The 71,250-nt window shown below is 43.0% G+C and overlaps 4 protein-coding genes and 2 long non-coding RNA genes across 7 annotated transcripts in view; 1 reads left to right on the top strand and 5 right to left on the bottom strand.

Moving 5' to 3' along the window:
- LOC103659913 (tetratricopeptide repeat protein 30B) overlaps nucleotides 1–1,173 on the bottom strand; it is a 2,675-nt gene extending 1,502 nt beyond the window's left edge. The window contains exon 1 of the mRNA XM_008687523.2: nucleotides 1–1,173. This exon is cut by the window's left edge and continues 1,502 nt beyond it. Coding sequence (XP_008685745.2) covers nucleotides 1–1,114 — 1,114 coding nt within the window. The 5' untranslated portion in view covers nucleotides 1,115–1,173.
- A 51,168-nt stretch (nucleotides 1,174–52,341) lies between these two features.
- LOC103659608 (tetratricopeptide repeat protein 30B-like) lies at nucleotides 52,342–54,778 on the bottom strand. Its single transcript, XM_040637427.1, has one exon. It carries the CDS (start codon nucleotides 54,776–54,778, stop codon nucleotides 52,688–52,690), a length of 2,091 nt encoding a protein of 696 aa, XP_040493361.1. The 3' UTR covers nucleotides 52,342–52,687.
- A 998-nt stretch (nucleotides 54,779–55,776) lies between these two features.
- On the bottom strand, nucleotides 55,777–58,552 carry LOC103659914 (tetratricopeptide repeat protein 30B). Its single transcript, XM_008687525.2, is given in 4 exon segments — nucleotides 55,777–56,874; nucleotides 56,877–57,060; nucleotides 57,062–57,113; nucleotides 57,116–58,552. Coding segments are annotated over 4 exon segments (1,983 nt in total). The 5' UTR covers nucleotides 58,383–58,552; the 3' UTR covers nucleotides 55,777–56,394.
- Nucleotides 58,553–58,724: 172 nt separating this feature from the next.
- Nucleotides 58,725–64,714, top strand: LOC103659610. 2 transcript variants are annotated; one of them, XR_567557.2, is made up of 3 exons: nucleotides 58,725–58,993; nucleotides 59,902–60,151; nucleotides 64,350–64,714. It is a non-coding gene; the product is annotated as an uncharacterized LOC103659610 (long non-coding RNA). The 2 variants fall into 2 exon arrangements; XR_567556.2 differs by having other exon boundaries at nucleotides 58,725–60,151.
- Nucleotides 62,559–64,343, bottom strand: LOC103659609. The gene is made up of 2 exons (XR_567555.2): nucleotides 63,066–64,343; nucleotides 62,559–62,956 (listed from the first exon to the last, which is right to left on the bottom strand). It is a non-coding gene; the product is annotated as an uncharacterized LOC103659609 (long non-coding RNA).
- A 2,932-nt stretch (nucleotides 64,715–67,646) lies between the features above and the next one.
- The window catches only part of PDE11A (phosphodiesterase 11A), a 357,140-nt gene continuing 353,536 nt past the window's right edge, over nucleotides 67,647–71,250 (bottom strand). Inside the window, exon 20 of the mRNA XM_008687179.2 lies at nucleotides 67,647–67,924. Coding sequence (XP_008685401.2) covers nucleotides 67,766–67,924 — 159 coding nt within the window. The 3' untranslated portion in view covers nucleotides 67,647–67,765. The remainder of the gene's footprint in view (nucleotides 67,925–71,250) is intronic.

Below are 71,250 nucleotides of genomic sequence, written 5' to 3'. Positions count from 1 at the left end.
GAGCTGTCTGGCAAGTGATCATGGCATCCAAGAAGTCATAGAGATAGGGTGTGAGGAACCTGTAGGTCAAATGGGCATTCTCTGCCAGCACATCGGCTGCCAGGTCAAAATACTCATACTTACAGTAGAGCAGCAGCAGGTTGCCAAAGGTCTCCGGGGGAAAGGGGTTCTGCTGGAGCAAGAACTGTAGCTTTTCAAACCCCTCCGTAGGCCTGGCGTCCATGTTCATGAGCGCCTGGTTATGCAGGGTCACGGGGTCTAACTCTTCCTCTGCCCTAGGAGGCATGTCAGTGAGGGCTTCCTGGGCCGCCTCGTAGTTTCTCAGTTGGTACTCGATGGCTGCCTTGAGGTTGAAGGCTTCCACCAGGGCAGTCTGGTGAAGCACTAAGGTGTTGCCAACACTTCGAACATCAATGCCCTCCGTGGTCATGCCCACACCGAGCTCCGGGTGCTGGCGTATGCCGTGTTCAATAATGTCGGCGATATGCTTGAGAGCCGAGGCATAGTGCCGGCTGCTGTAATAGGCCAAAGCCAGGTTGTAGGAAAGGTCAGGCCGGTAGCCCGAGGCCTGCAGGGCCGCAAAGAACTTGGAACACGCGGCTTCATACTGTCCCTCCTTGTAGAGCAAACAACCCAGGTTGACCTGGCCGTCGGGGTCGTTCTCGCCCCCACCGCCCTCTCCCCCTTCCCCACTCAGCAGCTGCTCCACCAGGCTCTTGGCCCCGGGCAGGTCGCCCTCGCTGTACTTGATAGCGGCTTGCAGACGCAGGACCCGGCTGTGGTAGGCGGGGTTGTCCAGCAGGAGGAAGGCCACCCGGGTGGCCTCTGGATAAAGGCACGCCTTGTACAGGGCCTGGGCCTGGTACAGGCGGTACTGCTCCAGTTCGGGGTGCAGCTGGCCCAGCTGCTCATAGCACTCGGCGGCCAGCGCGAACTCCTGCAGGCGGTAGTAGCAGTAGCCCAGCAGCGACAGGCCGGCGCGGCTCCTTGGGCTCCGCTGGAGCTCGCCGCCCAGCAGCTGCACCGCCTCGGCGTAGCGGGAATCGCGGATGAGGCGGTACACGACGGCGGTGAACTCCCCATCGGGGATCTGCGCGCCGCTCAGCCCGGCCATAACCGCCTTGGTGGTGGAGCGTGCTCGTTACCACGGCAACAAGGCCGCCGGAAACGGAAGACACGAAGAGTTTTTCGTTTTTTTTTTTTTCTTTTTGTGTTTTTTGTGCGTACTCCCAAAGTTATTTTGCAGGGGGAAGACCAGACTAAGGTTAGAAAGGAGTCACTAATGTGACATCAAGACTCCAGAACGTGAGCAGCGTTAGCAAAAAGGAAACTCCTCCAGGGAGTTCAGAGACCGAAACTCCACTCCCCGTCATGCTTCGGTCCAATCGCGCAGCTGCTGGGGTCGTGATCGCGTTGCATGCTGGGAGGCGTAGTCTCCGCCAGGCGGGCGCACAGTCGTCAGGAGGTGAGGTTTCAGTGACTTTTTCTTTCTTTAGCGTTTACAGTTGTCGCTACACCCTGCCTGGATCCAAATTTCACTGCGATATAGGGATGGTGGAGAAATCTATGACTTAGTCTTTTCCGAGGTGGGATGAGAATAAAAGCACGACCAAGTGTCCCTGCACTGTTACTCTTCTAACTTCCAACCTACTTTGTGTGTGTGTGTGTGTGTGTGTGTGTGTGTGTGTGTGTGTGTGTGTGAGAGAGAGAGAGAGAGAGAGAGAGAGAGAGAGAGAGATATTCAGCCTGTATTTGTCAGACTTTAATGTTTTGGGTAACACTGATAAAAATTGGATTTTCTTTCAGTTAAAATGAAAATTTCCTACACTTTTAATTTTTTTCCCTCGGATTTTTTGAAGATCTCTGAAAATTTGCTAAAGGCACACACACACACACACACACACACACACACACAAAATCCTGGGTTTTGTTTTGTTCCTTTGGCATGTATTTGGAGTAGATGCTCTAGATTCCATGTTACTACCTCAGGGCTATATTTGTATAAATACTTTTGAATTTAATATTGTCCTTCATGGGACAGTGGAGAACTAGAGACCTAATTACTCTGTAAAATTATAATGGATCACTAATAAAAAACATACCCATAGGGGCGCCTGGGTGGCACAGTCGTTAAGCGTCTGCCTTCGGCTCAGGGCGTGATCCCGGCGTTCTGGGATCGAGCCCCACATCAGGCTCCTCCGCTGGGAACCTGCTTCTTGCTCTCCCACTCCCCCTGCTTTGTTCCCTCTCTCACTGGCTGTCTCTCTGTCAAATAAATAAATAATCTTAAAAAAAAAAAACATACCCATAGTTTAGACTGATGTGGAGACTGTAAAATTTGTGAGAGATGAATATAATTTTTCAGTCAGGAATTAGAGACAAAGATAGACAAGACAGCAGAAGACAAAACTGGCTTATCCCAGTGACGTAGCAGCAGTTCTTAAGATAATAAAATTAGCTATAATTTATGAAGCTCCTGGGTGAGTATCTGGCTCCTGATTTTGGCTCAGGTCATGATCTTGGGGTTGTGGGATCAAGCCACAGGTCAGGCTCCACGCTGCACATGGAGCCTGCTTAAGATTCTCCCTCTGCCCCTTCTCTCTCTCTCTCTCTCTCTCTCTGGCTCTGTGTGTGTGTTTTTTTCCCTCTCTAAAGGAAAAAAAAAGTACCTGTAATTTATAAATATCATATGTAGTGCCTCTGGGGTAAGGGGGTTTTCTTTCATAGTTTTCCACAGTCTTTCAGATTTCCGTTGGCCTCACTACAATCCAAGCTAAACATAGTCCAGGTAAACGCATGTTTTTGCTGTATAATTAAAGACGTCAGTGCAAATCCCTTATCTGCCTCAATAATATTGCAGCCTATAAGCCTTTTCTATAAATACATTTTGGAGCCAATATCAACCATGTTGCAGGGCACTCTGTTAGACTGTTTACATAGATTATCTCTAAGCTTAATAATCACCCTATATTCTGCTTATTAGAGAGACAAACAAAACAAAACAGCTGAACCATGATATCCAAAAACTAAGTTATTAGGAAAGAGAGAGTGTTGAATTAATTCGATGTATGTACTACCTAAGGGCCCAGTTTTGAGGGAATACTAGCCTCTTGTTTTTTTGGTTGTTATTTTTCCCATTAAAGCAACCACCTTGGTTTGGCAGTAAAATGTGTACTTCTGGCCTGAGTTGCAGCTGTTAGCAGATGTAAGGAAGTGATTGGTGGGTGGCAGTGTAGTTCCTAGTCACCTATTACAGCTAAAAAGAGATTTCAGTAAGGCATCTGGATGCTATACTATCAAAAAACTGACTTCATGTACTTTTGCATTCTTTTCCCTTGCTGAGAAATTTGCCAAACTTGTGTGTTCTTCTAGATAGGACCAGACGAAGAGCCTTTCACTTCATGAATGCTGACAAAAGGAGAAACTGCACCCATTTCAGAGGAGATGAGGGAGGCTCTGGACCACTCAAGATTCCCTGAGAAAGCAGCTGAGGAAGACCACTATATAACCCTACTCAAAAGCTTCTTCCAACTCAGTCTCTGGCTGTAGCCTTTTCTGGTCTTCAACCAAAGGAGGTACATGGTTTGAGGGATGCTAGCTAGTGTGGCTGAGTAATCAGGAAATAAGGCGTCTTCTCCTTTATGGCTGCCTGATTGACTTATCTCTTGAAAAAAAAATTTATTCAAAAGGCTCGATATTTTAAAATCTTTATGTATTTTAAATTCTTATATATTAAACTGTTACCTTTGGTAATTTGCTATTAAATCAAGGTGAAATGACAGAACATGGAAAAGGGGAATTTCCTTTTATATCTCTTAGCCTGTTTCAGAGTTGGATCATGAAAGCATTCACCTTCAAATGGCTTCTTGGAAATGGATGAAAAATGGACTATCTGCTCTCCCCCAAATTTCCCTGATTCCTTCAGGCATCAGTTGGGGTCCCCTCTTTGTGTTGGTACCTATCTGTGGGTGTGACAGCTGATGGGGGCAGAACGGAGGCTGCTCTGTGTCTTTACCCTTGTTTCATGTGCTACTGTTCCTGAGGCCTGGCTTGAAAAAAGCAGGACATTCGGTTTAGACAGATGGAGGGCAGGGTCATTTTCAAAATGAAATGAGTGCACAAATCACACTGTGAAATTGGCATGACCATCACTGCTGCTGTGATAGACTGACTTTTATTTAGTCTATGATAGGCAGTTGGGGAATACATTAGTTTGGGGGGGGTGCAGTAGTGAAAGAAGGCCCATTAATTAATGATAGAAATTCTGGAAAGCAATAAATGGGGTGGAATATTATAAAATGTCATAAAGGATCATTTTGTTTCCAACAAAATCTTGGAAAGCTGGAACATGTATCAGAAAGTAAGTGTATCGTACCATTCCTAGCAATAAGAAAGCATTTGGTGGTTGCGATAAAATGATTTAGTGCCTTATTGAAAGGATTTAGGCTTTGAGAAAATGAAGTTGAACTCAGGGTGGATTTTGCTGCATAAGGAGAGGCATGTTGACTGTACAGAAGAATTTCATTTAGGCAAATTGTATAGGAACTAAAATGTTTGGTTCTTCGTGTGCTTATGTTTCTCCCTGCCAAAACATGAGATGATTAAATCCCATTTATATTCTATTTGGCATTCTCTTATAAAGCTAATTGGAAATGACTGTTTCTTATTTGTCTTGTAAGAATAACCACTTCTTTTTAGTAAACATTGTTTATTTATGAGTATTTCAACCTCAGCTGTGATTAAACATTTTCCTTGATAAAGGAAGACCTTCTGCAAAACCATTTGCCAAGTTATTATTTCTGTTTCCCATCCAGTCTGGGCCATTTTCTGCAGGATGCCAGATTGATTCCTCTGGAGTCCAGCTTGATTTTTTTGACCCTGTGTGTCTATTGATGATGATAGAACTGACCTGCTTTCCACCACCTCTCACCTCTCACCCGTAAACAGGGAAGAAAAGAATAAATTAGTGCCAAATTTGTAATGTAGTTCACTGACCTTTAAGAGAATCTGTTCAATCTTTTAAGACTTTTGGAAAAGATTGTATGCTGAGTCCACACTTGGGAACATTTATGCTCAGATGGTGAGAAATTTAACCTCACTGTGACTTAATCTTTTTTCTCTGGTAATTCCAGCTCTATTAATATTTTATATAGTAATATATTTCCTTCTACATATATCTTGCTTTTGATCAAATAGTTTCTGTTTTGAGGTTTATGGTGTTATTATCCGAACTAATTTATTAGGCAGATCACAAAACATAGTTTAGAAAGAGGAATTAGCAGAGTAGACACAATTGCGGTACTGCCCTTGAAAATTTTATTCCCCACAGTTGGAGTGTGCTGTGGAATGCGCTGATGGGGCTGGTACCCAAATCACTTCATTTGAGCATTTTTTCACATTTTTAAGAGGCAAGAAATGATTTGTAGTATCACTTCTTTCTCCCAAGACTGGTGCCCTCCATAGTCAGATATATCCTATGCTTGTTCTCATTTCTGCAGTTTAGCCATGAAAATAATAAACTGGATGGGAAAGGTCTTTGAAGTCCATGGTCAGAAGATGCTATTCTTTGTTTGTTTGTTTTTTTTAAAGATTTTATTTATTTATTTGAGAGAGAGCGTGCACGCGCACAGAGGGAGAGGAAGAAGCAGATTCCCTGCTGAGCAGAGAGCCCAATGTGGGACTCCATCCCAGGACCCTGAGATCATGACCTGAGCTGAAGTCAGATGTTTAACTGGCTGAGAGCCACCCCGGCACCCCATCTGGCTTCCATTTTTATACAGTTCCATTGAATCTACATGAGTTTCTTGAACATATTTTAATTTTAGTTGTTTTAACTTTATCAAAAGGATTCACATATATCTTCTCTTGTAATGTTTTAATTCTGAGATTCATCCATATTGTTGCATGGTCACTGTGGTTCACTGGTTTCAACTACTCTGTTATATTCCATTGTGTGAACATTCCATGGTTTACTCATTTACTCTCCTATTGGTGGGCATTCAGGTTGTGTCTCAATAGTTGCTCTTTTGAAAAGTGCTGCTGTGACATTTTTTGTACGTGCTCCTTGGTGTAATGTCCAAGACATTTTTTGTATATATTCCTAGAAGTGGGATTATTGTGTCATTAGAGTATTTGGTTGTTTAATGTTCGTACATAAGCCAAACTGTTTTCCACAATAGTTGGTCTAATTTACATTCCCACGGCAGCATATAAGAGAGTCTAGAAATCCACATTCTCCCTAATACTTCATATTGTCAAAATTCATATTTATTGGCCATATATATAGTTTCCTTTTTGTGAAAAGCCCAATCTTATATTTGCTAATTTTTCTATTAGCTTATTAGTGTTTTTCTTATGATTTTTAGGAATTCTTTGTATACCCCTTTACGAATCCTTTATCAGTTATGTGAATTGCAAGCCTCTTCTTCCAGTTTGTTACTTTTCATTTACTTTAAGATAAAGTACTTAAGTTTAATATAGTCAAATTTATTAATCTTTTATACTCACTGCTTTGTCTTGTTTTTAAAATTTCTTTCTTTCATGGCTACATTATATTCACATATCTTTTTTAAAGTTTTGTTTCTTCATTTAAATTTTTAATGCATCTGGAGTTGATTTTTGTGTGTGATGTGGGGTAGAGATTCAATCTAATTTTTTTTCAAATGGATAATCTTTTTTTCTTAGCTCCATTTATTGAACAGTCTCTCAGTTTACCTCAGTTTGACATGGCTTCTCTGTAACATACAAAGTTTCATATGTATATAGGCCTGTTTTGGAGCTCTCTACTGTATTCCATTGTCAATTTGTTGAGTTTGGGACCAATACAACATTGTCTTAATTTCTGTAGTAGCTCCATTATTAATCCAGATATGATTGGGCAATACCCTCTCTGTACTTTCATTTTTCAGAAGTGAAGTGTCGGGGCATCTGGGTGGTTCAGTTGGTTAAGCGTCTTTCTTCGGCTCAGGTTATGATCTCAGGGTCCTGGGATCAAGCCCCACATTGGGCTCCAGGCTTAGCGGGGAGTCTGTTTCTCCCTCTCCCTCTGCCCCTCCCCCACTCATGTGCATATGTCCTCTCTCTCAAATAAATAAAATCTTAAAAAAAAAAATAGAAGTGAAGTGTCCTGGCTACTCTTGGCCCTTTACTTTTCCTTATACATCTAGTTTTTAAATCCACACTATCAACATAATGCCATACTATAATATGAAGAAGAAATAAAAGGAAAATGGTTTCTATGGAATATTAGGTAGTTTAATGTATATAAGTGCTAGGCCATGACAATACCAGAAAAACATCCCCACAGATATTCAAAATCCCCCCTTAGAGTAGTGCAACCTCTACTGAGAGCTGACAGCTGGAAAAGTGGAGTGATGCCATAGAGGAGCCTTAAAGGATGGGTAGGATTTAAACTTGCAAGTATGAGAGAGAGAAAGAGGTAGAATTCAATGCAAAGGTAAAAAAAAGCACAAGGGATGTTTATAAAAAGTTCATCCTGATGGAGTTGGGAGTAAGTTGGAAAGATTTTTTGGAATGTTTTTTGTTTCTTTGGGGGTTGCTGACGTAGGCCAAAAGTTAGTTAATACCTATATCATAGCCCCTTGGCTGGTATAGTCCAACACACAGCTGACCCATCTGCTTTCCTTTGGGCAAATCATCTAGAGACTAAATTAAGTTCTGAGAACATAAACTAATAAACCAAAGCAATAAATCCAGCTTTAATAAAAATGAAACAGGTTCCCCACATTTCACTTTAAGCTATAACTTTAAGTACATTTACCTTGTATTTTATTAAGCACCTTTGTAATACCCCCCCCCCTTTTTTTTAAATTGAAAAGTCTTTCCTATTCTTTCACTCTGCTTCTGTGGATGGCTTAGATCTTTTTTTAAAACAAAATTTGGGCATTTTAAGAGCATGATTATTGTTGCCTGAGAAAGCCAGGTAGTTGGAGAGTGGGGAAAGGGCTCCTAACTTGAATATTTGATGACTAAGCTGGCCTACTTGAGAATTGCAGTCTTTGTTAGGTAGGGGTCCCCAGGCTACATTTCATTCTGTTTATCCTATAGGGAGGGAGTCAAAAGGGAGGCTATTCACTTGCCTCTCTAGTAATTAGTTTCTCCATAAGTTTAAGGGTCTAACTAGCAATTCCCTTTAAAGATAAAATAGCCAGTTTTTTCTAGACAATCAGTAAGAAAATGGCGTTAGGACCTCCTTAAAGGTCTCATAGCTGGTGTTGATGTTGTAAGGGTATAATCAACTTATGTGTTTCTTAGTGAAGAGCTTTCTTTGAGCCTGATTCTAAATATAGTACCTTTGAAACTGTAAATTATTATTTAACCCAGACATTCACTGTACCGAAATCATACTCTTCTATGACATTTAAAATGTTTTTTACTACTAGCATATTCCAGCATCCCCCTACTCCAGGTTTGCCAGCTTTTGCAAATAAAACTGCAGGACATCTAGTATAAGGAGATGTATATTTGGAACATATAACCTTTCTTTATTTCTTAACAGCAATACAGATATGGAAGACACTCATTTTCTTTACCGTCTCCCAAATACCACTCCCACTAGGTACTAAGTAGGACTAACATTGGGGAGGGGGTTGTATGTGAGAATAATTGTGTTAAAGAGAAATAGTAAAACCCTATCTCTTATCCAAGGTACAATGTGTAGCTGTGTATAAAAAAGAACTTCAGTTTATTTGGGTGCCTATATAAGTGACATATTTTGATATATTGAACTAATTAAAATTAACTTCATGCATTAATAATGATCTTCATCATTTTTAAACCTATAGCTTATTTCATTGAATGAATTTAATTCAGCTCCTTTTAAAGATTTTATTTATTTATTTGAGAGAGAGCAGGAGGGGGCAGAGGGAGAGAATCTCAAGCAGACTTCGTGCTGAGCACAGAACCTGTCGCAGGGCTCGATCTCACAACCCTGCGAGCATGATCTGGGCCAAAATCCAGAGTCACTGCTTAACAGACTGAGCCACCCAGGTGCCCCTAATTCAGCTCCTTTTAATATAAAACTGGTGTCCATGGAAGAATAAACAGCTTTGTACTGAGATTAGCTATCCCTAGTCTAAAAAGTCCATCTGTCATATCCTGCACTAGAGATTTCTCACTTTCTCTTCTCTTGAGTCACAGACTCCCTGCATCCCCTCCCATCATCTCTTCTCATCTCTCCTAGCTTATCCCCTTTCCCAGGCCCCCCTCTTCCTCCAGCACTGCTCCTAGAAACTCAAAAGTTCTTCTCACTTTATAAATCTTCTTGTCTCATTCAGCCTATTTCCTATGGACCATTTTGCTACAGCCAAGGGAGCTTATCCAAATGTTTTGGTACACAAAAATACAAGTCTCCACCAGATGAATTCTGCTACTAGCTCCTGAAACAATGTTCCTCTCTCTTCTGCTGTTACTAAAGGGGAGAGAAGAGGAGACCAAAAATGCTAGTTGGACCAGGAGGATAAAGAAAGGACCCTCAGTGGTCCTTTGGATTAATTTTGAGATCAGAAGCTGATAGAGCTGCCCAAGAGGGACTTCACTGGGCCTGGTTGGAGACTCCTGAACCAGGTGATAATTCTACGGTCTGAGGGAAAAGGATAGGAGGAGGGCTTGCTTGACCTTCCCCAGCTTTTTTCTGGTACCTGGAGTTTGGGAAATCTTGCTGGTACCTAGGGACAGATAATGGTATTCCTCTGATGGGCAGTGTCCTCTTCAAGCTGGGTTATAGGCACCTGAAGGGGGCACTACTACTGAAGAAGGATGGGGGACTGCTGTTAACAGGCTGGTTCTCAGACTTCTATGAGGCTGCCTTTTGGATCACCCAGTAATAGCTAGGGGAAACTATGACAGTGACAGAAAAGAGGTCAAGGGAGAAATCACACCTGGTTATTGGATCTGTGGAGGAGACATTAATTAACTAGACCTTGAAGGATTTCTCAGAAGGCAGCCTCACTTTGAGAAGTAACATCTGTTATGTAAAGTAAAGTGCAACTATATATGTTTTTTTTTTTTTTTTTTTTAGTATTATTGTTACTCGCTAATGGTATGTAAAGACAGTGACTTCCGACCAAGGAAATTATTGCATCGCCTCTAGTAGATTATAATAGATTTCTTTCCCTCTGTTTTTTTTTTTTTTTAAGATTTATTTATTTATTTTTAGAGAGAAAGAGAGCTGGGGAAGGGGCAAAGGGAGAGGGAAGGAGAGAATCTCCAGCAGACTCCCCACTTAGTGTGGAGCCCAATGTGAGCCTCGTCACGGGGCTTGACACAAGGCTTGATCTCAGGACCCCGAGATCATGACCTGAGCCAAAATCAAGAGTCTAACACTTACCTGATTGAGCTACCCAGGAGCTCCACTTTCCCTCTGTTTCTAACAGGTCTGTAATGTTGGTGGCATGCAAATGAGAACACTTGGGAGAATATGATGGACTAGCCCACTGAGATAGTGGCCATGCACCCTGTTAGGTCATTCTGTGTTCATGGAATCAAGGACTATACAAACTTTTGATGGCCTACCGAGAATGTTCTTTAAAAACTCACTTCCCAAAGAAGAAACACAAGCAAACAAAACTCCCACCAGTATAGAAAAAGAAAAACGGCAACCAAGACATGTCTCTCAGGGTCGTAGAAGCAAAGAGTCTGTCTCTTGTCTCCTGAGAGCCACATTCATTACAGCTCCTCAGAGTGACTCTCTAACCCTATTGCTTAGAACCCTAGTGAGGTGTGTGGAGGAAAAGCTGCCAGCTCTGGGCAGCCACACGAGAAGCAAATCCATTTGGCGGATGGACATTTTTAAAACCTGCCACATATGTTAGCTATTTTTATGGCAATTAAATTGTTGGGGGATCTGTGAGGTGAATGTGCAATAAAACCTTTCACAATAAACCATGTGGAAAATCATCTAATCCAACCCCTGGAGGTCAAAAGCCACAGTAACATGTTGCTTTCTTCCATGAGAAGAATTAAAACTCTTTAGACAGCTTGCTTTTCCCTTTCTTCTTTATAGATCAGTGCTCCAGGTTTGGGGTGGAAGGTGCATTGTGTGAAATGGCAGTGGTGGTGCTGGAGGAGTGTGGGGAGGCATCCCTCGCCAAGTTGAACCTAGGAAGTGCTTTGCCAGTAACTTTCAAAGCAGCATCATTTCTATGCTACCCTTTTCCAACCTCAGGAAGTGATATTCTTCCCAAAAGATATATGGGGGAGGGAAGGAATAGGACAAGGAGGTAAGGCGCATAAGTCAGAACAGGATTTCTGTGAGGGGACCTGGAGCTTGGGGGATGTAAAGGAGGCTGTGATCATGTTTATTGAGTCATGTACATGGGAATACATAGCTTTCAGAACATCGGGGAACCCTTTCATTTTCTCCTGAGGGAATGTAATGGTCTAACAAAAATAAAACTTGTAAGAGTTCTAGGACACTTTCTACTGATTTGCACTTTGAGGATTTAAGCCTAAGTCATTTAGCTAAATGAGAGTCTAGAAAGTCATTGTAGTTAAAAGAAAGTCTTGGGGCTAAGGAACATTTAAAGTTTCATAGTAACTCCTCAAAAATAACCAGTTAAGTTTATTTATCCCCATTTGAAGTTCATTTTGAAATCTTATGTCATTCAAGTTTATTATTTTTATTTCCTAAAATAAACTCCTAATGAAGGTAGCATGCTTTTCAGTCCTCTTTTATCTTTTCTACCTAGGTGTTTTAAAATTTGAGATTTAGAGCATATCTGAATAGCATGAAATGCATGGTTAGAAAGGACAAACAGGATTGCTGTTAAGAATGAGAATACCATCAGGGGTGCCTGGGTGACTCAGTTAGTTGGACATACGGCTCTTGATTGCGACTCAAGTAATGGTCTCATCGGGTCACAGTCTCAGGGTCATGACCTGGAGCCCCACATCAGGCTCTGCACTCAGCGCAGTCTGCTTGTCCCTCTCCCTCTGCTCCTCCCCCGGCTCATGTACAAGCTCAGTCTCTCTCAAATAAATAAATAAATAAATAAATAAATGAAAAAATCTTAGGGGAAAAAAAAGAATCCGAATACCATCAGCTGTCAAATTCCCATCTGAAATAACTGAGATACAGTCTCACTCTTGTTCTCGCTGTGTGATGGTCTGAAGTCGGCCGGAGGAATCGCACAGGCGTTCAGGCCATGCTCACTGACTTCAGGTGCAAACCCAGGCTAATTATGGATGAATAAAGTATGTGGATAGTGTTCTGTCTCCCTGATTCTAAATACCTTCACAGTATAGTTCATTTCATTGCAGGTTGATTTAGGATATGCAGATAAAACAACCAATCAACAGATCATTTTCATTTCTTGGTTGCCAAGTGTGATCCCAGGGATCACTGTACCATTCTCAGGATAAACCTTCAAGGTCTCGGTTATGGCCCCTTTTTTGGGCTGGGATCTTAGGGAGCATTTAGTACAATACTGTTTTACAGATGACAAAGCTGAGGTTCAGAGATGTGGTGAGGAGGGCTTTTCCATTCAATAAACTAGGACAAGAACCAAGGTCACATGAATTAAAACCCCAGGTCTTCCACTAAACTGGTTAGGGCCAGTCATTTACTGTGGACCTCTTGCTTCTCCTATAAAATCAGGGTTTTGGTGGAGCTCCTGAGTGGCTCAGTTGGATAAGTGACTGCCTTCAGCTCAGGTCATGATCCCGGAGTCCCAGGATCGAGTCCTGCATTGGGCTCCCTGCTCAGCAGGGAGTCTGCTTCTCCCTCTGACCCTCGCCCCTCTCGTGCTCTCTCTCTCTCAAATAAATAAATAAAATCTTTAAAAAAAATCAGGGTGTTGGGTGATTTCCTATGGTTTGCTTCTTGGTCCCAACATTCCTGTATTCTTTCCACTGTACTATATCTTTGTTTTCATTCATTCATTTGTTCATTGATTCATTCATGCCATGATAAGCAGTGGTTGGAAGCAGCTGCCTATCGGGGATCATATTTATCAGCCTGTTCCCTCTGCCTTCTCAGGCCTTGTATGTGGCTGTACCTACTTCTTACCAATGGGACGTGATTGGAGGCGAAGCATGTCACTTCTAGGCAGAAGTGATTCGGCAAGAGATGTGTTGTTTCCATCCTTTCTTTCCCATCTACTGACTGAAATAGGACTGTACAGTCCTAGGAGATGGTGGAGCCACAAGGTAGGATCCTAAGTTCCTGAATCACCCCATGGAAGGCTGCTTGCTAAGCAACTGCACTGGACTGTTAGGTGTATGAGAAATATATTTCTTTGTCTTAAATGTTGTTGTTGTTGTAACAACTGGCATGATCCTGACTAATGCAGTCAGGCAATAGGCATTTAAATACTTACTATATACCTGATATTATGTTGAGTAGTAGGCATCCATCAGTGAATAATAGTTCCTGCCCTCAAGGAATTCAGCCTGGCAGAAGACATAGATATATCAGCAGTTGCAATACGGTGTGTTAAGTACCATTATAAACACAGGATACTATAAGAGAATATAGCCTTGGGCATTTCAGGAAACATGAGCAGCAGAGATAACATTTAAGTTAAATCCTGAGCAAAGCCTATTTGTTGGTGGGATGGTGTTATGAACCGAATGTTTCATATCCTCACAAAATTAATAAGTTGAAGCTCTAACTCCCAATGTGATCTATTTGGAGATGGGGACTTTGGAGGTAGAGTTGGTTGAGGTCATGAGGGTGGGGCCCTCCTGGTGGGATTAGTTACCTTATAAGAAGAAGAGAGATTTCTCTCCACCTCGTGAGAACACAGTGAGAAGGCAGCCATCTGTAAGCCAAGAAAAGAGTCCTTATCAGAATTTGACCCTGCTGGCACCCTGATCTTGGACTTCCAGCCTCCAGAACTTTGAAATATAAATATCTGCTGTTTAAGCTGCCTAGTCTGTGGTATTTTGTTATGACAGTCCTTGCTGACCTTAACAGATGAGTATTTCTTCCCAAGGGACCAGTCTTTGCAAAGGCCCAGAAATAAGAGACAGCTTGACTTGTTCAAGGAATTTGGTGGCTGCCAAGGAGGATGGAGAAGTAAGCTAAGGTTGGATCTGCAGGGAGAACTTCCCATTACACTGAGGCCTTTGAATAAGGTTCCCAGAAGATGGCTTCTGTCAGGCACATGCCTCACAGTGGCACTCAGGGAGGATGGGATGAGCAGAGACTGGGGTGGTGTGGTGCTCTAAAGGGTAGGCAGGCGGAGGAAGTAAGGGATTGGTCTAGATAGAAATAGTACTGGTGATATGCGTAGCGTCTTTAATGAAGAAAATATCCAAATGCTTGCAGGACAGTTGGATTTGATACAGTTTAGCAGCAAAGAGAAAAGATAAGCTTCTCCCAAAAAAAATACAGTTCACTTGTCAGTAATGTCATTAAACAGACATGGGGTTCAACTCTCAAATTCATGGAACGGAATATTGTGTGGCCCTAAGATTGGCGGGGAAAGCAAGTGCTTCAGGGACCCAGCAAGACTTTAGGTCTAACACTAATGAATTCCTCACTCCACAGAGAGAAGTCATTATTTGCATCATGATTTCTGACTTGGCAGATAAACAGAGGAAATAAATCAGAAATCTCCCAACCCATTTTCCAATGAACATCGTATGGTAGACTTTTTTATTGTCTTTATTCTAGGCTTTTCCTCACTCTCAAATCTTCACAGAAGGAGGAAGAAAAACAACAGAGCCTCCCTTCTCTCAAACCTTGTCTAATCCTTTCATAATTCAAGATCACAGAGCTGCTGTAAAAACCCAGCCTCACTGCTGTGCTTATTCCCTGTGTGCTTGGCAGAGCAAGCAATTCCATTTACCAGCGCTCCAGCGAGCATGTGGTGATAAATAAAGCTGCCACCCTCTGCTTGCCCACCGTGTTTAAAATGACACATTGGACAAGTGGGTCTCTATTGCCTCCACTTTTTTCATAAAGAGGCTAAAAATGGTCTGCAAATGCAGTAAATCTTAATTTCTAATATAAACTCCAAACACAGAAAAAATATCATAGGCCAGTTTAGGGCTGCAGTGAATTTGATGATCAGCTAGTGAGGATTTGAATACTAAAGAGATAAAGCAATCTGAAGACTAGCTCCAGTAGCCTCCTGGGTGTGTGGGGTCTCTCCTTTTCTCTCCTTAAAGCAAGCTTGCCTTCTCCCCATGCAACATTATTGGAAACTAAAAACCCAAATGCAGAGAGAGCGAAGTCAATGTGAAAAAAAGCTGTTTCTAACTGCAGAATCCCGGAAATTTCAAAATGACCTCTTGTTATGGTTATGCATGCTAATAATTACCTTTTATTGAACAGTTACTGTATAACAAATCCATACCAAGTGATTTCACGCATATCTCACAGAACTTCTGAGTCTGTGAATTTTCTTTTCTAATATTCCAATCTGGAGTCAAGGGCATTCTTTTTTCTTTATTACCATTAACAGGAGAATTGACTTTGAGTTACACATTGAGTAGTAAGGCCTGGAAGGATATCTCTAACAAGAATGAGTCAGCATGAAACCATCTTGTTGATCTACAATAATAGACCCCTTTCTCTGGCAGTCAAAGCCCTCCTTGGTCTTTTCCAAACCTACTTGGGAATCTTATTTCCAGCCCCTCTGTTTCATCTCCTTCTGTGTGCTAATCTCATTATACAGTTGCTCTCTTTCTCCATGCATATCTCATGCTTTCCCAGCTGTCTGCCTTTGCTGTAGGTCAGTCATCTACTTGGATTGCCTTCCCCCATCCTTACCTCATAATCTCTACCTGATCACGAAGTTCAGCTCAAATTTCATATGTGCCATGAAGCCTGTCCTAATCTTCCTCCCCAGGCTGAAAGTCACCTCCTCTTTATTAAGTTCAGAAACTGCCTTTGCAAGGATATTCACAGCAGCATGGTTATAGTAGCAAAAAAATGGGAAGTAACATACATGACCATCAATAGAGTGTCAGTTTTTTAAAAAAAATATTTTATGTATTTATTTAAGAGAGAGAGAGCACAATCTGGGGGAAGGGCAAAGGGAGAGGGAGAACAGACTCGCTGCTGAGCAGGGAGCCTGATGTGGGGCTCTATCCTAGGACCCCGAGATCATGACCTGAGCCGAAGGCAGACACTTAACCAACTGAGTCACCCAGGTGCCCCTAGAGTGTCAGTTAAATAAATTGTGTTCTCGTACATTGTGGAGAACAATATATTAACCATCGTGATGTAAATCTCTATATATTTACCGCTTTAGGAAAACCCACTCTAGATTGATAAGTTCAAAAACCAGGTATCTTTAAGCACAAAAATAATCTTTAAACACAAAAATAATTTAAATGTCACCTGCTTCAATCTTCAGTGTCTGAAAGATTAGACCTTAGAAGTGGTCCAAAGGGTTTCTGAAAGTTCCCAAAAGTCAGGCAGGGAGGTTTACATATGCCCAGAGCTGCAGTCACTATACCAAGTGTGCTCTTCTTAGAAGTTTCATTGCTTTACCTTCTGATAGAGCCCATCATGAGACATTGATTCACTCAAAGCCATCAGTCTGTGAGCTAGCACTGAGCCCCACTGGGTTCCTTAAGTCTTCCTGACTCCTCTTCCTCCATCATTCACCATATGCGGAGTCTTCCATACACCAGCCCCTGAGACAAAGGTAAACAGGACATGATCTCTGTCCTGGAAAGACTCTCAGACTATCCAGCCTCCCTTTCTAAGTTCTGCTTGGAAGTTCCTTTGCAGTACTCTGCCAGCTGCCCTAGGGTAGGCAATGTGGACTGAGTGCTGAGTGAGAAGATCTGGGTTCAAATCCCAGCTTTGTCACTTACTAGCTTACCCCCTTGGGCAGGACATTTTCCCTGAGGCTCAGTTTTTTCAAATAAAATGGTGGTGACAATATTACTTATATCGCTTTGTTATGAAGGATAAAGGAGATGTGAATGTCAATGTTATTCATACATCATAAAAATCTAGAAAGGCCATTTAATGTTTAATAATACATACTTAATCCTAAACCCACTTCCCTAACCCCTAATGAGATATGTGTCAATTTATAGGACTTCTGAGAATTTTTCAGCTCTAATTTTTTATAAGGCCCAGGATGGGAATGACACTTGCTTGACTTTGTAGATCTGACCTTCAACTAAGCCCCTCACCGCCACAGTGACCCTTGACTCAGGCTGTTTCTCATGTTAGAGGGAGGAACTCACAGCCCATCCTCAAGTTCCCATCTAGCCCCCCAGACAGGATTGGGAAATCCACTCTCTCACATGTCGAACAGGAGCCCTTCACTGAAATACAAAAATGTGCATTCCCAGGATTTGAATGAACAAATCACACTCAGGAGTTGAGGGACATTTAAAAATGTCCCCATATTCTTTTTCTTCTTCACTGCTGAGCCTTTCTGAGAAAAATTGTCTGTTCTGCTCCAGAGACTGTGATCACTTCTGGGTGTGTGGACTGTTATGTGTTCCCCCTGTGGAATGGTTTCTTTTGTGGGTGTCAGTTAAGTTATGAAGTGTTAACAGGCTCCTGGAAGAGCCATCACATCAAGTGGAAGGTGTTGGGTTTTGATTCCTGGCTGTGGTTCAGGTTTATTTAATTTCTGTCTCCTCCCCCTACCTCCTTACTCTCAACCTATTAAGATTTAAACTCTCGGCCCACAATTCCAGTTGTCTTATTCCTATCTGTTTTAGGGCTGCAGACACTACCATTCTTGCCCTTTCAGCTTTGGAGAGAGCTTTTCCTTTCCATGTATGAAGAGGTTGAACCTTGATGGGAAAACCTGCCATGTTCAAATACTTTGTGTTCTTTTGATTCTCTTCTCCTGGGAGTGGACAAGAATCAGGCAGATCGTTACTGCTATGGCCCATGTGGTTGACTTAAAAACAACATATATGGGTTTATGTTCTCATGTGCACAGTTTTTATTTTAACCCAAGGGTACCTCAATCCTTCTTCAGAAATTTGCTCTGAATCAGATGTTAGGGAGGTTTACCTGCTACATTACATCTTGATAAACCTAAACCTTCAATGGGAACTCTGCTGATGAACGATCATTCTCTCTTATATTTTCTCTCTTGTGCCTTTGATTAAAAAATAATACATCTCTACATTGTAGAAAATTTAGAACATAGAGGTTCATAAAGCAGAACATAAAAGTCATACCATTAGCTTGTCATTCTGAGACATCTGCTGTTAACAATTGGTATGTCTTTTGTCTAAGATCAAATAAAATTGGGACCATTTATGCTCTCTGCAAAGTACTTTTTTTCACTTAATATGTCACAGCCATGTTACTGTGCCTGGTCAAGCATTCTTACTCTTCAACACAACCTTTCCTGGTCATGGAACGCTGAGAGCTCTGGACCGCACCAGCTCCCTTAATGTGGACTTCAGCTGGCTCCTGGGTTGGAAGCTGTGGCCCAACTCCTAGGGCTGGGTACAAGCTCATTGGAACCACTATACCAGTTCTAAATATGGCTATATATTCATGTAAAAATATAAAATATTTCATTGTCAAAAAGAGCCCCAGAAATCTGCTCAGGGCCCTAGCTGAGAAACTTACCCATCAGATCCACTCCTTTCTTCAAGTGTCCACAGGTTGGAGTTGCCATTTTTTCTTATTTATTTGTCCATTCATTTGTTTATTATGGCTTTATTTTTTAGATTTTTGGATTCACAAAAGTTGAGCAAAATTCAACAGAAAGTATAGAGAATTCCCATATACTCCCTCCCCTGCCACTTCCAGCCTCTCTCACCATTAACATCTACCAGAATGGTACATTTGTCATAGTCAATGAACCAATATCGACATATCATTATCAATCAAAGCCTGTGGTTTACATTAGAATTCACTCTTGGTGTTGTAATTTCTATGGCTTTTGACAAATATATAAAGACATTTATCCACCATTATAGTATTGTACAGAATATTTTCACCCTAAAAATCTCTTGTGCTCCACGTATTCATCCCTCCATGCCCTAAGCCCCTGGCAGCCATTGATCTTTTTACTGTCCCCATAATTTGCCTTTTACAAAATGTCATATAGTTGGAATCATATAATATGTAGCCTTTTCAGATTGGCTTCTTTCACGTAATAATATGAATTTAAGTTTCTTTCATGTCTTTTTTATGGCTTGATAGCTCATTTCTTTTTACTGCTGAATAATATTTTTATTGTCTGGATGTACCACAGTTTATTTATCCATTCACCTACTGAAGGACGTCTTGGTTGCTTCTAAGTTTTGGCAGTGATGAATAAAGCTGCCTTAAAAACATCCATGTGCAGGTTTTTGTGTGGATATAAGTTTTCAGCTCCTTTGAGTAAACACCAAGGATCATGATTGCTGGACTGTATGGTAAGGGTATGGTTAGTTTTGCAAGAAACCATCTTCCAGAGTGCCTGTACCACTCTGCACTCCCACCAGCAGTGTACGAGAATTCCTGCGGCTCCCCTTCCTTGGCAGCACTTGGTGTTGTCAGTGTTTGGGATTTTAGCCATTCTGATAGGTAGTGGTAACATTCTTTCTTTTCCTTTTTTTTTTTTTTCGTTCAAGAAGAGAGCCTTTCCTACTTGGAATTGCCTGAAAATGAGTATGTGAATATGAACCTAAGCAGCTTCTCTCCTGTCTGTTGTTAAGCAGATGTACACTAACTTCTGAGAGCCACACAGTCTGCCCTTCAGTCCCTCTGTATCAGCTTGGCATCCTGTAGGTGTTTAGAAAATGTTTGCTGATTGCATAGCTCTCAATGACCTGGCTACCTCTGCTTTTGAGAACCAGAAGGACCTATTTGGGGAGATTCAGACAAATTGCACATGCATACATACACACAAAAACCACAGGTACTGTTCTATACCAGCTTGGGACCACATTGCCTAGGCTTTCAAACCCTAGACTCTGAGGACCTCCATGTGTTGCTTTTGTCTATAAGTGATAATAAATGAATATTTTTGGTTATGTCTTATTTTGGTCAATCATCAGACCCATTATTATCTTTGGGTCTCAGACAATGAACTAGTTACTCTCCCTATTGCAGCCCACATGAACCAATCCCACACCTGCCTGTATGGGCGCCAATCCCGAGGTGATAGGAGCAAAAGCTGATGAGAACTGTGTTCATTATCCCTCTCCTTTGTTTCTTTCTTTTTTTTTTTCTTCCTTCATTGTTCCTCCAAGAGGATTCGTAGAAGTAAGGAGACCTATTATTGAGTCCCCTGGAGGGAAGCTTACACCCCGTTTCTTGTGCTTCCATTGTGCTGATTCTGTATTATGTGCCTGGCACGATAGGTGGTAATCAATGTTTACTGAGTCAATAATGACCTTTGGTCTGATATGGAAGTCTAGAGTTTGCTAGCAGAGAACCACATAACCTTCTTAAGTTCATTGTTAGAGCTACTATTGCAGTTGCTTTGCAATAGCAGAAATCACTACAGGTTTGCCTTCATGAGCCCATGGCGATGGCCAAATGTGGAGCCAGTACTCCCCAACTCCCCACCTCCTGCTTATTGTCAAAAACACACCACACATGGTAGCAGTCATATTGCCAAAGCTTTACGGCATCCATAAATTGAAAATGACTGCCTCTGACAGTTACGGGCCTGTGTCAACGCTAGATCATGTTGACTCTCCTGGAATGTGTTTGCAAATGCACCATGCCAGCCTTGGAAGCTGTCGACATCAGAGGCTCTGAGTTAATTAGATGTGGCCCCAGAGCATTGTGGGTTTTGCTATCTAGGAGGATTTTAATTTTTTTTCTTAAATTCCTCTCTTCTTTGATTTGGTCCCAGGGCAGGAGCTATCTTGGCTGCCATGTTTGGCAGTCAAGAAAACCAGTTTAGAGGAGGAGTCCACATTTCTGAACAAGTGATAATGATATCTGTGAACTGCTTTCCTTCCTTCCCCTTTGGCAGATTGCAGTATGAATGGCTGGAGATAGTGGGAAACGGTGCTGGTCATGACTTCTGCTGTGGAGGAGAGACACAGCCTGCACAGTCTGTGTGTTCTGAGCAGGTTTTGTCTAACTATGCCAGGGCAGCCATCTGGACATGATGTTCGTGAGACCTATGTTGTGACTCCATTCTCGCGGCGGTGCATGGTGTGAGCTCCCTGGCCTGTGTGCTTCTGTGCATGTGTGTATGTAATGGAGTTCCTGAGAGGACACCCCAGCTCTTTGAAGGTTCTCTTGCTGCCTTATTTTTCCTCTCTGCTCTAATATCCTTGTCACTCACGAAAATAAAAAGAACCCCCACCAGTTAGAATATGTCTCAGAGTGTGCATATATATAGATATATAGATATAGATATAGATAGTTTCTATTCTGGAGGAATCAAGCAAGGAAGAAAGACCTGGCCAGTTCTATCAAGCTTCAAAGAAAACGTCTGCCTTGTGACACCTGCAAGACTTGGGTCCTTCTCCCATTACCCGAGCCCTGATGCAGGGCATCGTCGTAAACTACAGACTGCCATAAGCGCCTCAGCTAGCAGGACCCAGACAGAGTGACAGAGAGAAGTGGGCATCTTGGGAAGTGGAAATGGAACCGCAAGGTCAGGGAGAGTCCCACAGAGTTTCTTCCTGCCAACTAACATCCCTGCTTCAGTCTGCAATCATTGAGTTCCATGTGTAGAGCGCTGAGCAAGACCCAGAAGGAGACAGAAACCCATTTCTGCCTTCAGGTAGTTTACATTCTAGTGATGGAAAAGATACACTCATATGCAAAGGCAAGGAAATGGGAATGAGGAGGTGTGTTCAGGTAATGGGGAACAGGGGGGGAAGATGGTAATGGGAGGTGGGGTAAACAAGGCTACAAGGATAGAAGGTCCCCAAGAGCTGGCAGTTCTGTCCATTGAATTCACTACTATGAATACCTAGAGCCAGCATTGCCAATTCACTTTGTGGACTATTATTGAGAGGTAAGTTGAGGCTAGGGACTGAAGGAGCTTAAATTCTTCAGACCATGTTCTCTAGGTATGTGGTTGATTGGGGTGGAATTTTGAGTGGAGTGAGAACTCCTGGCGTTGATACACAGAGTGATTGAAGAGAGGCTTGCTTTTAGGCCACTGTCCTAGTGACAATCCAAGCCTGAGGTACTAAGGGGCTCAACTATGTTAGACCTCAGAAAGGGGGTTCAGTGTGAGAGGCAACGAGGGTTTAGGGAGCAAGCTCACCACTACAAATTGCAGAAATCTCAGGAGACCCTCTGAGCCATCCCCCTCCTTCTGTGAGACTGCTCCGTGGTCGTGCCTTCTGGAGCAGACCCAACCTTGCTTCCCTGCTGCCACTGCTAGCCATATAGAGATTTCGCTGTCCATTTTTGTGAGACATTTCACATTTACCACTGTTCTCAAGAATACCCCACAGAAATGACTGCTGCTTTAATTGAAGCTTATTTGTGGGTTCATTCATTCATTCACTCATTCATTTTTCTACAATTACCAAGCATGTACTTTGTGCTTCACCCTCTTCTGGGCCCTGGGGACTCACCAATAAATCAGACCTCCTGCCCGCCCTCCAGGACCTTACAATTAAGTAGGGTCAAACATAACCATGCATGCAAGTAATAAAGGGCTGGACATCTGCAAAAGGCCCAGTGAGTGCAGAAAGGAGGATGCCAGCTGGCCCCATGTGGAGGTGTGAGGCCAGGAGCTTCATAAAAGCAGAAGTGACAGGGTGCTTGGGTGGCTTAGTTGGTTGAGCGTCTGCCTTTGGCTCAGGTCATGATCTCAGGGTCCTGGGATCAAGCCCAACGTCGGGCTCTGCTCAGTGGGGAGTCTGCTTCTCCTTACTCTCCCTGTGTTCTCTCTCTCTCAAATAAATAAAATCTTAAAAAAAAAAACATGTGACAAACGAATTTTGCTTTAAAGGGTTCACCAATTGGGCAAAAGAGAGTTAGAGGATGTTCTAGCAGAGAGCAATGTATGCAAAAGCTTTGAGGTGAAACAGCTGACATGGGCTTTGAAACTGGGTTCTAAACCCCCTTGGGTGGTAGAGTGGGGTATGGTGGGCTGGGGATACTAGAAGTCAGCAGATCACTATGGCCTGTTTCACTGTGTGTGTGATTTAAAACAATATATTTATATCAAAGCAAATAAGACTATTTTGAGGCAGAATGCAAAAATACCAAAACTTGTTCTAAAAAAAAAACAGATTTCAAAGAGCTGTCAAGGTTTATGCAGACAGTTTACCCCTTGTCTTAGCTCCAGCTGCCATAATGTATCCCCGTGGACTAGGTGGCTTAAATAACAGAGATTTCTTTTTTGAAACTCTGGAGGCTAGAAGTCCCAAATCAAAGTCTGGCAGGGTGGATTTCTGTTGAGAGCTCTCTTCCTGGCTTGCAGACTGCCCCCTTTCACTGTAATCTCACATGACAGAGAGAGTTCTGGTCTCCTTCATCTTGTAAGGACACCAATCCTATTATATTAGGGTCCTGCCTTTGTGATCTCACTTAACATTTATTACCTCCCTCCTCCAAATACAGTCACACAGGGGATTGGGGCTTTAACATATGAATTTTGAAGGTCACAAGTCAGTCCCTCAAAATCTAGGCAGTGGGAGAAATTAGCTCTTTTATATCTACCTCAAAGCAAACAATTAGCACTAATGGTGCTTCAAGAAACTTGATGTGAAAGTTGTAAAGAAAGGAGAAACTTGGAAGAAGTCTGAAGAAGTAAGCTGGAGACTAATCAAGGGGCCCTGTGTGTGTGCCAGGACTTTCCCAAATGCAATGGAAGCCCCTGAGAGGGAGAGACATGAGCAGATTTGGGTTCCCAGGTGATCCCTCTGGCTGCAGCTTGGGAGATATTGGAAAGAGCAGCCTGGAGACAAGGCTATGGAGTAAAAGGCTCTGGTCCTGGGCAAATAAAAGGCTGGAGGTCTGGAAGGTGTAGAGATGAGAAATGTTCAGGGGATAAAATGAAAGAAATTGGTGCCTAATTTGATTTGAGGGAAAGAGGAAAGAAAATGGAGGCATCTAGGTGTCTCCCAGGTTTCTGGCTTGGATGAATGAACTATTCAGATTTTCAAGGAAGTGGAAACAGTTCCAAGACTCCCCTGTCAAGGTCTACTGGACTTGCCAACAGTAATCGGGTCCTCTCCTGTCTTTGACTCCCTTAACTCTTCCACCATTTTTCTCATGGTAAAATCCAGTTGGTGGCAAGGTAGAGCAAGTGCGGAGTGAAGAGAAAGGGATTCTGTGGGTTGGAGTGATGGACACCTGCTGCTTTTGGCCACCTAGTAGTTGGCCAACTTTTTCCTGGCAGAGCCCTTATTTCCTTTTGTGAATAAGCCCTCCCCTGTTCTCTGAGGTCTCTGAGCCCTCATTAGGGCTCCTCTCACAAATGTGCTCCTTGTCAATCAAATGAGGCTTTGTTTGGGTCGCTTGATCCAAGTATAGCCAGGCAGAGTCACCAGGAATGTTGAACAGCTTGAAAGTGGTACAAAAATGTTCTGGGGTCACCTAAGTAGCTCAGTTGGTTTAAACATCTGACTCTTGATTTCAGCTCAAGTCATGATCTCAGGGTTGTGAGACAGAGTCCTGTGTTGGGCTCTGTGCTCAGTGGGGAGTCTGCTCGAAATTCTCTCCCTTTCCCTTTGCCCCTCTCCCGCTGGAATAAATAAATCTTTTTAAAAAATAGCTTTTTAAAAAATGTTCTGAAGAGATGAATATGTTCCTATGGGTTGTTACCTTGATCCCAAGGCCTTCCCTTTTTCCTGCCCTAAGACTAAGCTAATCGGCCTCTTCTGTTTTGTGAGCTACCCTGTACCCTTTCAGCAAGTTCATTTTTCTAAACTTAACATACTTCTTTTCTGTTGTTTGCAAGGAAGGAACCCTTGTTGAAGCCCAAGAGGGTAGCAGAAAAAGCCCTATATCCCACAACTGTCTCTGTTCAATCTACCTTGGGCTGCAGAAGGAGACCTGAGACCACCTCTGCTGCCCCACTATGACCATCTCAGGCTCTGCCCAGGCCCCTCTGCCCATCTGTGGTAGGGAGTTTGGTATGTACACTGCATTCTAAGCCATTTCCTCTTCACTGCAGTCTTAGCTGACAGCCCTTATGGGAATTGCTTCAGCTGTCTTGCCCAGCTGTCAAACTGTAAGGAGGAGGGAGTCATAAACCAGGGGACAGTGGAAGACCATCCACAGGCCTCTCCCCAGTGAGGGCATGGAAAGGACAGCAGAGCCTCTGACCACCAAAGAGAAAGTAAAATGGAGAGCCATAAAGAGAGGGGCCGACAGATGGAGGTGGCCCCAGGTGAGCTTTGCCAATGCGACATTAGCTTTCTCCACATTTTTTAAAGTTACTATTTCGCAGGTTCTGCTGCCAGAACTTTCTGAAATGCTAGGCCTGAGTGCCAGGGCAAGCTGGAAAGCCAGCCAGCATGGGCTGCAAGTGCCAGAAGATCACAAAAACAGGCACTAATAGCAGCTTGCCTGATATCTCAGTGCCTTTTCATTTCTGCCAAATTCATGTGGCCATCAAGGTAATCTTCCAGGCCTCCTGGCCCAGGTGGTGTACCCAGAAAGTCAGACCCAGCCAGGAACCCTGAAACTGGCCTGGGGCAGTGGTTTGGGGGCTCTAATGAGTGGCCTTCCTTGTCACATTCAGGCAGGTCGGCAGCCACCTGGGAACTTCAGCTCTCATTGTCTCCAGCAGCCAGGAGTGATTGCAGAACATCTGTCGGTAGTGGGATTGGGACTCACTTCTGTCTCTGTAAGGCTTTGAGCTTCCTTTAAACAAAGAGGCCCCCCACGACCCTCCCCATCCACACCCCACCAGATGTTTGCGTTCTGTTTCTACAAAGAAATACCAAAGGCAACAATAACAATAGCATTAGAATTGCCCAGAGCAGGCACCTGCTACGTATCCCACATGCACACCTGGTCTCAAAATCAGGCAACTGATAAGCCTTAAGTGTGAATTGATTTTATCAATAATTGAGCAAGTACTATGTTCCAAACATTATTCTAGGTGCCATCAGGAAAGCCCTTGAGGAATTTGGTTGTCTTTCTAGTGAGGGACAAAGACAAGGTTATAGATAACTGACCTCAAGGTCTAAAGCTCAGCTCAGGTTCAGCTCAGAACACAGAAGTCATGGTGGGGAAGGGCTGATTCTAAATTCTCTGTGCTTGGTAGTAAAGCGTTCAGCTCATGCTGTTAGAGTGTTTCCTGTGCCACTCTTTGGCACTTATCACATACCTCCTTACATGGTCAATTCCCATTGTACGTATGTAGGTGTCTCTCTGTTTACAAGGGAGGGCAGGGAGAGACTCACCTTTGATCTCATACCTTGAAAAGTGTACCATGATTAATGGACTGGTTGGCTCAGGCAACTTCAAAGTTCAAGACATGGCTTGGTCAACTGTCACATCATCTAACACTGGGCTTATCCAACTCCTGCTGTTTTAGCCAGTACTGCTTAAGCATGTCTGCACAAGACAAAAACCACATGAAACCCCAACTAGTCTTCTCTTGTGTTTTATACAGAGAGGAACCAAACATGTCCCCAGTTGGAGTACAAACAGTACATCTTCTCCTTACTTGATACACATACATTATAAGAGTGATTTTTATCAGTGGTGAGAGATTTGGTTAACCAAGGTTAGTGGTCCCATCATAAAGATGAAGGCCAAGCTGTAAAAATGGATGTTAGCATGACAGTCTACCACCGGAAACCACCAGGCTTTGTGTAGCTTAATTCTTACACCTGTCCTATAAAGTAGGTACTGTCCTTACCCCTCTGTTGTTTGTGAAGCTGAGGCTCAGAGAAGTCAAGGAGCCTCATCAGCTTTAAGTCTACTGAGTAAAGGAGTTGGGATATGAATGCCTGTGTGTCTGATTCCTTCATGGAGGAAAGTTGAGCTGTTCTACACTCCCACTCCCATAGATCTCAGCAGGGTAGGGAAGAGCCTTCCAGATACCAGTTCCCCTCTCCCTTCAGGCCTTTCGTTGGTTAAGATCTTTGTCTCTGTGTGGCATGGGGTGGTGGAGATGGGCATCTTGAGATAGTTCCTGGAATGGGTGGTGCAGAGGTCCACCTGCTGGGAACAAATCTGTGCACCTCGCTGCTTGGCCAGCAGGATGTCACGGTAGGGACTGTGTAGGGAGCCAGGGAGGAGTCAGGAGCTCGCCTGTGGGAAGGGCAGCGATAAGGAGACCATGAAGTCACCTTTTATTGGGCTTCCCACTAGGAAAGAGGCCAGTTGAGATTCTGGGGATTTCCATGGCTCCTTGCAACCTGGAAGGGACCAATTGCAGGTCAGCACCCTCCCTAGGTTAGAACTTCCTCCAGCCCCTTCCCCACCTCACTGTGGAACTCAGTGGAGGGACTGAAGCAGAGTAGCACATGGGCTCCAGGCCCCAAGAGCTCCAGCTCAGGAATGTGGTCAGACTTCATTCCTTCACACTAACTGGCTTGGAATAAAGGTGATCTTTGTTCCAGTAGCCTAAAAGGTGTTTGCTAAGGTAATTAATAGGAGTCTGATGTAAGGGCTTAGAATATCTGTAGTTGATATGCATGGGACTGAATAAATAGCATATGAATCTTGCTTTTCCTTTAATAAAGGTCACTTGGCCTGAACATAATTTGAAAAAATGTTTTTAGTCTTACTGAGAGTCTATGTATAGAATTATCCTGCAACTCAGGCTTGTTTCAGTTAAATTAGTGAGATTTTAGAGGTGTGTGCTTAGGTTGTCAATGAAAAACCAAACCTGCTTCTTCTCTTTCTCAGGCCCATTGGTTTGGGATTTCTGGGTGAGGGAGGGGGGTGGAGGTCAGTGCTCACATGTTCCTACTTGACTGACAGGGCAGGGTGCCTTTCAAAACTCAGAAAGTGGGCCTAATTGAGAAATAAGAGCAAGGTCTGTGTATAGTTTATAGCTAGATGGTCATTTCAGGACCATATCAAAGCATACAGTTGTGTGTTATTCATTTATTTATTCATTGAAAATTCATTTATTATTTCATTGAAAACCACTTAATAAATAGTTTCTATTATTGATAGTATGCATTTTGTCAGTGTACCAAAGTACAAAAATGCATCTATAATATGAACTCCTTTTTTTTGGAAGGGTATACATATTCCAAATAAGTTTATATAGATGTGGAAACATTTCTGGAAGAATACATCAGAAGCTGTCAACAGGGGTGCCTGGGTGGCTCAGTCATTAAGCATCTGCCTTTGGCTCAGGTCATGATCCCAGGGTCCCGGGATCAAGCCCCGCATCAGGGCTCCCTGCTCAGCAGGGCTCCCTGCTCAGTGGGAAGCCTGCTTCCCCTCTCCCACTCCCCCTGCTTGTGTTCCCTCTCTCGCTGTCTCTCTCTCTGTCAAATTAAAAAAAAAAAAAATCTTAAAAAAAAAAAAGCTGTCAGCAGTGTCCCTCTGGAAGGGAGTGGGATGGGTAGATGTTCAGAAAGGAGACATTTATGTTTTATACATTTTACATTTTATATCCTTTTATATATTAGCATTTTATCCTTTTCTGTACTCTCTGAGTTTAGTTTAAATATCCTTTCATCTCTGGTGCCTTGGTACCACTTGTCTCAGTAAAATTGTCACTGGTTAGTATGATGAAATTTACAATGAAATGGAGCAATTTTTTTTTTTTTTAGAGAGGGCGGGGCAGGGAGGGCCAAAGGGAGAGAGAGGAAGAGAATCTCAAGCCAACTGCACGCCCATCACAGAGCCCAATGTCGGGCTTGATCCCACAACCCCGAGATCATGACCTGAGACAAAATCAAGAGTTGGATGCTCCACCGACTGAGCCACCCAGGCGCCCCGAAATGGAGCAGTTTTTATGGTGTTCTACAAACAGCACTGTGAATTCAGGATCCCCTGTTAGAAGAACATATTTGCACATCAATATATTAGCTGGACCAGGCAGGTCAGATGTGCTTATGATACGTGAACAAAACAAAACAAAGCAGGGACATGACATATAAGAGTTTCCCTTATCAATGACAAGGAGCCTTTAAAAACTGTTTATCCTAGACTACTAGTGGTGCTAGAAACCTCTTTTCCTATCTGGATAGTCTTTGCTAGCTGCCTTCCTAGCTAGACAGGTCCTGATTCTTTTCATTCTCTCCATCCTTTACTCATTCTGAAACAATAAAACCCCACAGGAGAAGGTGGGGCACGCAGGGTTCCTCAAGTTCAGGAACTTCCCTTAGTTTTGTTTAAGAGTTTGTATCAGGCTCAGGGAACCTGGGTAGCTTAGCTGGGGGAGCAGCTGACTTTTGGTTTCAGCTCAGGTCATGATCTCAGGGTCCTGGGGTTGAGCCCCGCACTCAATGGGGAGTCTGCTTGTCCCTCTCCCTCTGCTCCTCCGCCCCCGCCCCCCACCCCAGTTGCACGCTCTCTTGCTCTCTTTCTTAAATACATACATACATACATACATACATACATAATTTTTTAAAAAGTTTGTATCAGGGTTTATCCCCAAGAATCTTGGCTCAGAAGAAGCTGATCATTTTCAGAAGAGGACTTAAAAACTCAGTCCTTCCTGTGGTCTTCACAGCAGTGCCCAGAGGCTGTTACCCTTCTCCCCAAAGTAAAATGTGTGTTCAGCCAAGACAAGTACAGGGTTGGATAGGAGTTCAGCAACTGGAAGACACATGCAAAATCACAAGGACACACTCCTCCAGAGCTGTTGTTATTAGCTGGGCACTGAGGAAACAGGCAGAGGTGGTGTGGGCTCCAGAGCAGGCCACTTGAATCCACACTCTACCAGCTATGGGCCCTTGGGTAACTTATTTACTTAACCTTTCTGAGTCTTAGTTTCTTCATCTGCAAAATGGGAATTAAAATACCCATCTTGCAAGATTATTTTGATGATTCGCAGTAATTAATCCACAGTGATATGATTAATCATTCATCCATCAAACAGTGCATGTTTATTATGCATTAAACAGTGTGCTAGGCACCAAGAGAGATTTCAGATATTAATAAAACATGGCCCTTGCCCTGCAGGGATTTAAATCTAGAAGAGGAGATGAAAAATTTAACAAATACATTAAATCAGGGTGATAAATGCAATAATAAAATACATACCAAGCTCACTCGTGTTACAAAAATAGGAGAGAAATTCAGAATTTAGAAACAGGTAATTAACAGGTAATGTTTTGATAAGAAAGATGATTTCTTTACTAAGAATTGCTGATTATACTTTATTTATTTAACAACTTAGATGCTTCATATCGGCAGAAAATTAAGGGAGAGTCCCCACCCCTTTTCTCATTCTCATTGCTCTGCCTTGATTCAAGTTAGCATTTCCCATAGGTGGTGACCTTCAGCCTCCTAACTGACCTTTTTACCTCCAGATTTGCCCAGCACCAATCTATTTTTTGTTAATTGCTTGGTGACACTAGTAACAATTTCTCACACCCATGTTCCGCCCATTTACAAACTCTTTTCATAAATATTGTCTAAAGTGATCTTCACTACAACCAAATGAGCTGTGGAGAGGACAGAAGTGATTAACCTTATTTTAAAGGAAAACGAGGGCCTTACAGGTCAAGTGACTTGTTCCAGGTCTCAAACTCAAACTCACCCCTTCTTTTTTTTTTTTTTTAAAGATTTTTATTTTTATTTATTTGATAGAGATAGCGAGAGAGGGAACACAAGCAAGGGGAGTGTAAGAGGGAGAAGCAGGCTTCCCACCGAGCAGGGAGCCCAACGTGGGGCTCAATTCCAGTACCCTGGGATCATGACCTGAGCCGAAGGCAAACGCTTAATGGCTGAGCCACCCAGGCGCCCCTCAGACTCATGCCTTCTGGGTACAAATCCAGTACCTTCCTCTCCATGTCTGTTTGACTAAGGCACTGGGTCGTTAAGCAATTTTATGGCTTCTTATTCCTTAATATAGTTGACAACGTTGTTAGTTGTTAGAGCTCAGGAGAAGCATTTGTTCGATGAGAGACTTTTGAGGCTCTCAGCCGCTCTTGCCAAACCCAAGATTAATTAGAGAGTGCAACTAAAGTCCTCTCCTGTTCCAGAGGCCTCTTGGGTCAAGCCCCGTCATTGGCATGGCAGAATTTTCATAGCCTGAGGGAGGTTCTGGGTGAAACACCTGGCACACAGGGTTCTTCCTTGCTCACGCTCTGAGAAGGCAGCCTGTGAGGTGCAGGTCTGGGGTCCAGAACACAAATGTGTGCCAGGAACAGCTCTGGTCCAGGAGGGCTGCTGAGCAGTGTCCCGATTCCTTCTTGTCCTGGTGTTAGACTAATTGTCTTCTGAGTAGCACTTGCTTCTGCTTCATTAATTTCATTTATTGCCTCATATGTTCATTCATGCATTTATCCATTCATCGAATATATATGTAGCCCCATATAGGCATTGGGGATGTAAGTAAGAATAAGATGTGGTCCTTGCTGCTTCTTTCTTTCTCTCTTCAGACCTGTACTGGACATATTAGTCCTGTGCCTACTTCACCAATCCCCACCCTTGTCCCCCAAGGAAATCCCATGCTCACAGCCTTCCTGCCAAGGTGGTCAAATGTGGTACCATCAGTTTCACTCATCCAAGAGGCAAGTTATCATTTACAAATCCCAGGGAAGGAGTCCAGTTAGTCCCAGTTGGATTATCTGTCCACGTTTAAAAAAATAAGTGTATGGGATACTATGATTGGGCCAAACTGTGCCCATGTTCCCACTCTTGTGGCCAGTGAAGTTGAACTCTTTCCAGAAAACAGGAGAAAGAGTACTGAGTAGGTAAATATTTAAAAGACAAAAATAGTGGACCCCTATGACTATCCATGGCATGGGGTACCTGGCATTGCTGCAGATACACCGCTGTGTGTCCCTCACCCTGAGGGAGCAGAGTCCTTCACTTAGCCTCAGGAACAGTTCACCTCGAAACCATTCTCCTGGTCTGGGATGTGATCCAGTTATTTCATACCCATACATCTCACGAGCTTCATCTTTGCTTCTGGCAGCTTTAGACCTCCTCCTTAAAACCAGTTACCCCCATAAGGAATCTGACATTAATCCATGCAGGTGGAATTAATGCATGCAAAGGAATAGGCAGGCACCGCAAGATGGTGGGTTTCTAACAGGGATGTTTCCAATTAATCATCTTCATGTCTCGGATGGGGAGAGGGCAAAGAGCCACTGAGGGCATGTCAGCACAGGCTTGCTACATGGCTTCCAGTTAACGGCAGGTGCTGTTTTGTGAAAAACCTGCAACAGGGATTCCACCTCCTTGTCTGTGAGTATGCAGCTGAGTTGAACGTTTCTGGGTGTGCAAGTTCACAGGGTCATAACAGAACCTCTGCGCCCCTCTGCTACTCCCTCAGGCTGCCGTCCAGGGATCAGTGCGTCTGTGTGAGAGCCTGCAGCTGGGACTCAGTAGGACTTTGCTGGGGCACAGATTTGTGTCTAGGCAAAGCCAAAAACTTAGAGGCCCAGGCAAACAGTTCAGGCTGGCTCTTCGAGCCAGAGTTCTCCCTTATCCAGCTGAGGGCCAGGGGTGAGGGCAGACAGAGGAGCTGCAGCCTCCTCAGAGCTGTTAGCTAGCTGGGTGAGGCTTAAGCAAATGGGTAGGGAGCTTTCAGCTCTTTTCATCTGATCTTGAGAGGAATTTCTTTACCAGGCTCCTGGCTGAGTAGAAGTGAGGTCAACACTCCAAATTAGGTAACCAACAGAAAGTCATGGTCCAAGACGTCCTAGCTCTCAGAGTTGCCTGCGCCTTGGGACTGGCCCCATTCAAATTAGGATGTTTCTTCTTTCCAGGCTACACTCTATTTTCAGGGCCACATCTGCCACCGAACTGCTGGGCACCAGTAGCTGGGCCTAGATGTCTTTTGTCATAGAGGGAACCATATTGCTGAATTGTGTTTGTCAGGAAATGCCAAGCTTTTCTCCCCATACTAACAAACGGTTCTAGCCTTTCTCATTCTGCAGCCACATGGCTTCGAGTACTTTACTTGAACTTCACTTCTTCAGAGCACGTTAGCTTTAAGTTCTAGATGGCCAGCTCTGCCAGATTCTATCCATGTCATTTATAAAATACTCCAAGTAAGTCTTTGCTCAGCCTTTGTTATAATCAGACATCCAGTTCTCTTTAGCTACTCAAGTTTGACCAAGATCTTGTCTTTTCAGTCCCTATACCTTTCCTTTTTCATTTTCATTACTTTCTAGACTTTTAGCTTCAAATATCTGTTTGATAATTGGCCTATGATTGTAATATTGTTCAAAATATTTTCTGCTTCTCTCTGAATTATACTTCCTCATCCTATTGATGCCAGACCTGGTCATACAACTTTCTTTGGCTAATGAAATACTACCAGAGTGACACATGCTACTTTTGAGCAGAAGGTCACAAAGGCATTTGTGTGGCTTCACACATGTTGTCTTTTTTCATTTTCAGGGGAAAACTGGAAACCAGTATTGCAATCACTGGATAGATCCCTTGTGATTATTATTTTTAAATGATACATCCAGTATTTTATACAGTGGAATAAGCTCTCAAGACCTAATCTAGTCCTGGTTTCTCTTTTTCTCCCCTGCTGTCCCCAAGGCTCCTAATTTAGACACCGTCCTGAAAAGAGATAAGCGAATTGCGGAAAGAGGAAAGAGGGAGGTAAGAAGGGGAGGTGTTAGTAAAGATGTGGCTCCAGAGGACTGAGCCAGAAGTGAGAGCAGCTGATTACATTACAGTATGCGGGTTTCCCAAATGCTATGTCTGGCAGCCCTCTTGTGCCAGCACAGAAGTAAAATCTGGTTAAAGGGGGAGCAGGGAACTTTTACAATGCCCAAAGATTTCCCCAAGGCAGATGTTTTTGCTTCTTGGCAGCCTGTTCCTGGAGGGGAAAGCAAAGAGATGGACTTGCTGTCATTTGGAATGACTCTGTCCCTGTGGTGAAATTGGCCAGCCAGGATTGGTAATGTATTGAGGTGGCTTCCTCATTTGGTTCGCTTCCTGGAAGTTGAAAGCCTCATTTCTCTGAGCACGTTTCTCTTTTATTATGGTGTTTTCCAGTGCCCCAGTCTTCGGCTTTATCCAGTACAAAACAATTTGGGTACAGGTCCCAAAGAGGACTCCAGCAGCATGTATAAGGACTCCAGGTCCTGAAATTGATATGTTTCTCTTCCCATCACCTTGATTCCCACACATTCATATGACATGAATTAGAAATGCCCTATTCACATAAAGACTCCACGCTGTTTCAAGCCATCCCAACAATGGGTAAAATGCATTTAAGCTGTCCCTTTTAGTGCAAAAGACAGAGCCTTGCTAAGCCACACTGCAATTAGCTTTGTATGTTTCTTGTCACAACCACAGTCTGCCCACAGTGAGACCAAGATGAAATGCTATTCCTGCTGACTTTGTGACTCTGTGTGAGTATGTGTGTTTAGGCACTTATTTAAAACATAACCACAGGCCAACGTGCCTTTATCGAAGCACACGGAGATCATTACTGCACTTGCATTTTGGGTTGGAAGGAAATACAGCAGTTACCCACCTGAAATCTCAATAGTAAAAGAACACCATAAAGTTCTACAACTGTGGGACAGAAGATTGCAAAATATAGGTTCGGTTAAAAAATTAGGGAGTAAGTTATGTTACAAACTTGAGCAGTTTTGTCACAGTGATTAGTAGAGCTTATTACGTGTGACTATAAGATTCCATTTCTACAAAGAAATAGACTAAAGAATTAGAAAAATATCAGTTGTATCTTCGATCCCAACCCCATTGTATTCAGACAATGCAAACAGAATTTCTCACAAGCTTTCAGTATGTAAAAACAACGCAGTCGTATTACTAATATTTTAGATTTGTGTTGCCAGTCTTTTGCCAGCAGCAAAGATCACCACCATCAAGAGTTCTGCCCCAACAGTTTTCCTCTTGATTAGGTGCTCCACCAGACTCATTTTCTTGGAGAAAATCCCATTCAGGTCCTGCAAAAATTAAAGCACCTTAAACTTCGTTCTAAATTCAGTTCCTCTGGGAAGCAGGTTGAGATCCAGAAGTCCTGAATGAAGCCACATGCTTTGGGAGACAGCTTGGGTTGGCTTGAATTAAAGCCTGCTCTCTTGAGGGCCATAGACACCACAAACAAAGCTTTCTCTACTGTGTTCCGCTACTGTATTCAATGCACTGAGTAACTCTTAATGTTCCCAGGGTTTCCTAAATGGCCTAGAAATAAAGCTAACGGAAGGGGGCAATATATTTCAGTTAACTAACTTTAACAGTATACCCAAAGTTATTTCTTTTCAAATAGCTCATGAAAGGCCTTGGTCAGAATTTTGGTGGCAATAGAAATACTTGAACATTAATCCATCAGCTGTCCTTTAGGTCTCCAGACTGTAAACACATTAAGAATGAAACACCACCCTGGATGCCATAACATTTATAGGTCTTTCTTTTCTAAAAAATAAAAAGAACAAAGTCACTGCTCTCACAACAACTGGAAGAAAACTCAGTAGAAACTCAACACTTTTTCAATGAGAAATACTTGATGTCATATATTTTGTTTAATAAAGACTGAGCTGGTTGTACACTAAGCCAATTTGAGAATGTGATCTGTAACTCTCAGTCTTAATTACATGGAGAAAAAGTGAATGGATTCATTAATGTTGTGAAAAGGAACAGTGACCTACCTGCCAAGTGGCAAGGTGGAAATAATTAATCTGGTCAATTAAAAAGAAACAGATAATTTAAAATGCAAAGACTTCCAGGTGGTGCACTGAATTCTGCTATCTGGAACTGCAAATTCTTATGTCAATTTTGGTTTTCTCAGTACACTTTCCTTGTCCTTTTCTTTTTCTTTCTTCATGGCTCAAATCTAATAGAAAAATCTTTGTACGCTATAAATCATGACCTGCTTCTTTATGTTTTATGTTCTAAAATATTTATTTATTCTAACATGTGCTCTAGAAATGCTCCAGGGGAATAACAAGTCCCTAGTACCATCTCCAGGATTCCATTTTCTCTTTGTTGAGGGTCTGTAATGTCTTACTTTCCCTTCAAAATCGTTTGCCCTTGTTCTGAGGTTTTAATAATATTTTAAAAAGTGCTAGAGCCTGAGCCACACTGTCTGGGTTATCTAATCCCATTTATGACCCTATAACCTTGAAGCTTGCCACGGCCTGGCTGTCAGCACCAGATTCTAAATACATAGGGTAGTGCATTTGCTCCATGGGACCGGAAATTAGTCAAACAGTTACTTTTCTACAAACGTTCATAATTCCTCCTGACATTTACAAGCAAGTAGTAGTTCTTAGACGTAGAGTCATCTCAAAACACCTCAGCTTGCAGCGAATGGCTACCTGCAGCACAGCGCCAAGGCAGGTATCTGTGCAGAGCAGCAGGCTCTCCGCTCCCCGGCGCCCCTCCCCACCCTCCGCCCCCCACCGGGTCACCAGCGTGCCCCCGCCTCGCTGTCGCTGGAGAGACGCGGGGTGTGTGGGGGCGGGGGGAGACCCTGTTCGTAGCTTAATCCTTTTCAGCTGGTCCGAACTCAGTCCCAGGGCAAATATTAATATCATGTTCATTTTAACCAAGGCAAAGCTTTATAAAACCATCAAAGAGCTCAAGGGAAGGCTGTTTTTACGGTGAAAGTTTGCCTGTAAATTTCTGGTTGCTACGGTTGGGGAAAAAAAATCTCATCTAAAAAAACCAAATGCTGCCGTGGAGAAGTGCGACTTGAAAGTCTCTATTTCCTAGGTGTTAGACTTGGCAAGTTGGAAATAGCGAGGGAGGCGAAAAGACGCTTTTCCTTGATGTGCCCAAACAAAGCAGTACATATTGTCAGCTCCGCGGGAGGCGCGCGGCGGCCATATGTGCGTCGCCCCGCGAAATGGAATAAACAGCTGCTGCCAGGAATCCAATTCCTGGCAAGGAAGCAAACCCAAGTCCTCCTGTTTCCAAAATAAAAATCACCAGAGGGATTCCCCTTCCTGCAGTTCCAGCCAGTAGTTTTATAAAAGCATAAAACATCTCTGTATTGTGGTTTATAATAATCCCTTACATTTGTAGAGCATTTTACAGTTTACAAAGCGCTTTACATACATTATCTCATTTGAGCCTCATAATAACCCTGGAGAGTACAAAGCACAGATACCGTGAGTCACTTCATAGACGGAAAAAGGAAGGTTCAGAGTGGGCTGAGGTGGTGAGCGGTGTGCCACAGCCCAGGTCTCCTTCTGCCTAGCCCTGGGGGCTGGCCAGCAGAGACCTCCCGGGGTCCTGCGCCCCGGGGATGGGGGGGGCGGTGTCTCAGGGACCCAGCGAAGGGACCCTTTTTTGTGCAGTTGAAGTGAAGCTGCAACTTCACTTGGCTTTATTTTGGTGTGCAAGCGTCCATTCACTCTGCCAAAGGACTTCTCTGCACTTTTTGAAGCAGCAAGGGAGGGAAGTAGGTTGCAAGGGAGCAAAGAGAAGAGAAAAGCTACCTTGCGCGCTGCATGTGAATTTGGTTTGCCCTTGATGGCAGTCAAAGCCACCACTTCATGTTAAGCATAAACTGCGGAGATCAGCCAAGGTCATCTGAGCTTCAGAACTGCAGGGAGGAAAAAACGTGGATATTGTTCGGTTGTTCTCAGACGCCACCACCTCTGCACAACCCTTTGCAGAACAGCTTTTCTCCCGGAATTGCCTGGCTCGTGCTCATTGTGAAAGCAGATTTACAGAAAGGATCTGCAGATACTTTTTATATGGGAATCTCTCGAACCTTAGGAAATGGTGGCGTACTGGTGCAGAATAGTCCTATCCTATAGGATAGAGGACATGGTGGGTGCATGCTGGACGGGCTGTCATGGGCCATGTTCCTTCCGAAATAGAGAACTGCTTTCCGGTAGAGACTTGGAGACTTCTTTAAAACAGACTTCGTTTCCTGATCAGGTCTCACTGGGCCTACTACCGTGCCTTGGGATTTTGTGCTCTTGGTTCTAGCTGCAGAATTTGGCATTAAAACATTGCTGCTGGAATCAAAATGCCAGGCTTATCGTCTTGCCAACTCTGTGAGCTTGAGAAAGTTTACTTAAGCTTTCTGTGGTGCCAGAGGTGTGCCTTACCTGAAAATGTGGGACTACTAATAAAATCTGCTTCACGGGGTTATTGTAAGAATTAAACGATTATTTGTAAAGTGCTTAGAGCAGTGCCTGGTGTGAACGGAGTGTACTCGCCGGCTCTGTTAAATCTAGTAAGTCTGTACTTTGGGCAGCAGCAGACCAGTTCCAGCTGACTCCTTCCTGCTCCCTGAAGGTGTCTCGTTTATGGAGAGTGGTTGGTCACATCCCTCCTTCCTGTGTTGGCTTTGACTCAGATGTACCTAACCAGGATCCCCCAGGGCGATGCACAAACCAAGAGGCACTTTGCCTCTTTGATCTTTCATCCACAAAGCAGTCAGGGTTTGCAGGAACACAACACATTTTGGTGGACAGCATTTACATTGTTGGTGTCCAAGCAGAAATTGCACGGGCCAAAATTAAACATGCAAGGAAGACTTTATTCAAGGCTGTTGCATTAGGGAAGGCAGGCCAGAACTCAGTCTGAACGCAACTCCGCTGCGACAAATTGTGGTAGACTTCTCAAGCATTGAGGTTGAGAGAACGATCATAGGCTATCAGTGTTTGCTAACTGACTTGACTTAAGGAAAAGTAAATTTTCATATCTTTACAAGTTGTCGTTTTACAACTTAGGGCAAGGTGCCGGCAGAAGTTAGGTTTTTACTCTCCCACAGGAACTGGAGAGTATCTCCTTTGAGGATTACATTTCCAAAGGCTAGTCAAGCTGACGGAAATGTTAAGGCCATCTTTGTCATCAGTGTTTTAGAAATTGGGTGGTGATTTGATGCAGAATTCCCCTCCCACAGAATTGCTTTTGAAGGTGAACAGAAACAGTGCAGTTTCCCTATTAGGCTTTGACAGTGGGCCAGTTTCTTCTGGTTACCCAAGTGTCCAATCTCAACACTTCTCTCTTACAGAGGGAATGGATGGAGAAAGGAGAGAGCCTCATTTCACCTGCTTTCTTGAGCCCTCTGAGTCCTGTTTTACTCCATAAGGTGATATCCTTCCCTGGACCAGAGATTGACACTCTGCCCTTGAGTCCATCCAAGGTTCCATGCTTTGAAAAGAGCCACATAGTGAAGGGGAGCAGAATATGCCACCCCAAAATGTGCCACTTTGGCAGGTGGATTATTTTGAGCTGAAAGCAATGAAAACCCAACAGACTCAGGAAAAACTTTTACCTTTCCCTTAACTGCCTAAAAGAATTAAGATAGGGGGCCTGGCCCAGAAAGAGAGCTCTTACTGGAGATGACTTTTTATCTGACCTATCTGTATGGCATGGCAAACACGTAATTACATCCGCTCTTTTTATCTTCCTGGGAACTGCCCTCCTCCCCTCTCAGGCCCCAGGCCCCTATCCTACTCCTTAGCTCAGGATGGCATAGAAAATTAGCTGACCTGCCTTTGAGTCTCATATTTTTATGGGGCTCCTGTACACATGATTAAATTTGTTTTTCCTGTTAATCTGTCTTTTGTCAATTTAATTATTAGACCAGCCAGAGAACCTAGAAGAGACGAAGGGAAAACTTTTCCACTCCTTCAACAGCAGAGGAAAAGGCAGGACTTCAGCTATTTGTGGCTGTGCCTTGAATCTCAAATGGGATGCCCTGTAAAGATACAGGCCTTCTCAGAGGAAGAAAACCCCTTATAGATTCCCACTCTCAACGTGGATCACAAGCAGCTCATTGCCCTTCAGGTGCACACCCATTTCCTTTGTGAAAACTCCACTCCCATCCATTCCCTGTCATTTGGTCTTCAGAAACCATCTGGGTCTTCACAAAATGATTAGTGATGCCCCCTGCTGTTTAAACCTCACAAAACAGCCAGGGAGAAGGGTAGTAGGCCTGAAGTCTACTGGTCAGATTCATTTTTCATTATTTCTACCATGGTGAGCTGCAAGAATGCTCATTCCTTCACCTCTTGTGTTCCCCAGTCTCACCCAGTGGCCACATTAACTTTCAGGGATGATACAATGTAAATTGATATTGAGTAGTATTTCCCAAATTTGCCAGATGTGTTTCCTCCTCTCTCTCCCACCTTCTCCCTCTTCCCCCTTCCCCTCGAGGCAATAAGCCCCATTTTGTGTACAACGGTATTTTGGGTGTTTTGTTTCTTTTCTGCTCTGCCCTCAGTTGGGGGAGGGGAAGATGGCTGGAATGTTAAAGGAGCTGTATTACCCCAGGGCCATCCTCATCCTCCTCAGGCCTTCTGTATGTGGATGGGGTGGGAAGGTTGCCAGTTCTTGCTGTAGCCCATGGATTTTTGGAAGCCAGAGTTATCGGTAAACCATTGTATTTTAGCCACCTGAAGGAACCACTTTCCGCCTGAACTCTGACCTGCAGAAGACCAAGTGTTAAGGGTCAACAGAAGTTAGAGCAAGATTCAGTAGCACACTGGGCTTCTTTGTTGTTCGCCACAGGCAGGCCAGATTAAGGACAACGTGGAATGCTCAGAGGAGCAGGAGTTTACACTAATCTTTGCCCCAGGCAAAGCCTTACAAAGGACTCAACTACTTTTCATGTTGGTTCTAAGAGGGTAGTGTATTCATACAGCACCCACGTATAAAGAGTATTGAGACTCTGGACATCTGGGGGAAGAGACAGGAGGCACGCTGGATGACAAGACACAGGCTCTGACCTGGAGTTTTTGAGGGCAAGAGGATGAATCCTCATGGGAAAGGCCCAGAGGCTGTGTGTATGGAACATACAGGAAGACATAGGCTCTGCAAGTGCATTAGGCCATGATTAAGCATGTCAGAAATGGTGCAGCAATGTAAGAAAAGGATGCAGTAATATGAACAGCCTCCTAAAAATACCCAGGCAAAAACAGCTACGTCAGTTTTGAAGCCTAGTGCAGAATAAAAATGCAGGGCCCTTTGTTAATAAACTATTAAGAATTTTAAAACAGTGATTGCAGAGGATTAAACCTAGCATGGGGACCCTTCTGTGTGCAGAGCCTTGTGTGACCACACAACCACCCATGAAGTTGGCCCTGTTTCTCCATGAAAATTAATCCAAATGTGATTGGGTTAATTGGGTGAACATCAGAACTTTCCTGCATTCATTTTACATGGCAATCAGAGAAAGAACTTGGCCTTTTCCACAGAGCAGGTGCCAGCAGGGGAAACGTGTGGGGTGGACCTCCCTACGGTCCAGTCTGAACAAAGGTGTCTTCAGTCTGTGGTGGAGACTATTTTCCCTGTTCCTCTTCCTTCCTTTCTTTCAGAGGAGGGGGTCCCTATTTTAGGCTATCTGCCAGGATCTGTGCCTCGGAGCTGCCTTGGTTCTATGAAAAGGTTCCCCTTACACATGATTTCTTTCCCACCTCCCTTCTTCCTAGCAAACACATAGCTCTTTAAAAGATTCTGAATTTTTTTTGGCAAGTTCTGTGGGCTTTTATTAGATACACACTGTAATTCCAAACTGTGATTACATGATGTCTGGCTTTCCCTGAACTCGAATTTAATATCCTGAAAAATGGGAAGCTTTATTGCAAGGCTGAAGTACAGCAGGAGTGGGGGGCCTGGGGGTAAGTGCTTGAGGGTCTGCTGATTGCTTTCATTCCACCTCCTAAAACCTCTAGCTGGCTGTGCTTGATACTTGTTAACCTCGGCTTTGCCTTTTAGATGGACTTTTTCATCCTCTTGAATTATGTTTATTACCCAATGGTGGTAAACATTTTTTTTTTTTTTTAAGACAAATTGTTCGTAGCTCTACAACCTTGATCCTCCAACTTGTTTTCACGTTTCTACCTTCTCTTATTGTCTGGGTTATGTTTTTGATTGTTGCGTTCACAACAGAATTTTAACTTTTTGTTCTGCAGTTGAATTTTAATTCCTTTTATACTCATAAAGGTAAAACACATTTGTAAACTTAATGAAGATGAACGAACAATAAAGCAAACAAGAAACCTTAGACTTGCCTGCAAATGGAAACCAAAGCAATAATCACTTAGAAGCAGAGAGCCTAATAAAATAGAGCTGAAGTGATCTTGGCTGTTACCTGGTTCTGTGCCTTTATTTTACAGAAAAGGAAACTGAGACCCCTAGGTTAAATGAGCTGCCACACAGCTCCTAGGGGCAGTCAGAACTAAACAGGCTGCAAATGACTGTTTTGTTTCGTTTTTCACATACCCTGAATAGTTCTATTTCCACACTAGTATCTTTCTATGGGAAATAAGTTCTTTGAGTGTCTGTCCTTCATTTGTGATATGAGGGAGTTGGAACAGACGCTCTTAAAAATTCTTCCAACTCAGAACTTTGAATTCAACTCAACATGAACACAACTGACCCCTGCCTAGTCAGCCCGGAACTACTACTACACACATATGAAAAATGTGGTAACAATTAGAACATTTACTATTTTAGCTAGCTGTGTTGTGCAGCGGCTCACCAGATCCTTACGAAAACTTAAGACTGGATCTGAGACTGAAAGTGTGCCAGCACACTCCAGACTGCTCCACAAGCTGGCGGTCTCATTTTAAAATTACCAATTCAGAGAAAAGCCACAGGGTCTTAAGCAAACAAATGGAGGGGCAATCCTGTTCTGAGCGGAGTAACCACCCCTTTGGCCTTTCGGCCTTTCGGAGCACTTTTCAAGCAGAGTGAGGCCCCCTCTACTGGTGGGATTCGTCATCCACCAAAAAGTCAGAACTTGTTAAGTTTGTGGGAAATGGGGGAAAAAATCACAGGATCACAACAGATTAGAATTGTAAGGAAATGTGAATACCTAAATGTCAACTTTTCAACCAAGGAAACAGAGATCTAGAAGATTTAAACTTTTTTGTCATAAATTTTTTAGGCGACATTCTACAGAGGAAATTTTCATAGTAGGTGGCAAAAAGCTGTGTTAAAGTGTGAAGTTAGCTTTCGGAAAATAGAAGCCCTTCACAAATACTTACTAAATCAATTATAGGTAAAAATCCCATTTTTGCTCAGTGAAGAGTAGGATTCCTCCACACCCTCACATGGAGTTCTGTGCTCCATTTGTCTAAACTAAGATTTCTTTTTTTTTTTTAATATTTTATTTATTTATTTGACAGAGATAGAGACAGCCAGCGAGAGAGGGAACACAAGCAGGGGGAGTGGGAGAGGAAGAAGCAGGCTCCCAGCAGAGAAGCCTGATGTGGGGCTCGATCCCAGAACGCCGGGATCACGCCCTGAGCCAAAAGCAGATGCTTAACGACTGAGTCACCCAGGTGCCCCTAAACTAAGGTTTCTTAAACTCTCATCATTCAAGTACTACTGACATGCTTCTTGCCACAGCTAAGTAATTACTGTCTTATTTAATATTTTTCTTTCAATCAAGTCATTTTTTTGTATTTTAGCCTCATCTCATGCAATAGAATTCATGAAATCTCAGGTTTGATGTGTCGTGTGTGTATACAAATATAATAAATATATGGCTATTAAAAATGTTCTTCTGAGGGGCGCCTGGGTGGCACAGCGGTTAAGCGTCTGCCTTCGGCTCAGGGCGTGATCCCGGCGGTATGGGATCGAGCCCCACATCAGGCTCCTCCGCTATGAGCCTGCTTCTTCCTCTCCCACTTCCCCTGCTTGTGTTCCCTCTCTCGCTGGCTATCTCTCTCTCTTTGTCAAATAAATAAATAAAATCTTTAAAAAAAAAAATGTTCTTCTGTGTGCCAACTAAATTCATCTCATTCAATTGTCGCATGCATTTACCGTGCTTTAGGAAATACCGAGGTAAATATACTTCATGTTTAAGTCATGTAAATATAGTAGTCAGAATTTCATCTCTCCATCAAAGGCCAATTTTTTATTGTCTTTCTTTGCCTGGCCTCTCCCTCATGCCTTACCCTCTGTCATGAATCTTCCTTCATTCCCCTTTCCATTCTCTCAAAGTCCTTTGGTTCAATATTCATATTTCCTTTTCCCCAGTGAGGTGAGGAAAACTTTCCCTCTCTATCGCCCACTGGGGACCGTGCCTCATTTGATACTGAACTCCAGGAAAACCATATTGAAACAAACTGGTAATTGACAGAAGGAATAAAAAGACCTTTGTATTCGTATCTTTTTCTAGGAATTGGGACTTAAGGAATATTGAAAAGTGATGTTATTTCTATTTCATCCTTAGAGTCAGCCTTCTCCGAGGAAATGGCACATAAACACAGAAAGTCCAATTATTTATAAAAACGCATTTAATAAATTATTCCTTGAGGAATATAATGGAGGGTCTGTTTTTGTCCAGGCACTGTGAAAGCTGGAATACCTGTAGAGGAGGATGGGGATGAGAAAAAGGCTGATCTTCGTGAAATCTTTTCCCTTATTAAACATTCCTGTGTTATTAATTCAAGCTTTGTTTCTTCAGTAATAAAGGCGACCATTATGCATTTGTTGCTGGTTGAATACACTCAGTCCCCAGCTGGTTATAGCTTGGAACCATTGTGAGGCCCTGGTTATTTACAGTGGGTTATTGTATTGAAGCCAAGCCATATAAGATCTCAGTTTTGAAACCTCTTGTCATTATACTTTATTTTCTTTGCTTTAACTTAGTATATCATTTCTGTTGACCCTTAATGAAAAGTAAATAAATTGCCTTTTGACACAAAATTTATATTTTTAAGCAACTTTAGACCTAAAGAACTCAGAAAGAGTTGCTTCGAATGCCAGCTGTTTTATAAGAAGTTTACTACATAAAATTATATAGAAAACTCTTCTTCCAAAGGAAAGAATTTCAGTGACTGAATTCTTATTTTGGTAACATTTGCAAAGTAGTTTCAGAATCATATGGAAAATTTGTACAAAATACCTTATGAGAACCCACATAAATGAAAACTAAAGTTACAGCAATGTAATTCTATATACCTTCTTATTCTGGGAAAATTTAAGCATTATTCAATCCTAATAACAATTGATCTTAAAAACATTAATTCAAGACTCCAGAACCCACAGGGAGGAATGGGTGCTCTGCATTTACTGTGGCTCCCCAAGAAAGTCCTTTCTGATGGCAAACAGGTGGAAACCCCATAGAGAGGCGGATTTCCGCCGCCGTAGCTATCACAGGGCTGCGCCGTGCCTTTGAAATGACATCAGCCAGGAAACCAGTGACTAGAGTTTCAGGTTTCATAGAAGGATTTTGCTTTGCTTTTTGTAGGTCCAAAGATGGCAGGAGGAGGCAATAAATTCTGTCTGAGAACCTCTTCTGGTAGATGTTTAAAGAGATTATATGAGTAAATCAACTGTCCCAATCCCTCCATGTGATATGGACCATCCGGTCTGAATTTGAATTTTCTTCATCTTTCTTCTAGAGAACTGATGTAAGCCAACAACTCAGAATAAGTTGGGCCTGATAGGTGGAATGCCGTGCTGTGGGGATTATCAAAAACTAAAGTATTTATTTTTTATGAAGCTTTTCCTATAACCAGGTTTATGACTGGAAAGGGCCAAGGCTGAAATAGCACAGTACATGGATTAGCATTTCTCACTGGAAAAAAGATTAGGTTGCCTCACTTTAACACTTAGGTTTACTATACGTGAATAAGTGCAGCCATTGTTTTCATTTTCATTTTTATTCTTCTATTATTATTGAGCTTTTACTGAAACAACCTTATATGAATGTGGAAGAAATTCTAAAATTGAGGAATATATTTTCTGTATGAGTCACGATATGCATTGGTGTTTATCTTGTGGTTCTGCCCAGAAACAATGAGCAAGCCTTGGACTTAGCTTTTTTGGGTAGAGTGATTTGATTCTGCATTTACTTCTACACAAATGAACAAGCTCCCAAGAATAGCATTACCAGTCTCATGAGTAGCTGCTACAATTTTCAGAAGACTGCATGAGCATTTAATACTAATGAAGGCAAGTTTTCAGGCAATGTCTTTACCAAAGTCAACTTCGTCCTATTCACTGGAATCTAAGGAGTGATGTTGGGTCTCATGGAAGACTGGATGACTTAAGTGTTGGCAATATGCGTAAAAATTCATCACCTCCTGGAAACACTCAAAATTGTGTGACCTAAGTATGGTGAGAGTGATCTGGGTGCTTTTAAGTATAAGTGACAAAAAAAATCTGGCTCAAGCAAGTTTAAACAATAAGATAATTTATTTTTTCCATTCTGTAGGAGACCCAGAGGTAGATCAGTTTCTAAGGAAGGTAATATAGTGGCTCAAAGATATAATCAAATACTCCAGTTCTTCCCCCATCCCCTTCAAACTTAGGTTAGTTTCTGTCATGGTCATAAAATGATGGCAGCAGATTCAGATCAATGATGCCCAGAGGAAGAGAGTCCTTCCACTTCCTTCCTTCCTTCCTTCCTTCCTTCCTTCCTTCCTTCCTTCCTTCCTTCCTTCCTCTTTCTTTTTTTTTTTAAAGATTTTATTTATTTGACAGAGAGACAGCCAGCGAGAGAGGGAACACAAGCAGGGGGAGTGGGAGAGGAAGAAGCAGCCTCCCAGCAGAGGAGCCCGATGTGGGGCTTGATCCCAGGACTCGGGGATCACGCCCTGAGCCAAAGGCAGATGCTTAACGACTGAGTCACCCCGGCGCCCCCGCTTTTTTTTTTTTTTTTTAAGAAAGCTTTCTCAGCAGCCCTTCAAGAGACTTCTCACACCTTGGGAAGGATTGGACCACATGTTTATCCTGAAATTAATCATGGAAAAGAGGTTTTACAACAATGGACTTAGACCAGTGATTTTCAACCTTGGCTGCATTTTGAAAGTTGAGAAAAATACTGATACCTGGGTCCCACCTCTAGAGATACTGGGATGCAGCCTGGGGCATGGAGAGTTCTAAAAGCTCCCCAGGTGATTCTAATGTGCAGCAAAGCATTTGAGAACCATAAATTTAGATCAAATATCTAGGGGATAGGGACAGAGTAGAGGTAGGAAATGGATAGCGGATTATAAATTACCAGAGCCACTAAATATTATTGTATTTGCAATGTAAATTGTAAAAGATGTATGTGCATATATAAATGCACACATGGGACTGGAGTCAGGTTTGGAGGAATCCATATTTATAGGGACACCAGATGAATGTGGTCCATATTAGGAAGTCAAATTTGGATGCATCCAAAGCCAATCCAAACCATTTATGAGCATGGTTATGATAATGCATATATAGAGTGATTTTTGACTTTAGAAAAGTGTAATAAACTAAGAAGTGATGACAGTAAATGATACGAGTCTTCGAAGAAAAGAAGTATGAGAATACTCTTAAATTTTGGAAACCCTTTTCAAAAAAATTTCCACTATCAAATAGCTTCTATATAACTTCAGTATTTTTCACATTCCCTCTTTGAAAGCCAAAGATTTCTTAAGAATTCTTGAATGCATGATATTAAATTAAAAAACAAAGATTTCAGGGTGCCTGGCTGGTGCAGTTGGTTAGGCTTCTGACTCTTGGTTTCCAGCTCAGGTCCTGATCATGAGTTTGAGCCCTGAGTCAGGCTCCAGGCTAATCATGGAGTCTGCTAAAGTTTCTCTCTCCCTCTCCTTCTGCCCCTCCCCACCTCATGAGCTCTCTCAAATAAATAAATATATCTTTAAAAAAAAAGGAAAAAATTAAAAAGGATTTCTTTATAACATGGATGGATCTAGAGGGTATAATACTAAGTGAAATAAGTCAGTCAGAATATAATTTCACTCATATGTGGGATTTAAGAAACAAAACAAATGAACAAAGAAAGAACAGAGACTTTAAAAATTTAACCCCAAACAAACCCAGACTCTTAACTACAGAGAAAAAACGGATGGTTGCCAGAGAGGCAGAGGGTGGGGGATGGATGAAATAGATGAAGGGGATTAAGAGTACACTTATCATGATGAGCACTGAGTAATGTCTGGAATTGAATTACTATCTTGTACAGGTGAAACTAATATAACACTGCATGTTACTTACATTGGAATTAAAAAAATAAAAACAAAAAAGGTTTCACTAGTTTAAAAGCTATACAAATACCCCAGACTAAATGCCTTAAAAAAAAATTCAGATGCCCTGACTTTTTCCAATTATCCATTTTTTATAATTTCTTTAGGCTGGATATCCAGGTCATTTTATTCTCATATAGACTGTGCCCCACCTCATGCCAGCCCCATGGTGGCCAGCATGCAGCATTCATGTGGTCACTGTTGTGTTTGTACATATAGAACAGTGGTTCTCTACCTTGGCCACACATTAGAATCATCTGGGGGGACTTTTTAAAGACTGACGCCTCCCTCCCACTGCCATCCCCATAAGTTGAAACCAAATCTTCAGGGGCTAGGGCCGAGGCATCTCTATTTTTGAAAAGTTTACTGGCTGATTCTGAGATAGAGGACTGAGAGGTATTAGTACAAAGGGGAGAAAGGAGGTAGATGACAGGGACATAACCTGTTCTCTCATTCTTCGTTTGCTTTTAATTTTTCCTCCCCCAAATCTAAGCTAATCCGAGTAAGCAATCTTGTGGGAGAGTGTAAGTAAGCCCTTAAGGTCTTGGCTCAAATGGATTTTGCAAGTAAAGGTAAAGCTTTGTGGAGCCTCAGAAGTCTCTGGTAACACTCTGTAAATACCTGTGCAAGCAGCTGGCCCTCTCCTGTGATTTCTGAAGTACCTCATACGTAGCCCTTTGCACTTGAGGTGCAGAGAAGCCTTCTGACAGCTGTTTTTACTGTGGTTGGTGGCTAGAGACCATAGCAGAGAGGAGAAAATCACTCACTTGAAGAAGGATCATAAAAAGTGTTTTTTTTAAAGAGCCGATGGAACAACAGGTGGGTCAGTCCTCTCTGTGCCCCACCCAGATTGTACCACAGCTCCATCTGCGCCTGCCGCGAGCACCATGTGCCGTGCACTCAAGTCCCCTCCAGCGCATTTTGGAAACTAGGATATAATTTAGGCTGGCGCAGGAATGTGTTTGCTGAGCGTACTTCGGGGAAAGCTTATTGCACCACCAATTAAAGAATCAGCAGCAACAGAAGTAGTGAAAGCGATAACTCTGGAAAAAGAAATACTTAGCATTGTCATTGTGTCGGAGTAATTTGGAAAATAAAAACCCTAAGAGGTGGACGGTGATGGAGTAGAAAGAGCACTGCATCGGAGCCAGTAGCCCTGGATTCTGATCCTGACTTTGCCACTGTTTGGCTCTGTGATTTGGGCAAGTCATAGTATTGCCTGCGAGCCTCAGTTTCAGGATTTAAAAGATGAGCTAGTCCAAGCCCTGGGCTCACTGTTGCAGATGCATTCCACATTTTTATCATAATACACAATCTGTAATTTAAAAAATCTGTTAATTCATACCTACAGATGTCACGGAAGAATCCATTTATGATTTTCCATTTTAGACTCCACATGATAATTTCTGGAATAATTTTACAGTTTTGCCCATTTCATTATCAATCTTCTATCCACTGTCAGAAAAATAGTCTTGGTTACTGAAAAGGACTAATAACTACTTGCAGCATCTTGGTCAAATCACGCATAGCTTGCCTTTGTTCTTTGGCACGTTGTCAAAACAGTTTAAATGTAATGAATCAGTACAAGAACAAAAGACAAGTACACAAAAATGCTGTATTAACTATAGAAAAAGTTTTACCTTTCTAACAGACACACGAAATGTGGGTATGTGGTATTGCCTTTGGAATAGGATCTTCTTTGAGAAACTGCTATGATTCAATTCCTGAAGCTTTCTTTTGCTTTACAATGTTAGGGGGTGATCATCTCTTGCTCTAAATAGAGTATTTCCTGACTTAACAATGGACTACACCTCTTATTCCCCAGAGTGCATATTACTCTTTCCACATACGAAGTACATAAACTCTAGGGCATGGCTTTGTCAAATTTGGAGTAACTCGGACCAAGAGGTTGAGTCTTCACAGAGTAGCCTCTGACCTTATGCACAGAGACAGAAACGCTAACCAGCCAGTAGTTTCCTGGTGAATCTCGACAAGCTTTTCAAGACTCTGTGGGCACTTTGTGGACATACTTTTTACAGCAGTTGCCACGAGTGCTGGTAAAACCTTTAGTAATGTGTCTTTTATCTTAAGCATTTGCCTCTGTACTAAAATAACTGGAAACATGATAATAGCAATAAATGCTTTCTCACGCACCTTATTAAGGTCCTGTTTGCACAGTGCAGTTTTAGCCATTTGTTATTCTGAACTGAGAGATCCAGTCATTGATAATGATGTGTTTAATCTCACAAATGTGCAAATTTCACTTTCGAACAAGGACTTGGACTCAGTTTACATGTCCACCTAATAACATTTACAATCAAGTTATTGGCAGGTCCTGGTTAAACTAACAAATACCTATTTTTCATTCTAGAAATGTACACAGAACTCTCTATTTTCTGAACATTTTTTCCCTATGAGGGCAATTCCTTTTCTAATATAGACACATTATGATGTTGTAGACACATTATGATGTTGTAGACAGGATTTCAATATGTGATAGGTCAATCTTGGCCCAAATCCTAGGGAACTGATTTTATTAAACAACCGAAAGAGCCCTGATTTCTTGAGGACTGAAGTGTAAAGCAATCACCTTGTAAAGACTCACTCTCCCCCTCCCCAAGGGGAATATTAAAACAAGACCATACTATACCTATGACTAATTAATTAATTACCTCTGGCTAATGCCTGGCTCTATTTTTCAATATAAAATGATTATGGCTACAGAAAAGTAAGTCTCGTCTAGAGTGAAGAGTATATTAAATTCCCAGTGTCACAGAACATTAAAAAAAATTGTACTCTTTAAAATTTCAGTCACTGTTTTTCTGTTGAGGTTAAAGAGAAAAAGATAAGGATTACTGCAAATATACAAATAAAGCACACCGCATTCTGCAAATTTTATAGATCCAGTGCTTTTGGTTAAGTCCTCTTAAAATCTTCTCTGGCTAAACTAATTTGAGAGTCACTTTTTATTGATAAGTTTTATCTCAATTTGCAAAAATGGATGGTTCAATGGTTTATAGAGTCACTGTGATAATCACAGTGCTACTTACCTGACACTTACCGCTAAAAGGTTGGTACGCATCTTTTATACCTGCTTGTGGTTTCAACTGCCAGCTTTCAGAGAAGTGTCCCTATAATTGACAAAAGGGAGAAAATAAAAGATAAAAAAGAGAAAGAAAAGGAGGGCAGTAAGGCAGATAGATTTTTCATTTCTTATCTTGCGATACATTCTGTAGCAGTAAACACTACTATCTCTGAAATAGACCCTTTGAAGGCAAAAAAAGAAAACACCCCAAGAGAAAGCTTTATAAACTGGAGATTGCCTTCCTGTTCATCGTGGCTTTGTCCTTTTGGAAAGTCTGCATGGCCTCTCCTCCTTGTATTAAACAAGGGTGCAAGGACTGGTGGTTTGAGCTAGTTACAGAGTAGCTCTGGCATCTGTCACTTCTACTCAGTTGTCCATTACTTCTGTTCTGTTAATGGCAGCAGACATTTGATTAACTACTGAGATTTGGACACGAAGGGGATCCAAGGTGGGTCGGGAAGTAAATCACATAGCTACATCTCCCCTTCATCTTCACCTCACCTGTTCCTCTGTTTCCAGACTCGTGGCAGACTGGCACCTGGAGGCCTTCACCTTGGGCAGGAGGAGCTCTAATTATTTCAAGAATAATTGATTTAAAATGCATATTATAATATCCTGTTAATAGAACTCCTGGAGTACATATCATTTACATATCATTTGTGGTATAACATTTTTTGGAAGAATTAAAAGCAAACCTCCCCTTCCCCACCAAATAGAAATATTAGTGGATAAAACTAAAAGGTTAAGAGAATTAAATAATTTCTAAATATTTACAAAATTCTTAATTTATGCACAACCCATAGCAGAGAACAAGGACTGCCTTTTATACTTTCATAGTTAAGAGAGTCATAAGAAGAAGCTCCAAGTAGAAAAAGGCAAAAATCCAAATTTCTTAGTAGTAATCAATGTGGTGTAGCATCCAACAGAAAGTGACAACAGACATTTACCTAGTGGGTTAACATTTATTGTAAGCCCAGATACCAGAAAACATTCATTTGAAATGCAATTATATATTTTGTTTCCTGACTTGTTTAAATAGCCAGGTCATAAAAGCAGTCAACTTTCTGCTATGTGGTTGTACGGAATCAGATGCTACAGCCAGAAGTAATTGTGAAAAGCATCTAGTAGTTCAAATGATGTGAGACCTCAAGGGGTAAATGAATTTCTGAACGTAAAACTTGACTGTGGACAGTCTGGAACTCATACCTTAGTCTTTTGTCAGTTCAGTGCTTACTTTTCCCTATGCTGAACACATTAGAAAGCTTTCGCATTTGATTATTTGTCACTATTCACAAGGAGGCACAATCAGTCCTGGAAAACCAAAAATGGAAAATTAGGGGAAGTATTGTATAAAATTTAAGATCAACCGATCAACCAAATTATGGAAGAAAAATTAAGCCACAGACAAAACCTCATAACCTGAAAAGAACCAAAAAAACAACTCTCATTCATTTAGTACTTGTACTTCTACAAGAGCTTGGGCCAAGGTCCAAACTTGACTCAGTTGAGACCCAGAGGCTACAGGACTAAAAAATGGGTTGGAGGTATACAGTTAAGGTCAGAATTGGTCTTATTAGACTGCAAAGTCTATCCTGGGATGGCACAATGCACGGGTCTTGATTGCTGATTGAAGAAAGGCCCAGCCATGGGCTAGCAATCATTTACAAAGCGGTCCCCAGAGGAATGCAAACATACCCACTCTAACAGTTCTTTAGCTCATGCCACAACCCTTCCTACAGCCTCCTATAAACTACGGAGGATAACTTGCTTATGCAAAGATGTCACTCTAGCAATTGTTCCTTTAGGGCAAAACCTGGTAACTTTTGGCAGAGAGAATATCAAAGAATACCCTATAATCTCATAAATCAAAGCTTTTAACTGTCTGGATTCATAAGTGACTGTATTCTTTCCTGTATGCATTCTTTCTTCTTCCAGGGGTTGTTCAATAACGGCAGGTATGTTCCTGCCATAAAGTTCACATTGTTCTAGAAACTGGACACATTCTTGAATAACACTGTCACGAAGCACAATCATGTGTTTTGACATGTTTTCTAATAAGGACAGGAAGCATCTTTTGGCATAATACCAGATATCAGTTCCCAGTTTCTTATGATAGGGTTCCAGGCTTTTGATAACCCGAGAAATACCAAAGTCATAATTTCCTTTGGCACAATAGAGTGTCCCTATCACCAAATTCACAATGCAGAGGTGGTAGATTTTCTTATCTGGGTCACCATAGGACAGCTGCTCTTCCTCCTTTTCAATCTTTCTCATCAACTCCTCAGCTTCTTCATTCTGACTTGTCATAATGTATGAAACACACAGGTTAGCCAGCACAATAGCACTGACATTCAGGATGTTGTCATAGTGCTTCTTGACTATGGGTTCATAGAAACCGATAGCTTCTTTGTATTTGTTTTCCTGCATGAACAGGACATGGGCCACGTTCAGCTTCCACACATCATCGTCATTACAGAATTCCACAGATTTGCGGAAGATCTTTTCCACCATTGGATAATTCTCAAGGTTCCAGTAGATCTTTGCCTGGGCCATCAACACGGGAATATACTTCTCTAGAGTGTCATCATACTCATTCATTGCCTTTTTGACAGCTTCATCATCTCTATTGTGTCTTGCTTCCTGTACCTGTTTAGTGAGTCTCCGGAGCTGTTCAGTCAGCATCCCTGCTAGCCCATCAAGCTTAATGAAAGCCTCTTCAGGAGCTGTCTGGCAAGTGATCATGGCATCCAAGAAGTCATAGAGATAGGGTGTGAGGAACCTGTAGGTCAAATGGGCATTCTCTGCCAGCACATCGGCTGCCAGGTCAAAATACTCATACTTACAGTAGAGCAGCAGCAGGTTGCCAAAGGTCTCCGGGGGAAAGGGGTTCTGCTGGAGCAAGAACTGTAGCTTTTCAAACCCCTCCGTAGGCCTGGTGTCCATGTTCATGAGCGCCTGGTTGTGCAGGGTCACGGGGTCTAACTCTTCCTCTGCCCTAGGAGGCATGTCAGTGAGGGCTTCCTGGGCCACCTCGTAGTTTCTCAGTTGGTACTCGATGGCTGCCTTGAGGTTGAAGGCTTCCACCAGGGCAGTCTGGTGAAGGACTAAGGTGTTGCCAACACTTCGAACATCAATGCCCTCCGTGGTCATGCCCACACCGAGCTCCGGGTGCTGGCGTATGCCGTGTTCAATAATGTCGGCGATATGCTTGAGAGCCGAGGCATAGTGCCGGCTGCTGTAATAGGCCAAAGCCAGGTTGTAGGAAAGGTCAGGCCGGTAGCCCGAGGCCTGCAGGGCCGCAAAGAACTTGGAACACGCGGCTTCATACTGTCCCTCCTTGTAGAGCAAACAACCCAGGTTGACCTGGCCGTCGGGGTCGTTCTCGCCCCCACCGCCCTCTCCCCCTTCCCCACTCAGCAGCTGCTCCACCAGGCTCTTGGCCCCGGGCAGGTCGCCCTCGCTGTACTTGATAGCGGCTTGCAGACGCAGGACCCGGCTGTGGTAGGCGGGGTTGTCCAGCAGGAGGAAGGCCACCCGGGTGGCCTCTGGATAAAGGCACGCCTTGTACAGGGCCTGGGCCTGGTACAGGCGGTACTGCTCCAGTTCGGGGTGCAGCTGGCCCAGCTGCTCATAGCACTCGGAGGCCAGCGCGAACTCCTGCAGGCGGTAGTAGCAGTAGCCCAGCAGCGACAGGCCGGCGCGGCTCCTCGGGCTCCGCTGGAGCTCGCCGCCCAGCAGCTGCACCGCCTCGGCGTAGCGGGAATCGCGGATGAGGCGGTACACGACGGCGGTGAACTCCCCATCCGGGATCTGCGCGCAGCTCAGCCTGGCCATAACCGCCTTGGTGGTGGAGCTGGCTGGAAACGGAAGACACAAAGTATTTCTTTATGTTCTCTGGTAGTTATCTGCAATAGAAGGAATTAGCTAGAATCGGAAAGGAGTCACTTACGAGACACCACCAGTATTTCTTCTATTTCCCAAGCAAATGGGAAATATTCTCCAATATATGGCATATAAACTCAAAGATCCCTTCAGATTTTCTTCCAAATATGGGGCCATCACCATCAACTAGATAAATGGTACAGATTAAAGGTGATATAAATTAGATACCATGCTTTAGTATTCATAATGAGCCAAACTCTCGGACAGATGACAGTGTTTCAGCACCCAAAGATGTCATGCTATAGAGGAATTATTTGGAGCATAATGCATCTAGATACCTATGTAGCTAATTTGTTCCTCTTTGAAGGGGAAAAAGAAATTATTATAGCAGGATCCCTATCACTCATTGAAAGCTATGAGGTCAAACCAAAGAAATTGCTGTTATTATAGGTTGAAAACTCTAAATCAGCACTGACATATGGTTCAACCTAGTATTTATTTTTTTCTAGGCCAGGTGGAATGGGGCAGTTACATTTATGAGGAGCAAAAAAGGTAAGCAGTGGTGGAAACAAAGAATGAAGCTCTAGCAGCTTATAGAAAAATTAAATGCCTGAGCAGAATAAGTGAGGGTCACAGTAAGAAGCTTAAAATACTATTGATAGGGTTTTGAATATGAAACTGGCATTATGAATCTACTAGATAGTTTCAGAATTCACTGATATATCACTCCATCTGTAGTGGGAGGAGGAGAAGAATTTGTTGGGGTCATGGAAATAGTGTAGAATATTTTTCTTTTTTCAAAAGGCTATAACATGAATGTGTCCTAAATTCAAGTAAAGTTCTAAGGCTACCTTCTGTTATTAATCATTGTTAAAGATCAACTCCATAAATAAAAGGATCATGTTTATGTTCATATATTCAAATTAACAAATGGAGCAAAGAAAACCACGGAAATTGTCAATTGTTTATTGTATCCACACCATAGCATCCTAATTTTGTTATGGCACAAGATTTCCCATGAATCCTGCAAATTAAAAATAGCAACAGTATCTATAACACAAGGAATTTTTGTTAAAGCATTACAACCATACTGGAAAACTCTGCCCAAACATACTATAATCTATCCAAGATGTCTGCATTACAAAATTAATGTAATTGTAAGGGTAAATTGTTGGAGTACTACATGCAATCTTTGAAATAATTATTAATGTCTAGATTTCCCATATAGTTGATAGTGCCTAGTCCTTGGAAGATATAATCTTACGATGCAGGGTTTCCTTAGGATAAAGCAAAGTATGAAATACAAAGAGAACATGGACATTACAGATATTGATACAACTTCCTCATTCACTTTTGAGTTTCTTCATAAATCCTTCTACGGTACAAGTTCTTTTATTATATTTCTTTTTGTGAGGTTTTTCGAAAGTTACATCTAAACTATTTCAATTATAAACTCTACAAGGCTCAATATGTAACAAATGTAAAGATGCCTAAGGATGATACAAACAAAATAGAGGGCCAAATATAAATAACAGAGCCATTATGATAAATGGCATTATCAGACATAACTATATATTCCATCCTATAATCTCATAAATCAAAGCTTTTAACTGTCTGGATTCATAAGTGACTGTATTCTTTCCAGTATGCATTCTTTCTTCTTCCAGGGGTTGTTCAATAACGGCAGGTATGTTCCTGCCGTAAAGTTCACATTGTTCTAGAAACTGGACACATTCTTGAATAACACTGTCACGAAGCACAATCATGTGTTTTGACATGTTTTCTAATAAGGACAGGAAGCATCTTTTGGCATAATACCAGGTATCAGTTCCCAGTTTCTTATGATAGGGTTCCAGGCTTTTGATAACCCGAGAAATACCAAAGTCATAATTTCCTTTGGCACAATAGAGTGTCCCTATCACCAAATTCACAATGCAGAGGTGGTAGATTTTCTTATCTGGGTCACCATAGGACAGCTGCTCTTCCTCCTTTTCAATCTTTCTCATCAACTCCTCAGCTTCTTCATTCTGACTTGTCATAATGTAAGTAGAACACACAGGTTAGCCAGCACAATAGCACTGACATTCGGGGATGTTGTCATAGTGCTTCTGACTATGGGTTCATAGAAACCGATAGCTTCTTTGTTTGTTTCCTGCATGAACAGGACATGGGCCACGTCAGCTTCCACATCATAGTCATTCACAAATTCCACAGATTTGCGGAAGATCTTTTTCCATTGGATAATTCTCAAGGTTCAAGTAGATCTTTGCCTGGGCCATCAACAGGAATATCTTCTACTAGAGTTCATCATCTCATTCATTGCCTTTTTGACAGCTTCATCATCTCTATTGTGTCTTGCTTCCTGTACCTGTTTAGTGAGTCTCCCGGGCTGTTCAGTCAGCATCCCTGCTAGCCCATCAAGCTTAATGAAAGCCTCTTCAGGAGCTGTCTGGCAAGTGATCATGGCATCCAAGAAGTCATAGAGATAGGGTGTGAGGAACCTGTAGGTCAAATGGGCATTCTCTGCCAGCACATCGGCTGCCAGGTCAAAATACTCATACTTACAGTAGAGCAGCAGCAGGTTGCCAAAGGTCTCCGGGGGAAAGGGGTTCTGCTGGAGCAAGAACTGTAGCTTTTCAAACCCCTCCGTAGGCCTGGCGTCCATGTTCATGAGCGCCTGGTTGTGCAGGGTCACGGGGTCTAACTCTTCCTCTGCCCTAGGAGGCATGTCAGTGAGGGTTTCTTGGGCCACCTCGTAGTTTCTCAGTTGGTACTCGATGGCTGCCTTGAGGTTGAAGGCTTCCACCAGGGCAGTCTGGTGAAGGACTAAGGTGTTGCCAACACTTCGAACATCAATGCCCTCCGTGGTCATGCCCACACCGAGCTCCGGGTGCTGGCGTATGCCGTGTTCAATAATGTCGGCGATATGCTTGAGAGCCGAGGCATAGTGCCGGCTGCTGTAATAGGCCAAAGCCAGGTTGTAGGAAAGGTCAGGCCGGTAGCCCGAGGCCTGCAGGGCCGCAAAGAACTTGGAACACGCGGCTTCATACTGTCCCTCCTTGTAGAGCAAACAACCCAGGTTGACCTGGCCGTCGGGGTCGTTCTCGCCCCCACCGCCCTCTCCCCCTTCCCCACTCAGCAGCTGCTCCACCAGGCTCTTGGCCCCGGGCAGGTCGCCCTCGCTGTACTTGATAGCGGCTTGCAGACGCAGGACCCGGCTGTGGTAGGCGGGGTTGTCCAGCAGGAGGAAGGCCACCCGGGTGGCCTCTGGATAAAGGCACGCCTTGTACAGGGCCTGGGCCTGGTACAGGCGGTACTGCTCCAGTTCGGGGTGCAGCTGGCCCAGCTGCTCATAGCACTCGGCGGCCAGCGCGAACTCCTGCAGGCGGTAGTAGCAGTAGCCCAGCAGCGACAGGCCGGCGCGGCTCCTCGGGCTCCGCTGGAGCTCGCCGCCCAGCAGCTGCACCGCCTCGGCGTAGCGGGAATCGCGGATGAGGCGGTACACGACGGCGGTGAACTCCCCATCCGGGATCTGCGCGCCGCTCAGCCCGGCCATAACGGCATTGGTGTTGGAGCGTGCTCGTTACCACGGCAACTAGCCTGCCGGAAACGGAAAGCTGCTTGTCCTGAGATTACTTTGTAACGGAATAAGCCCGTTAGGGATAAACAGTAATCAGTGAAGTTAGTCTTTCAATTATTAAATCTGTCCTCGAAGACTTTAGGCCGCTAAGGCCGTTAGTAACGCCAGACTGAACAAACGCTTCCAGGTAGCTCAGAGATGAAAACTCCACTTCCCGACATGCACCACTCTGGTCGCGGCGCCGGAACGCGGGCGCGCTGCATGCTGGGGGCGTATTCTCGCGGGATCGACTCACAGGCGTGGAGAGATGAGGTTTCAGTACCCTTTATCCTCCCATAGTTATGGAAGGTCCGGGTAGCGGGTTGTATCATTTCGGTGTCTGACGTCGGGGAGAAAGGGTTATGGTTTGAAATCCCTTGCTTTTTAAGCCTTTTATAGTGTGCAATGCCTACAAACGGTGTCGATTCGTGTTTTGTGCTTGTAAATTAGCGGGAAGGAAAAGGTGGACGGACTATTTCCTTGGAATTGCCCTGGAATTAGAGTAGGTTCTTTTTTAAAGGTGCCCCGAGGGCATACTTTCTATGAAGGTAATAATCGAGAGATCTTTATTTTTGTCGTTTTCACAGGTGACGGTAGGAAATGGTTTTGTATTATCTGGTACTGTGAGACATTCAATTTTAGATTCAAGTGTTTCCAGTCCCCTTGTTTTTTCATAAACAGTTATTACAGAGCAGATGGCAGCATTTAAACTTGGCTGCATTTCCTGCCCTGGTCCTCTGGCTTTCACTACAAAAAAGAAAACATTCTTCCTTGATCTACCTAGATCTCTACTGGTATTCCATCATTTGCGTTGGCCTGTCTAGTCCCTAAGATAAATGGTGTCCAAATAAAAGCATGTCTTTGCTATATAGTTAAAGACTTCAGTGCAAGTCCTTTATCTTCTTCCTTCATGGTTTTGCTGCCCATGCAGCTTATCTATATGTAAATTTTAGACGCGACACCAACCATATTGTATTATTAAACCATTTATGTACATTTTTTTCCGATCTTAATAACCACTCCATATTCTGTATATTACATACAGGTAAAGAATCTGTGTACTGGAGAGGTTTACGTTATTGGCTTAAGACCACACAGTTAGGTAGTTAGCAGCTCTGCGGTGATATCCAACATCTAGTTTCAGTAGGAAATAGTGACTGATAAATAACTCATTCTGTATATCCCCTATAGATGTTGTAAGAGCCCAGTGTTTGGGGCCAAGTTGTAGAATGGAAGGTTAGTGTCGGTTTCCTCCATTCAACCAACCGACTTGGTGTGGGCAGTAGAAATTTGAACTTCCAGATCTGAATGGCAACTGTGAGCAGATGTTAGGAACTGATTAGTGGGTGGGGGTGGTATAGCTTCTAGTCACCTGGTGTATCTAGGAGGAGACATCTCCAGGTGTGTGATTGTTCATATCAGAAAACAACTGACTTTATGTACTCATTCATATCAGAAGATAAAAGGTCTTCTCTTGCTGAGAAATTGGCAGAGCTGTGAAGTTCTGAGTGTGACCAGAAAAGGAACTTACCACTGCATGAATACCAAGAGAGAAAGAAACTACACATTTCAGAGGGTTGAGTGGGGGCTCCCGCACACCTAAAACACCCGGAGAAAACAGGCAATGAGGACTACTACAGCTCTACTCAGACACTTCTTTCAACCCAGCCTCTGGGTGCACACGTTAAGGGCCTTCGACTCAGCAGGTATGTGGGTTGACAGAGGCGGGTTAGTGCTGCCCAGTAATTGAGGGGTGGGTGTGGGAGGATCTTCACCTTTATGGCTGCCTGACTACATTTGTCCCTTGGAAACTCAGACTTAGTGTTTTAAAATCCTTATGTATGAACTGTTACTATGGATAAGTTACTGTTAAGGTAAGACAACAGAACATAGAAATGGGAAACTACCTTTTTATCTTTAGTCTGTCAGTCTTTTTTTCAGAATTGTATTTGTATCATGTAAAGCATTCACCTTCAAATGGCTTCTTGGAAGTGGATGAAAAATAGTAGGGCTATCTTCTGTCTCCCAAATTTCCCTTCAGGCATCAGTTGGGGTCCTCTCTTTGTGTTGGTACCTGTCTGTGGGTGTGGCAGCTGACGGGGGATGGGGGCAGGAGGGAGGCTGCTCTGTGTCTTTCCCCTTATTTTATCTGCTGCTGCTCCCAAGGCCTGGCTTGAAAAAAGCAGGACATTCGGTTTAGACAGATGGAGGGCAGGGTCATTTTCAAAATGAAATGAGTGCACAAATCACACTGTGAAATTGGCATGACCATCACTGCTGCTGTGATAGACTGACTTTTATTTAGTCTATGATAGGCAGTTGGGGAATAGATTAGGTTTTTTGGGGGGGAGGGTGGAAGAAGGCCCATTAATTAATGATAGAAATTCTGGAAAGCAATAAATGGGGTGGAATATTATAAAATGTCATAAAAGCTCATTTTGTTTCCAACAGAATCTTGAAAACTGGAGCATGTATCAGAAAGTAAGTGTATCATACCACTCCTAGTAATAAGAAAGCATTTGGTGGTTGCGATAAAATGATTTAGTGCCTTCTTGAAAGGAACTAGGCTTTGAGAAAATGGTGCTGGACTCGATGGATTTTGCTGCATAAGGGAGGCATGTTTACCACGTAGAAGAATTCCATTCAGGCAAAATGTGTAGGAGGTAAAAGCATGACGTTTGGTTCTTCATATGCTTTTGTTTCTGCCTGCTAAACCGTGAGATGATCAAATCCTGTTCTATTTGTCTGTGTAATCTGTTCTCTTGTAAAACAGTTGGACGGTATGATTTCTTATTTATCCTGCAAAGGTGATCCTTTCCTCTTGGTAAAGCGGTCATTTCTAAACATCCCAACTACCACAGCCGTGGGCAGACATCTTCCTTGATAATGGAAGACCTTCTGCAAAACCATTTGCCAGTCGATCTTTCTTTTTCCCTCTCATTGCAGGCCATTTTCTTCAGGGTGGCCAGTTTCAGGGGCTCAGGTACCTTGCTTCCTCTCAACAATAAACACGGAAAAAGAATAAATTAGCGCCAAATTGGTAATGTAATTGACTCTTAGGAGCATCTGTTCAATCTTTTAGCACTCTTGGAGAGGTTGTGTACCAGATCAGCACTGGGGCATTTACGCTCAGATAGTAAGCCGTTTGGCCTCATTATGAACTCTCTTTTTGCTGGTAGTTTCAGCTTTATTAATATTTTAATTCGACTTCCTTCTTGGATATACCTTGGCTTTTTTTTTTATCAAGTAGCTTATATTTGGGTGCTTACAGTGTTATTATCTAACTTATCAGGGGGAGCACAATAGCATTATAGTTTATAAATGGAATTAGTAGAGAAGGCACAACTGTGGATACTGGCATTTAAAGAAAGCAGTCAACCATCCGAACAAAGAGCTACTCTAAGCCTCGTGTTTATGCAGTACTTTCTGTACCAGGACCAGGTCCTGCTTTGCCTAACTCCCCTCATTAATCCTCACAGGCCTTCTGTGAATTAGGTGACTCTTATCGTTGGCCCCATTGGAAAATCATGGGCTGCAAAGCACAATAGGAAGCCTGTGGTGGCTGCAGCCAGCACGTGGGGACTGGCGATTGCTTAAACTGGCCAGTAGGGGCCACGCTGCACCTCTTCCCTTGCTCCCCCTGGGCACCTCCTCTCCAGTCATTTGAATTGGCTTTGGATCATTTGCTGCAGTTTGTTCTAATAGAACAGGCACAATGGTGTAAGAATTTTAAGGTTTAAGCACCGAAGCCGTTGTGTAATTGTATGGCGTCAGTGTGGCTGGCAGCCCTGCATTGATGGGATCCCCCTGTGTAATTGCCCATGCAAATGCGAGCAATCTGTAACGGGTGCAGGAACCCGCATGCAGCTGCAGATTCTTCCCCCTCCAGAAAATTGTCAGTACTTTGAAGAACCTTTTGTCATCTTTAAAATGCTCCACGGACAGGACGGTCTCAGTGTCCCTCTCATATGGGCAAACATCACACATCAAGACAAGGTGAATGGGCTAAATTGACATTCAGAATTTAAACTGTCGCTGTTCGGATGCATGCTTGCCTCTTGCAGCCTTTAAATCACCTTCTCAAGAGGGAGAAAGATTATACCAGAGGCTCAGTTAAACTTTAAGCATTTTATTAAAAACAAAGATATTTAGGTCTCTTAAAGCAGACTGTTTCAAACTCGTGAACTGGTTGCTTGGGAAATGGCCACGCAATCTGGAAGGTAGTATTCTTACGATGAAACATCAGCCTGCAAATCTGCACAAAGGGAGTGACTTCAAACAACTCAACTGAAGACATAGTCCCCTTCTTTTGTGTAGGACAATAATAATGAGGAAGCAAATCCGCAGGGGTTCCCCCGCGGGAGTGAGACTTAACAAAACCCAGACTCTTACTTCCACGGTATGCTGTTTCTTTCTCTCTCTCCCTACCCTTTCTCCCTTTCTCTCTCTCTCGCTGTTTCTTCTTTCGCTCTCTTCTTTCTTAATTTGTCTAAAGATGATTTGATCCAAGTCTAAAGAAAACAAATTGAGATTCTCATACATATACACACAGAAGGTGAACACAGAGATAGATGATAGCTTCAAATAGCGCATTTTGGTCACAGCGAATACTTCACTTACTTAATAAACATATTCTGTACCAGTGTGTACGTTCCACATTGGCGTAGATATGCTGCACAGATAAACAACTGATCTTTGGCCCTGTTGGGAGATGTGCCAAAAACACAAGAACACTCAAAATCAAATTAGAAAAGATGCAACCCCAAGTTACTAGCTGAGGAAAAGGTAGTAACACAAACGATGTGAGCAGGACACCAGGCATTGCTGCGCCGTGAGTTCATGGCAGTCCCTGGATGTGCTTCGTTTTGTTTCTGCCATCTCTGTCTTGGATTTTGTTACTGCTCACTCAGGAAATTCTGGCCTTCTGCAGCCAGCCTCAACCTTTACATTTCCTGCTGCATTTGAGTTTGGGGAGTTCTGGACAGCAAGCGGCAGAACTGTTTCAGAGACTGTTGCTCTGAAGCAGATAATGAAACCTCGCTGTGCTGGCGTGGCCAGTTTTTAGGGGCCCAAATTAGGTTTTGTTTTGTTTAATGAGTCCTCTTTGAATTTTTATTTTTTCCAGCCCAGACATTTTTCTTTAGATTTAAATCTTCCCCAATATGTTTAGATTTCTGTCCGGCTTGAAGGGAGGTGTTTCACACTATTTCTGGGAACGAGACTATATTTTATCTTCCTGCAATTCATTAAGAGTCAGCAGGAGAAATGGATTTTAAAATAATTGTACCGCAAAGTAAATTGAGCAGACTCTGTTTAATGACCTAAGGTAAGTGGTTAAAATATGATAAATCTTGATACATGAAAAAAGCAACTGAATTCCTGTAGCATTAATATTAGATAATGCTGTTATTACACTAACAAAATTTTAAAGATTTTCTAACCCAACCCAACGTGTATACAAATATAAAATACCGGAAATGTATAGACATCTCAGATCTTAAAAATAAAAAACACATGCAATTTTAATTTCATCTGACTCATTTTATAAATTGACTTCTAAATTAAAGTGACTGCCATCTATGGGACATCTAGATATGAGATCATCTAAAATTGTCCTCTGCGAAGTAAGAGAGTATATTTTTAAAAAATTGTACTGATGACCATATCTTTCATGATCACTAGAGGCAGGCTCAGATCTATCTGTGATAAGGGTGTTTTAGATCCATCCCATGTATGTAACTTTTTATTTTGTCTTTAGAGAGAAGATGACCTCTGTAGGTTTGTTCCTATTTTATTTGAGAAGAATACATAAGACCATTCTGTGGAAAACATTTTAAAAACTAAATACAACTTGTTCCTCGTGTAGAAATGAACTGAATAAGAGCAAGCACTTTTATTTTGCAGGTGGAAAACCCAAGACCTACAGAGTCCCAAGAGAACATGTCCAGCTGGTGGCCAAGGGGATGGGGAGCCCCTGTCGGCTGTGCATTGCCTGGTGCCCTTTACAGTTTGCACGCTGTCCCTCCTGGCCAGGATTGCAAGCTACATCATAGGTTACGCATGGATTATGTACATATTGACTAATAAGAAAATAAATAGCACGTCTGAGAAAAATACATCACGCGGAGAAAGTAGGATGAAGTCATTACAACCATCAATGGCCAAGAGACTGGAGGAAGCAAACATCGTCTGGTCAGGTGAAGTTTTTATAAGAAGGCTCACGTTTCAAATGCCTTCCTCCAGTAGGAAATAAACATTAATAATAAGGACTGAGAACATTTCTGTGTATTGTAGAAAAGCAGAGTATATAGATAACCACACATACCTCACAGTCTTGGAAAATTATGCATTATTTAGAAAAGGGATTAAAAATATCTCCAACTTGCAAGTGTTCAACCTCTCACCCCTTGGGATTGCACAGGGAGGGTGCTGATATCCTTTTCCACTGCTTCATGGTCTCTGAGGAACAGACCCATGGCATTAGTCAGCAGTTTCTGAATGTTGACCCACAATAGGAAAGATACCTCGAGACAGGAAAAATAGATGGAGGCAATTACAAACAGCTACTTGATGGATGGTTGACATTGTCGGGGCTCCAGTGTATGGCAGATTGCGATGGTGTTGAACTCCCCTTGCTACCAGTGGATGTTGCTATTGGCAACCGTGCAGTGAAGCCAATAAAAAGGCAAGAAAATGAGACGAAAGCTCAACCTTAGTGGAAGCCGTAGGGTTTGTGCTATAAATTATGTTCCCCTTAGCAACATGTAGCATCAACACTCAGGGCGGCTTCGGGACCCGCAGCTGCCTGCAGTCTCCGTCGGACCCTGGGTCTGGTTTTATCATAAAGCACAGGCTTTAAAATTTTGCTCTAGATAGACTGGCATCCGTCTGTCGGGACTATTTATTTATTGTTGGGAAGGATAACAGATGTGGGTTCGTCTCTGCCTCATACGGACTGATTTCCAATTCCCGTTTGTGATATAAACACGATGTGGCACACTAGCCAGAAACACCTGCCGTGCTTCTGAGCTGCAGACGCCTACCAGGGTCTGCCCCAACTCCACCCCCGCTTTGTTCCTTACCTGAAGGAGGAGAGACAGCGTGGCAGAAGCTATTTTCCTTTATAGCAGAGTGATTCAGAAAACTGGCTTAATAAAATCCATAAATCTCCACAACCTCCTCTTACCTGCTCTGAGGAGGCAATTTGCCCGGCACTCTCTCTCCCCCAGCTTCCCCAGCCTTCCCCCGCAGAGGCAGCTGTGAAGGCGAGCTAGGGACCTTATTGTTCGGGTTCCCACTCCCTCCTTCTCTCCTTGGCCAAACCCCCCTCTAGTGGCCCTTTTCTAAGCAATTGATGACAGGATTGTGCATCCTCATTTTGGGGGGTTAGAAGCGCCATTTTTCTTTGTTTGGATTGACGTTCACTTTGCCTTTGGCAGTCCTCTTACCAGCTGCCTCAGCATCTTTTCTTTTTTCGGTGTCTTGCTAATCGGCCTCGTCTTCCTTGTTTTTTCCCCTCTTTGCCTGGTTTATAATTTTCTGTTACTTTATTTCTTGCCATAAAGAATCTTGTGTCTTCCCTCCTGATACCCGCTCTTCCCTCACTCCCGTTTTGGTACCTTCGTTTACCCATTCTTTAAACATTTCTGGAATGTCTGCTGTGTGCCTCCGGGGAAACTGTGCTCTTTGTGGAATGTGGCCCCTATTTCTTTAATATTTGAGTAGTCAAGTTAACTGATATTGACCAGTAAACAACAAGAACAAAAATGGTGCACTTAGGATTTTTCAGAGCTGGAATGGACTTTAAGGTTCATCTAGTCCAGGGATCTTCCAACTCCTCAGACCTCCATGTATGTAATCAAAGAAAGGAGAGTTTACAGGGGTTTCTGGATCCCCCCACCCTGGCTTCAAACAGAGAATTTCAGTTTTTAGGTGTTTTATATCTTGGACATTCCTGATAAGATTTTTTTGCACAAAGAGTTTTAAGGTTAAAATATGTTTGAAAATCTTTTCCTAATGCAATCTCATTCGACAAATGAGGAAACAGGCTGGGAGAATTTAGGTGACTTGTCCACAGTCACCTGATCAATGATGCCAAAGCCAGGGTAGGAAGTCTAGCTTCTAGTCCAGTGTTCTTTGGATGAGTCAAACCATGTCCTCAATCTCTCAGGTAAAATGGGGAGCAAAGTAGTTTTGTAGTCATTGCATCGATTTAATATCGTTTATTCTTATTATAAGCCTAGCATCCTAGAAAGTTTTTGTCCTCTGGCCAGACTCTTATTTCAACTTTTCAAGCATTATTTCTTACACTTAAGAAAAATAAAAAATTGGGGACCATTGGATTTGGCTTTAGGTTGGTTTTGGTGGGAACCTTAAATAGTATACAAAAACTTATCCATAAGAGAACTCAAGGTAGTCGGTGATTATTCTCCGTGGTTCTGTTGTGTCTGTAAAATGTCCCTGCTGTTGGGAATAGTTGCTAAGTGTTCATGTGTCGCTTGTGGTAAATCCAGCTATGGACTTCCTTTCAGCCGTCCTTTAATTCGTCTATTAACCCATTCCTTCTGGGAGAAGACTTGGTCTACAATGGAGGCTGAATTTAAAAAAAACTGAATAAGGGAACCGCAATCCCAATGCAGTGCTATGAATGTTGTATAAACACCGGTCACACAGACACATCTGCTGTCTCCCTACTAGGGGCCTTTCTAGGGGAAAACTAGGAATGATTGGTATCTGTAAGGATACTATAGTTTATCTCTTAGGGAGGCAATTCTATAGTTTATCTCTTAGGGAGGCAATTCTAAAGGCTCTGATCCATCATTAAGAAGCCTTAGGATAAAAATAAGATCCCTCTACAGAATACAAAGTGGGATTCTTGGGACCATGTGGCACAAAAGAGCACTCAGGAGAGGATGCGAAGGCAGGCGTTGCTTGGCCTGTACCAAACCAAGGGAGAGATGGGAAATGAAGCAGCGCTAAGGGCGTCCTCACGGCTCCGGACTCCCGGGCTGGGAAGGAGCAGGGCCGGCTGTCCTCAGGTGCCGGCTCGTCTGCCCAGCGCCCCGACTCAGCCTCAACCCGCGGGCGCTCAGCGGCAGGGGCAGCCGAGGGCCCTCGCGGCCGCGCCCCTCCCGCCTGCGGCTCCGTCCCTCCCGCCTGCGGCTCCGTCCCTCCCGGCGCGCTCTCCTCTGCCGCCCGCACTTGTGAAAGCCCCGACGTGCTCCCCCGCGCAAACGGAGACTGTCTGCCTGAGCTAGAAGGAACAGGGATGCTGTGGACTGGACCGAAGCCGGTGGCAGGGAGGCAGGGAGGCAGGACGGTTAGTCTCGGTCTTCCCCGGGGACCAGCGTGAGGCTGGCGGAGCAGGGAGAGGCAGCGGACGCCAGCAGCCTTTTCTGGTGCAGCTCTTCCCACTTACTCCTGTTCGCGGCCACCGAGTCCAGCATCGGCTTCAGTTTTACACTGACCTTCACCAACGCCTGAAATAAAACAAACAGGTGGAGGAGAGGAGCCGGAATCACTGACATGATTTTCCGGCTTTCACTGTTGAGGACAACGGAAACTGGCTGTGAGAAATGAAAAGTGATAATTATTTTGGTAAACACGAGCTATTTACAAGAAGCAAATATGCATGTAATGCCATTGTGTTACAATAAGAGACCCCATGTGGAAAATGGAAAAAGAAGAAGGGGGGGCATGTACTACTCCAGGGTGCTAGCCAGTTAGATTATGATCCTGTTTTAAATCCACATCAGACAAGACGGGACACAAAATATCCCGCTCACACATGGCTACTAATACGTATATTGTTGCCTGCCATGGAGAGCTCCAGATCTCCACAGACCATGAACTTCAGTTTTGACCAAGATATGCCTTCCATTTGCTCCACCACAGATGGTTCTGGGTGGACTCACCAGAAAAAGAAAGGCCAGGTGACATCCTGAAAGAAGAGAAGGTGCCCATTTTTCACGCTAAGGATCTGGGAGCTGTGCTACATGTACAGATGGAGATGTGAACGTGTATGGAGATGGACACGAGAGAAGGGAGACAGGAGTGGGGAAGAGGGCGAGGGTGCTGCAGAGGGGAGGAGGGAAGAGGACATGCGGGCTGAGGCTGGAGGCCAACCCAGGATTCAGGGTCCTACTTGCAGGAGACTCTCCCAAATATTTTCTCTTTTACTTAATTTTGTTATTAAAAAAAAAAAAGAGTCTCCTACTCCCTAATGGTATAAACTTACAAAACCTGGATGGCCTCTATCATGGAACAAAGCAATGAATAAAACAAGGATCGTGGAGCTGTGGGGGTTTTAGCCCATGGAACCTTTCCCACCCAGTGCCTTGGGTATGTGTTCTTTGGCCACAGATGATCCCCCCCCCCNNNNCCCTCCATGTAAACATCTTACAAGTTTGTCCCATTCATCCCAAGGGGAACAAAGCATTGCAATGTCAGCATACCTCTGGAACAGCCTTCTCCGAGCAGGACGTGTGGTTAGGGGGTGGTTAATAGCAAAGACTCCCAACAGAAAGCACAGCCCTTCATGTGGAGGGTTACTTCCCTAACACGACTGCTAATCACCAGTTAGACCTAATCTATCGCCTCAAAGAGCCCTCACTTCAGGATATGAGTTAAATGCAACTGGATGTTAGTTAAGTGGCTGTTGGAAAGCCCGGAAGGAACCAGGGATCCTACTGAGTCATGAGCCCTCCAACCTGGCTGAAGTGAGGTCCTTTCACACGGATGTCTCTCAAACAGAGCATATTCTCTCTCTTCAAAGCTCTATTTATTACACCAACCAACATTTAATTCTAAATCAGATTAACCATTCCATACGAAAATAAAACATAGCAGCATGATAACCCAGGTAGTGATCAAAATCCCCTTTATTTTCATGAGAAGAATGCAAGTTACTGCTTTCTGCTCAATGCAGTGTTTTTATTTGGACAATAGTGTGGGGTAGCAACGAACGCCATGGTTTTATTTACTATGGCTTGGCACTGGCTCCTCTTCACTCTGATCAAGCCTTTTAATTAAACTGACTACTATAATTCCTATGGAAATTAGTGTTTATGTTATTTTCCTGCTACAAAAGCATTTCTCTAGAACTTATTTTTTTTAATCCCAGGAGCACAAATTGGAATTTTTTTCTGCCTGAAATGTAATTAAAAACTCATTTGATTACTATATTTCTGGCTCTGTTTTACTTATTAAATTCCTGTAATCAGTTTTCTTTTATGAAGCTGCTGGGAAATGATCTCAAAAGCAACACATTTTTCTCTTCCTTGGCAGGTTCCCGAGCATTTACTAAATTACATTCCTAGCACCTGCCCATGATTCGAATTACTCCACCAATTTATTCCTTAAACCATTTAAGTTTATTTGGCTTAGCTCCAAACAGAGATTTCTTTCCTTTATCTAACTCTTTGTTCTCTCTCTTGCTACCTTTGTGGTGAATAAAAAAAACAAACAAACAAAAAACCAAGAAACTTTGCGGGGTGGAGGCATATTTTTCAGAATTCCTTCTTCTCTTCGTTTCATAGTCTCTTTAATTAAACACGGAATTGCCATATTAGAATACCGTTTTCCCCTGGCAGGTGCAGGTCTATGCCAAGGTAGCAAAAATCCCATGCTGTGCCATCAGTAAGAGAATTGCTCCCACTATTTAGAAAGATATGGATATTCCTAAAAACTTCTTACCAGTGAGTGACACCTGATGAGTTCTGTGCAAATGCTACTTGTTTGCAAGTCTTGTTTGACTTGCTCTTCACTTCGCAAGAGAAGGGGGACAGTTATCACCTGTCTGGTCACTCCCCATACATATGCAAAGGGACTCTCAAAGTTATGTACTATCCCTTGGGGCAACCATCTGGCCCTCTTGGGGGCTCCCAAGCTCACGCCAGCTCCGCCTGGCCCACCACAGACAGCACCTTGCCTGCTCCGGGACACAGCCCTGGGCATCCAGTCATCCAAGTGGCTGAGGGACCCCACTTCCTTCCTGATTCCATTCACTCTGTCTTTGAGTCCCCTTGTGACCAGCAGGTACGGTTTATTCCACATTTTATTTATGTTTTGAATAAGTAATACATTCCCATAGTCCAATGGATATAAAGGGTAAAAAAGGTACCTTGTAAAATCTCCCTTCGCCCCTGCCTCAGACACTTAGTTTCTTTTCCAAGAGGCAACCAAGGTATCAGTTTCTTGGGTATTCTTGAAGAGACCTTTTATGCATATGTAAGCATACACACATACATACATGTGTATATAACGTGCATGTATACATATAATACATTATATATGTGTGTGTGGATAGTTGATTCCTCTACCATTTTGGATCTTACTTTCAGAGATGGATTGAAATCAAAACTTTGTGGAACATTATTACGATGCTTCAGTGAGCCCAAATGTACTGTGTAGAAATTAACACTTGGAGTATATAGAGAGGAGAGGGACCAAATTCTCATTTTCTATTGCTAGGATGCTGAGACTTTCTTCTGCAGAGCTTAATCGGCTGTGAATCCCATCTATTGTCATTTTCCTCAGAAAAATTATAGTTTTCTGGAAGTTTGATTTGGTTTTTTTTTTTTTAATAGCTTCCATGACTCTGTTTATCATGCTTGATCTTTTCTCTACCCTTTTGAACATATAAAACATAATAAATGTCTTAATGTCCTTCTCCATCAATTCTATGATCTGTATCATTTCTGAGTCTGTATTGATTGATTTTTTTTTCTCATTATTATGGGCCAAGTTTTCTTGCTTCTTTGCATGCCTGGTAACTCTTGACTGGATATCAGCCATTGTGAATTTT

Source organism: Ursus maritimus, unplaced genomic scaffold (genome assembly GCF_017311325.1).
Source record: "Ursus maritimus isolate PB19 unplaced genomic scaffold, ASM1731132v1 scaffold_1, whole genome shotgun sequence".
Lineage (NCBI taxonomy): Eukaryota > Metazoa > Chordata > Mammalia > Carnivora > Ursidae > Ursus > Ursus maritimus.
This window is presented reverse-complemented; position numbering and strand designations above follow the sequence as displayed.

What these genes read in the sequence shown, in the direction of transcription:
- LOC103659608 (XM_040637427.1), bottom strand. Translation starts at nt 54,778, where the DNA reads ATGGCCAGGCTGAGCTGCGCGCAGATCCCGGATGGGGAGTTCACCGCC.